This window comes from Danio aesculapii, chromosome 6 (assembly GCF_903798145.1).
Source record: "Danio aesculapii chromosome 6, fDanAes4.1, whole genome shotgun sequence".
NCBI classification, from domain to species: domain Eukaryota; kingdom Metazoa; phylum Chordata; class Actinopteri; order Cypriniformes; family Danionidae; genus Danio; species Danio aesculapii.
In genome coordinates this window covers 16355807-16427895 of record NC_079440.1, presented here as the reverse complement: position 1 = coordinate 16427895, position 72089 = coordinate 16355807, and the positions used below count along the sequence as shown (strand labels likewise).

Here is a 72089-nt window from a genome sequence, read left to right as displayed (position 1 = left end):
ATTGGTAATACACCCTTAAAAATAAACATTCTTTACTGCCATCAATAGTTCCACAAACAATCTGTAAAGTTCAAAAGGTTCTTAAAAACATTGAATTGTTCTTCACACTAAGAAAAACAGTTCTTAAAGGCCCAATCCCAATTCTACCCCTTAGCCCTTCCCCTTACCCCTACCCCTCGTTTTGCGCATTTCCGTGAAGGGGTAGTGGTGTCCCAGTTCTCCTAGCTTGAAGGCGTAGGGCTAAGGACAAGGCGTAGATCCCCCTTCAAACAAAGATTTTTTCAGGGCCACACTCGAAACCAAGGGGTAAGAAAATTTCTCAGAATACACCAGCCACAGCTACACACGGAAGTAAGGAGATCCACAAATTAGTATTTTTTGTCATTATTACGAATTTTTACAACAAACAAGTATATGTTTTAATATATTCATAACCGCGTTTGTCTTTTACTGTCATGCTCTTTTTTTTAAGTCGCTAAAATAAAAACCGCTAAATTTTGCTATCTATAATCCCTAATAATAACTCCTGTATAGCAGTCCCACAACATTCTGACACTCGATAACACTTGAATACCCTGTCAGAAAAGTCTAGTGGCTGGGAATGACCTTTTTACAGTGTCTGCTATGTAGTTTTTGGTGACATAGATGAATATGGCCACTGTGTAAATTGCCAAATTAGATCATTATGATAACATAATATATGCCTTCAGTGATTTCCTGAAGATACATACCAAAAAATAACGCAACTGGAATAACTACAGCAATCGCAATCGTCTGATATGAAGTAAGAGATCACGATGACATATGATGACGTGTGCAGGTGTTGTAGACTACTAATTCTTAGGGCTAAATTTGGAAGCCCTTCCCCTTAACACTCGGTTTTAAGGGCCAAGGAGAAGGGGTAGGAGTACAAAAATAGAATTGGGATTGGGCCCAAGTCTCTACGCAAACATTTTAAGAGCACTTGTGATCATAATAATAAAAAACATAATAGTAATAATAGGATCAACATTTTGGAGCACAAGTTAAAAATGAAAATCTAGAATAATTGTCACAATTATAAATTGATTGGAATAATATCTTGACATTGTTTAAATGTTTCTGCACTGTGCTTGAAAATCTTAAGCAGCATAGGACCAGGGAATATCTAACGAACATCAAACGGAAAAATAACTTTACTGGATTAAACTTTTAAAACGTTATTGTAAGACAACAAGTTGCAAAACTTAACAGCTATGTAGGTTTGTATATATTTGGAGTTTGCATGTTCTCCCTGTGTCTGTCTGGGTTTCCTCTGGGTGCTCTGGTTTTGCCCACAGTATAAAGACATACGTGATTGGATAAATTAATGGTCATGGTGTGTCAATGGGAGAATGGGTTTTTTTCCCAGCACCTGCTGTGTACATTTTATGCTTATTTAAATAAACAGTTAGCCGTCTTGAGTCAGAGTAAGTTACCAGCTATGTTGGTAAATAAGTATAAAAGTTACCAGAGGCTCATTATTGAAACGTTACCCGTTATACATTTCTGAAGATTACGAAATACATCCCAGGAGGTAAATTTTTTGCAGTTTTTGTTTTTACGAATCCACCAGAGGACGCTGTATACGCTTTTTCAGATTTCAAATTTTTTTTGCGAGTGCCATTTGTGCCTGCTGTTGCATAAATCCACTAGAGGCCGCTGTCGACTGACTGACTGACCGACCAACCAATCCACCCACCCATCTCCTTCCTTAAACCCCACCGATAGTGTTTTCAAAAGCACCGATCCGATCACTGCCTTCCCTAAACGCAACCAACAGTTTTTAAAAACCAAGCAGTGCAGAAAAAGAAAAGCCCTTGCCTTATGTTTACGACGTTTTCAGATCTTACCACATTCTCACCCTGTTATTTATGTTTATTTTATTTTTTGTCTTTTGTTTTACCTGCTTTCTGGAACCGTTCTTCACCAGACTCGAACCCTGACGTCACAGTCAACTCCTCTCTGTGTCTCAAGTCGGCCGATGTACATGACAAGCTACTGGGCAAACTGGTAACAGTGGAAAAGCCATCCACACGGAGGTAGGTGGTCAGCTGGTAGCGCGAAAAGAAACAGATGCTGTCAGCGGCGTCATACAACCCTGTACCATTCGCTTTAAAGACGAAATGCAGCCGTACATAGCTATGGCTACATAATTCGCACTCTCCAGAAATTTATACATGGATATGTTTTCACAATGAAACTGTGTTGCAACTATGAATGGGTTCACTATAAATAAATGCTAGGTTACACATAATCGATTTATGTTGAGACAACATGGAGTTAAGCTAACTAATTTGTTTGTACAAATGTAAGTGGATTGAACAAAACAATTAAGTTAAGAACATAAAATAATTAAGTGTCCCAAAAACACCATAAGAATTGTGTTGTTGTGGCTCATTTTAAACAAGTAGGTTGAATGGTAACACTTTACAATAAGTACATGAATAATGATGTATTAATATGTAAACTAAACATTATTTAATTATGAATTATTGATGAGTTAAGGTGCGCGCTAATCATGAGCAAACTTTAACTACAACATGAGTCACAAGAGTTCATGTGTGAATAATGGATACATGAATTACTTGTTAGTATACATGCGGTTAATAAATGTATTAATCAACATTTAAATTTAAGCTAAATGTAACCAACATGAACTAATGAGCTATTAATGTATAATTATTTCATGACTTTACTTGGAGGGTTAATAAAAGCAAAAATTATTTAATGATTAGCGTGTGCATTAATTCATTGTTAATTCACAATAAAGTAACGTTTAAATATTAACACACCATTATTCATGTACTATTAGTGTAACGTGTTACCATTTAGAAATGTTAGGGGGCTGTGGAAACAAATGTTTGGTTGTAAGAGCCACAAGCATTTGTAATTTATATTTTATCCAGAGGTGTTTTTTTAATGCCTTATGAGCTTCAGTTAATGCACATGAACATTTTTTTTCAAGATTGTTGACTGAAAGGTTCTTCCATAACAATCCCAAACTGATTCTCCAATGGCATCACTGCAAAAATCCTCTTTTGGAACCTTTATTTTTAAGAGTGTATTCTGACAGATTGACCCAATTGGACAGCTGACTGAACATGCCATGGGTGTATATTGTGCGATGTTTTCTCACACTCACCCAAATAGCTCTGTTTTCTTGCAATCGCATCCATAGCCTACATCTTTCGGCACCTTGGGGGACCATCACATCATCTTTAAGGTTACAGAGGAAGATGAGTAAGATGATTTGGCTGCACAAAACCATTTTGATTTATACAAGCCTGTGCAGGGCTGGCCCGAAGCTTTCCCTGGAGTATACTGTCAGTTAAAATGTATTCTCCTCTCCATCTATCTGTCCATCTATCTCTTTTTTCAGCCTCCGCATAGTCACTCCAAACTTAATTTGTGTGGACACAACACGCATATAGAGGATACTTGACTTTGGACAAGGTTGATGATGAAATAGTACTTTGGACTGAAATATTCGCTGGCCGTTGGCATACATTAAAGCAGGAATTTTAAATCACTGGGCTGTGTGAAAACCTATTCAGCTTATTGAATCAACTGGGGTTTTTTTTACCCGTATCTAACAACATTTAGATTGTAGTAATTTTTGGGGGGAGGCGAGAGGGGGGAATGCATAATGTGTGTCATGGTGATGCAAAAAGTGAATACAATGTAATTAGCCCAACCAATGACCTGTGAGACAGATAACAACAACTATACACAGTTCACTGCATAATTTATGTTCTGTTCATTCTCGGCAAAATGTTTGCTCCTTTTGCACCTTAAAAGTTTGTGGAAACTTTGATAATACTAATCTGCACTGTATTTGCTAGAATATGCACGAATAACTGCTGGTTCAATTCTTTTATCACCAGCAGGGTGGAAGAATTAAAAATGACTAAAACAGATAAAAAACAGATTAAAATGTATTAAAAACAGGTTATAAAAGAATAAAAAAGAAAAGAAAGACATAATAGTGTGATCTGTCAGATGTAGCACAGTGCTCATTCAGTAAAGGCAAAGCTAAACAGATGCATTTTCAGTCTTAAATTGAATGTACCTAATGTTGGAGCACATCTGATCATTTCTGGAAGCCGATTCCAGCAGCGGGGGGGGGGGGGGGGGGGGGGGGGGGGGTGGCGCAGTAGCTGAAAACCAATTCACCCTGCTTTGACTGAACTCTAGGAATTTTTATTTACTTGATCCTACTGATCTGAGTGATCTGTAGGTTTGTATTGAGTGAGCATATCTGTAATGTATTGAGTCCTAGGCCATTTATAATTTATAGAGAAGTAATAATACTTTCAAAGTATTCTGAATGTTAATGGGAGCCAGTGTAAAGTCCATTACAGTAATCCACCCTGCTGGTGATAAAACCATGAACAAGTTTCTCTAAGTCCTCACTGGAAACAAAGCATCTAATTCTTGTAATTTTTTTGAGATTATAGCATGCTGATTTACTTACTGCTTTGACATGACTATTGAAATTTAGATCTGACTCCAAAATCACACCAGGATTCCTGATCTTATCGCTGGAGAACTACAAATCTGCCAGTAAAACTACATATTCAGTCATGCACCACTCACACACCAGGCCTAGATCCCCATGATTGAAAACAGATACAGCTGAAGCTGTTCAGGACTAATTAATATATATATATATATATATATATATATATATATATATATGTGTGTGTGTGTGTGTGTGTGTGTGTGTGTGTGTGTGTGTGTGTGTGTTTTGTTTGTTTAAGTTGTCTGCCCTTTAATCATCTGCCTGTTATTTTGACTACAAATCTGGATTTGCCTGTATACATCGATTTGCCCCTGTGTTAAACCGTTGCTTGCCATAGACCTGCGTTTGAATCCGCACCCTTGTTGTCAGCGTCTACTTCACCATTACAACTCAGCAACATGTGAGTTTGAGAGGTATATATAGTCTGTGTAATTAGTCCTGAACAGCTTCAGCTGTGTCTGTTTGAAATCATGGGGATCTAGGCCAGGTGTATGAGTGGTGCATGACTTACATGTTCTTTTACTGGCAGATTTGTAGTTTTCCAGCGATCTGCATGTTTACCAGCGATCTGCACAGGCTGGATTACTGGTGATTGTGACAGAGGGTGTCAATGGGGCTGTAGTCAATGGGGCTATATGGTCATTGGTCATATGGCCACTTTTGCAAACACATAAACTTCACTCTTTCTCTTTTCTAATCTCTCAAGATTTGTCCACTTCCAATGTCAAATAACATGGCTATGAACAGGAGATATCTGACATGAACTTTTTCCGACACATTTTAAATTATGTATGGTGTTTGACAGCAGAGTTCATCTCAAGCATGCCTTATTCTGACACTTTTTTGTCCTTGGTAGTGAAGTAAACTCTAAATAAAACTTATTAAGCCTATAACATGATTGTTGGCAATGATGAAAACGAAGCCTGAAGGACGGACGTAATATGTGTAAAGCTTTTCACACATTAAATATGTATGCGGCCCATGCTTATATTACTCTTTGTTGAGAATGTGCAATAACATTTTTATGGTGGATTTTCACATTTTAAAGTTGAACTTCAAGGGTAGAGGAATAAAAAAACATGAATTAAAGACCTTAGAAAAGTTGATAAATTAAATTTTAAAATGTTTCAAGGCGGCTGTAAATTGTCAGATGAATTACGTTAACAAAATGAAAGCTTGTGTTCTCTTCTTTTACACTGTCAGAAGTCTATACTTTTCTTCACACAACATTTGACTACGTAACAGAAGAGTAAGCTTTTAGGACATACTTACTGTTCAATGGATCGTTCTGTTACTTTTCCACTTCATCCACATTTCTTTCAGATTTAATTTATTATTATTTACTAAGCAGCAGGATGTTAATCTGTAATTCGTAGGTTTTTCATGCAGAGAAAACCCCTCAGGTGTTGGTATAATTATACATTCAGAAGTTAATGACCAAATGCATCTTTATAAAAGTTCACATTGTTGTTGCAGATTTAATATAGTGCAGAAAAATATTAAATAAATTTTTTCCATTAGGGTAGATAAAAATGAAAAACAGGGCCTGATGTTAACTTTTTGATCACCCGCCACTGTGTCTAGTAGTTTTCCATTACTAGCCACTTGCCATTTTCACAAGCCTTTTTGACTCTGTCACAATAAAATTACTTGATTTAGATTTTGTGTTTTTTTCACAGGCCTCCACTTTTTGTGTGTTGTGTATGACCTTGCGCAATGAGTATGAGCAAATGGGTTGCTCATGTTAGTATGAGCTAATTTTGTTGCATTGCAATTAGTTTTTATTTCACATGACTTTTCAGGGCTCAACACTAAGGATTTACCTAAATTTTTCCATAGCCACACCAAATATAAATAAATAAATAAATAAATAATTCTTAGCCCAAAATTTTAAATCATGTGTCAAAACAACCTAAAGATAGCTGTATACATACGCTTTTTAATTCAACAAAACTTTTCCTAAAAAAAATAAAGTTGACATTTAAAAGAATTATGCACAGTAGTCAGTCCATTTAAAAAACATACCGTGTGTGATAATGAAAGGATAAACATGTGCACACAGTTAATAATCTGTTTAAAGAATGGTTAAAGCGAAAGCAACTGCAGCATGACTAGGTGCACAAACGTCACTTATTGTCCAGTCTATTTCAAAGAGTCTCGATTACACCAGTTACGTTTCCTGTCACGTATGCTTTGCGCAAGTAATCGTTTCTTTTTGAAACTTTTAAACACTGAGGATGTTGAAGAGGATAATCATGAGTATGGTGAGACACAGGCGATCCTCACTCACTGACAAGGGCTTTACTGTTGCGCCAAGCGTCAACCTCCTGCTCTCCCTCGGGAAGCCAATACGGAAGTAACTAAAACTGCAATTCATCGACTCGCCTTAGGGGGCTGGCTCCAGGAAGTCCAGGCGATTTCTGACTGGGAAATTGGCCATTTTTACAGCTGATAAAAACATGTTTACAGCCTGGTACAAAAGATGGCTGCCTCAGGAAGCAGATCTCACGTAACGGTTGTGAGAAATACTACAGTAAGAACTTTAACAATCAGTATTTGATGCAGTTTTTGTGGAGTTGCAACAATGAGTCACACACAATGTTGTTACAAAGTTCACGCACACACGCAGCGAGGACACACACACACATAGCGCAGACACATACACACATAGCACAGACACACACACACACACACACACACACACACACACATAGCGCAGACACACACAGACGTAGCGCAGACATACACACACACACACATAGCGTAGACACACACACACACACACATAGCGCAGACACAAATACACATAGCGTAGACACACACACACACATAGCGCAGACATACACACACACAAAGCGCAGACACACATACACATAGCGCAGACACACATACACACACACACAGAGACAGCACGTTAAGCTTTGCACTCGTTTTGCACGCATATGTGAGATGATACTGGTAATATCCACTGCTGTATGGATATCTGTTATGTTACTGTACAAAATAAACCTGATTTAATGTCCACAAACCACAATTGAAGCGTCTTTTATAATTGATCTGACACGCGGCTGTGCTGATTAAGTGAATCTGAAGTGAATCGCTGTAATTCATTACACACGTGCACTGTTTTAAAACATTTTAAACTTGTAAAACTCACTCTTGATCACGTTTGATGATGATTGATGATCCTAGCGAACTGAACAGACCTTTTTCCAGGGTGGAAGAAGTAGCTGAAAGCCAATTCACCCTGCTTTGACTGAACTCTAGGAATTTTTATTTACTTGATCCTACTGATCTGAGTGATCTGTTAGGTTTGTATTGAGTGAGCATATCTGTAATGTATTGAGTCCTAGGCCATTTAGTAATTTATAGAAAAGTAATAATACTTTCAAATCTATTCTGAATGTTACTGGGAGCCAGTGTAAAGTCCATTACAGTAATCCACCCTGCTGGTGATAAAACCATGAACAAGTTTCTCTAAGTCCTCACTGAAAACAAAGCATCTAATTCTTGTAATGTTTTTGAGATTATAGCATGCTGATTTACTTACTGCTTTGACATGACTATTGAAATTCAGATCTGACTCCAAAAATCACACCAGGATTCCTGATCAAATTAGAGACCCTTAGAGCCAAGGTACGCATTCACCTTGAGAACCTCATCTCTGTTCCCAAACGCAATGACTTCAGTTTTCTCTTTGTTTAACTGAAGAAAGTTTTAGCACAACCAACTGTTAATTTCATCAATGCATTGGCAGAGGGTGTCACAATCCAGCCTGTGCAGATCGCTGGTAAACATGCAGATTGCTGGAGAACTACAAATTTGCCAGTAAAAGAACTACATATTCAGTCATGCACCACTCACACACCTGGCCTAGATCCCCATGATTGCAAACAGACACAGCTGAAGCTGTTCAGGACTAATATATATATATATATATATATATATATATATATATATATATATATATATATATATATATATATATACACACACACACACACACACACACCCCTCTCAAACACACGTTGCTAAGTCTTGTTAATCTAAAATTATGACATGTTTTCCCTTGCCTAGTCTTGCAGTGTACCGATCTTTGCTTTGTTTTGTTTGTTTAAGTTGTCTGCTGCCTGCCTTTTAATCATCTGCCTGTTATTTTGACTACAAATCTGGATTTGCCTGTATACATCAATTTGCCCCTGTGGTAAACCGTTGCTTGCCTGACCATAGACCTGACCAAAATAAACCTGATTTAATGTCCACAAACCACAATTGAAGCGTCTTTTATAATTGATCTGACACGCGGCTGTGCTGATTAAGTGAATCTGAAGTGAATCGCTGTAATTCATTACACACGTGCACTGTTTTAAAACATTTTAAACTTGTAAAAACTCACTCTTGATCACGTTTGATGATGATTGATGATCCTAGCGAACTGACAGACCCTTTTATTCCGGTTGCTTTGCGCTCGTCCTGTCTTGTTGATATGATTATACACGTGACTACCGGACATGTTAATTGTCAATCAATATTGGTGGGCGGAGGGACCACACTCCTACGTAAAGTTGCTGTCATCTGAAAACCGCTCCACATTGGTCCACCGTTTTTATGTAGTTAAATTTTGAAAAAAAAGGACTGGGTGTGTTTATTTCACCCCATATGACAGTTTATACACTATACTTACACACATTTCTGTCCAAACAGCTTGTAAAGTAGATTTTCACCATAGGTGCCCTTTAACCATGCTGGTCAAGCTGGTTTAGCTGGACATTTTCCAACCTGACCAGCTAAGACCAGACTGGAAATGACTGGAAACCAGCCTGGAAGTGGCCCAAAACCCCTCTAAACCAGGCTGGTCAACCAGCTTAAAACCAGCCAACCAGCTTTAGGCTGGATTAAGCTGGTTTTTTCAGTAGGGTTGTAGCTTCATTTGCAGTGTTCAGAAACCTATGGGTGACGTCATGGATACTACTGGATGTCCATATCTTTTACAGTCTATGTGTTGCGCGCACTGGTGATTAGCGAGGTTAACCGGTGTGATCATCCTCTCATTTGGTATTCACAGTTCTTTTGGCATCTCTCGCGCTGGCTCCGGGCAATTGGGTCATCCTTATTGTTGAACTCTGCTTTTTAAGCAAACTACAATATAAAAAAAATCTTCAACCAGCCAAAGTGGCTAGTGCGAGTGGCTATCCAACACAGTTGAAATCTACCCGCAATTGGTAGGTGTTAATGTCAAGCCCTGGTAACTTTGGAATAGTCATTTCAACATTCTGACATAATCACTGGGTTCCATTCGGAAGGGCTCATCCCTATACCCTAATTCCTTTGGAGGGTCCCTCTGAAGGGGTCAGAGCTTAGGGCCCTTCCATAATTGACTGCAGTGTGTGACACCAAACAATGTCCTTGATCTAAGGATCTAAGCCTGAATTTTCCATCAGTTGAACCCTTCAAAATCCTTCATTCTGAAGCACCTTTTGAAATGGCCAGTTTTTAGCACTTCAGTTTGAAACAACACTTTAGTATGGTGGCCTTGATTGTTTTCTTTCCGAAGTGCCCTTTATATATGCCATTTGGGATGCTCAGATAATAATTCTACTTTCGAATACTATTTTGGATGGATAGTACAAAAGACGCAGCATATTAGAAGACAAACACGGTGGAAGTCAATGGCTACCATCAACAGTTTGGCAAACAACATTCTTCAAAATACCTTCTATTGTGTTCAACAGAAGAAAGAAACCAACACAGGGTCATTGTGTATATGTAGCCAGGTCTACATTTCTGGGGACCTTGAAATATGTACCCAGAGGTATGTCTGGCTGCATTTCATGTGTAAAACGAATGCTATGGGGCAGTTTTATGGCGACCATTTTTTTTCCTTTTCTAGCAACCACTGACTGCTTATCTTCATATGGATGACTTTTCCAGTGTGACCAGTTTGCCCATTAGCTTGTCACATAAACCGATAAACTTGTAAAACAGAGCAGAGTGGACCATGATGACAGGGTTAGATCCGGCAAAGAATGGTTTCAGAAAGCAAGTAAAACAAAAACAAAAAATAAATAAATGAATAGCAGGCTGAAAATGTAGGTAATATTGAAAACGTGGGTAAAATTGCGTGGCCGCGATGGCTTTTATTTCTATAACCCTTTTGAAAACACTATTGGTTGGGTTTTGGTGTAGGAGTGGGGTAGTGGGTCAGTCAGTCGGTCGACAGCAAGCTGGTCGATGTGGTCATCGTGGACTAACTGAAGAGCTGTTTGGGGGGGGGTATCGTGGACCACAGTGAACTGCTAGGGGGGATAGTGGATAGTGGAAGGATTGGGTCGTGGGCCCCTTATATCATCTCTGGGGCCCCCAAAGTGCGTAGGCCCCTAGAATCATCCTAACTTTCCCCCCAGAGCCCCCATATCCACAATAAGACTGGGTTGTAAACTGGGTAACTAGGGGTGACTGGGTAAGTAAAAGATGACAGGATTTTCAGTTTTTGTTAACTGTCCTTGTATAAACTGTCTGTTGTTGATGAAGGTTCAGGTTACAAGATTAAACAGTTTTACTAAATTACAAGAAATAAATCTACGTGAGCCCGACTTGAATACAAAATAACATCCTAAAAAAGATGCTTCTCAAATAAAGCTGTTTGCCAGCATGCAACAGAAAGCGATGACCATCATAATGGCACACACCTGCACACTAACCGAAACCCAGGTGCAACTTAAATCTTTTAACAAATTATGTCTACCTGCAATCCATCTATACATCTGCAAGCACCCTTATTCTGTTAATTGTAAGTTAAGTGAGTCGTCTGCCTGCTCTGATCTCACTGACATAAAGCCAGCCAATGATCATGATGAGGAAAGAATATGCACCAAAAGATCTGTGACCTCTGTGAACACTCTAAGGAAGAGTTTCTTGCTGCAAGCCTCCAGATACTCCCTGTGTCCTCCCTGGTAATGGCTTTGACACTGAGTTCAGAACACAAAGAGGACATTACATAACACAAGCTGAAGTCACTTCATCTCCGTCAAACACCCTACGAAGCCAAAGCAATCACAGCAGCTGTGAAACCCAGACAATAAACAGCATAGCGCTGGTCCACTAGCTCTACAATGGCTGCAGAAGCAAGAAAATCAAACAAATGCTAAATCAAGCACACAGAGTGCTGTGTTTGGAAACGCTCAAGAGCAACAATATATCTGTCACTGTTAAACGTCTTCTGGAGCATGTCTCTGTTATACCCTAAATCATTTTTCAGAGACATGCAGCTCTAGTCGTGACCTATTATTAATGTAGAAAAAAGGAGGAGTGAGGGGACAGATTGAAATGAGTGAAGAGAGCACAGCACAATGAAAAGTTGTGCAAGATTCATTCTAGGCTGTGAGTTTATTGACCAGAATAAACTAAACTCTGGTTTGCCTTGTACTTTAAAACACTATTACGCGTTTCAGGCTGTTATTATTTTTGAAAGGTTTGCTATCGGAATTACCATAAATATGAGTTTCCAGTTGGAAATTGGACACGAACAGCCTCCCAAGACATATTAAATTCTGTGAGAACTCAAAATTTACAACGTTTAATTTTGCTTAGCTCACATTTAGTATGTTTACATGGACACCAATAATCTGATTTTAATATGAGTCAGTAAATGACCACAGACGCCCGCGCGAAATGCAGAATTTTTTTTTTTTTCATTTGGTGTACTGTATCAAATTCCATTCAAACATCACTCCTCCACCAGTTCTTACTTCATACTCGCATCCAATACTGCATTTAAACTGCATTTAAAGTCGAAATTTAAAATGAAACATCTGAAATTACATAAAACGTGGATAGAACAGTTACACAATAACGTTAATCGAACTTTACACTGTTTCAGGCTGTCATTTTTTTATTTATATTTTTGAAAGATGAAACTTTTTCATGAATTTTTGAAAAATTTTGTCACAAAGCTTTGGCAAACCAATACAGAGGGATTTATTCTGCCTTTATGAGCTATTGTAATTATCATAAATATGGGTTTCCAGTTGGAAATTGGACACGAAAAGCCTCTGAAGACATATTAAATTCTGTGTGAAATCGAAATTTAGAATGTTTAATTTTGCTTAGCTTCCTTTGAGTATGTTTATATGGAAACCAATAATCTAATGTTAATATGAGTCAGTAAGTGACCACAGATGCACGCATCACAAAATGCAGTTTTTTTCCACTTGGCATATGGTATCAAGTTCCATTCAAACAACCCTCTTCCACCAGTCCTTACTTCATACTCCCATCCAATACTGCATTTAAAGTAAAAAAAAAATCTAAATGAAAGACCCGAAATTACATGAAACTCTGGAGGAAACATGAATAGCACAGTGACGCAATAACATTAATCAAACTTTACAATGTTTCAGACTGTCATTTTTTAAATATATTTTGTAAAGATGAAACTTATTCATGAATTTTTGAAAAATTTAGTCACAAAGCTTTGACCAATCAAAACAGAGGGCTTTATTCTGCCTTTGTAAGCTATTGGAAACATCATAAATATCAGTTTTCAGTTGGAAATTGGACATGAATAGCCTTTCAAGCCATATAAATTCTGTGTGTAATCAAAATTTACAATGTTTAATTTTGCTAGCTCACATTGAGTATGTGTACATGGACACCAATAATCTGATTTTAATAAGAGTCAGTAAATGACAGCAGACACCTGCATCACGAAATGCAGAGGGTTTGTTTTTTTACATTCTGTGTGCAGTATCAAACTCCTTTAAAACAACACTGCTCCTTCAGTCCTTACTTCATACTCGCATCCAATTCTTTCATTTGTCATGGCCATGGGGTGCATAAATGAAATGTTCCTGAATGAAAGTGAAAGCGCCAACTGCAATTAAAGTCAACAAAATAAAAATAAAACATTCGAAATTACATAAAACGTGAATATCACAGTGACACAATGACGTTAGTCGAATTATGTGCTATAACATGTAAAACAGGATCATGATAGGACCATTAAAAAGCAACTCATGTAAACACCTTAATCATATTATTGTCTTATTCAGATTAAGGTCATGTCCATGTAAACATAGTCATTTGTCAATTTGTGCAAGTTGATCCACTGATTTTATATTTTTTATAATAATCTTTAACCAAAATCTGACCATTTGCTTCATGCATGTGGAGTGGCGGTCCTTCTCTGATGGCACTATTTTGTCAGATTTAGCTAAGATATTCTTAACCACAACCCTATTACTATTAATTTGCTATGAGGGATTGATGTGCAAAAAGAAACCCCTACTCAATATTTTAACTCAGTCAGAATTACATCAACATACAAAACAAAAATTCTGGATTAATTTCACAGGATGGCTAATAATTTTGGTGTCAAATGTATGTGTGTATAAAAAATAAATGATGTTGAGCATGATTTTCTATTCCTATCTGACAACAAAGAAATTAAATGCAACAAGCTCATAATAACTTTATAATTACCTGTGTAGAAATTAAAACATGGCTTAAAAGAAACCAAACAAGGCACAGGTGAACATAATAAATTTACCAATGATTTATTAGTCTACTTGGTAAAAAAGTATACTTACAGGACATACGTAATTACTTACTTACTCCCAGGGCCATTTATGGGGCTCGAACCAGCGACCTTCTTGCCGCAAGGTGACAGCAGAGTATGGAAACACACATAGACCCACTGCACCACTGTGCCCCCCACAGTAAATAAGTATACTAAGATTAAATATAAAAATGACAAACCCACATCATAAAATACAGTGATCAGTAAAAACGAGTTGAAATATTATTGCTTTAGTCAATAATGACAAAAAAATTATCTGACAAAAGACAGAAAGGAGAGATGGAAAATTCAAATGCTCTTGTTCTAACATGTTTAACCACTTCTCTCTATGTGTGTTTCCATACTCTGCGGCTGAGCTTCAGCACTGGGTCATTGACTAAAACAGACACCCAGTGTCACAGTGTGCTGTTCTGACTGTTTAAACAGTCACTGTGGGGAGAAAGCCATTGATTTTCTGTCACAGAAACACACAAACAGCATCATCTCAACACCCCGATGACTGATGGACACTCTCGGGTGCCTGAAGGCTGGTGTGCAGAATCATATACACCTGTACATACACACGAGCGAGGGTACACAGAAATGGATGCGTAATAATTCTCAGTCATTTGGCGCATCCACTATTATGATATCTGATTTACCATTTTCTCCTGCTACTGCAAACTGTGTTTAGAGGAGAAACCTTTTGTCTACTGAAAACCTCTGAAACACCAAACATATGATAATTTGACATTTTATGCCTGCGATGCAAACTGATCTATATTGACATTTGCCATGAAATGTTACGCAAATATGGGCACAGCCAGACCATCCATATCAATGCAACTGTAGATTCAATTAATTTCCTCATGAATAAAACTGATCTTAACCCAAGATGACAAAGAATAGCTTCAAGCTGCATGCAAATTAGAGGTTGTTAAAACACTTAATAGCTTGCAATTACCTTCATAAATTATGCCTATGGGCAAAAGCACCATGCCAAGACATGATAGAAAAATGAGTGTGTGAATATACAAATATATAACAAATCTTTAAGATTTTGCACTAATAAGATTTTAGGATGCTAATGCAATTCATGACCAAGTAAAAGATTTTCTAGAATCATGGCTATATTAAGTGTTTTTATTTATCTTCAGGTTTTGACTTAACTTCTCAAGAGCTTGAGTTTCTTCACATCACTGCTTTTACTTTTACCCGAAAAACCCTTATCATCATTTTGCTTTCCTTGCTTGGCTGCTGTTCCTTCCACGCCTTCACAAACATTCAAAGAGCTTGTAAAGATACTGGTGGGAAATGCTCCTAATCCAATTATAAGTTGTACACTAGACCCAAGGCAAGTACTTAGTAGTGTTTACTTTCAGGTGTTTTTCTTTAACAACATCTGCTACAAGGTCTTTGGGGATTTGATACCTGCTCTGAAACTGGATACTACAGAGGTTGAGGGTTGGTCTGAACTAGCTCCCTAGGAGTCTGTGCACTGGCTAGGGAGTAATTTATAGTGCTGTCTTTTTGTCATAATTATTCACATGCAAAAAAAAAAAAACTAAAACAAACAAAAATTGCATTTTAGCTATTTACTTTATTCTGAGAATTGCCAGTTTGTTTGTTTTGCTTTTAATCATCTTTCATAATGTACAGAATAATTAAGCTGAAAACCTGCAGAAGGATCAAGCATGATAATGACCAAAAAAAAACAGCACAAGTGGTCAAATAATGGATTAGGACAACAACATTAACGTTCTGGTTGGCCTAGTCAAAGCCTTGACCTGAACCTGATTGAGTTTGTAGAGTGAGTTTAGACTCTGAAAGCCTTTCAATGAACAAATAGAGGTTTTTGTGAAAGCAGACCTGAAGAAATCTTGTGGAGATCATCAAAGAACAATGGCTTTCCTATTAATGATTTTAAAAGACTTTGGATGTAATGATTCAAGATCTCATATTAATATTGAAAATGGCGATTTTTGAATATTCAAAAAAAAAAAAAGAAAGATCGTATTACTTTATTAATAATGTGTTCTAATGTTTAGTTGTGTGTCATAATTTAAATATATAAATTCATTATAAAACTCATTAGTTACAAAAAACATCTCAAAAATCTATAAAATACAAGGGGTTGGAATAATTGTGAGCACAGTTGTAGGTACACCTTGTTAGTACTGGGTTGGACCATGCCAAAGGTGCTCTATTAAGTTGAAATCTGGCGACTGTGTAGGCCACTGGAGGACAGTGAACTTGCAACCATGAGAGTGCATTTTCATGTTCAAGAAACCAGTTTGAGATTGTTTGAGCCTTGTGAAGCATTATGCTGCCTGAAGTAGCCATCACAAGATGGGTACACTGTGGTCATAAAGAGATGGACATGGTCAGCAACAATACTCAGTAGGCTTGAAAATGCTAAAATAGTTCGGCTTGAGAGTTCTGTGGCCACCCACATTGACAACCATCCACATGCTGGATGCCAGTCTCTGCCAACAGATGCCAGATCCATCAGTTAGGATGAGATACACTTAATTGGATATACTTAACCTTAAATGGGATTTCTATAATGGTACTAAATCTATTTGAGTTTCTTTCCTGTTTTGAACAAAAAAAAAGATATTTTGAAGAATCCTGCATAGCTGGTGGCCATTAACTTCCATAGTATTGTTTCCTACAATGGAAGTCAATGAGCACCAGCAACCAGCATTCTTTAAAATATTTTTTTGCATTCAACAAAAGAAATAAACTCATAAAGGTTTAAAATCACACAAGGGAGAAAAAAATTATTGGGTCATTTTCAATTTTGCGTGAAGTATTTGTCTACCAATGTATGTTCTACAAGTGTATGGAAATGATGTGATAATTGTGCTCATTTATACTTGCTCTGGTGGTTGCTGGGAATATTTTTCTACCAGGTAGCAATATATTTTGCAACATGGACACATGTTGTGCAATTTTAGTGCTAAGCCCATTAGCAAGGTAGCCCTGGCACACATAGTCCCAAGCCGCTAGTGTTAATGAGCACATATGCACTCCAAGCCAGCAGACACAAGTATAGTTAGGTAAAAAAAATAGTAAATCAAAGATATTAAAACAATTTAAAAAAAAATTATTAAAATAAAATAAAATACATACATATATATGTGTGTGTGTGTGTGTGCGTGCGTGCGTGCGTGCGTGCGTGCGTGCGTGCGTGCGTGTGTGTGTGTGTGTAACAAATAGCATGTATAAGTAGGTAACAAATTTATAATACTGAAATAACTATTTTTCTGTAAGTTGGCCGACATTAGTATTATGTATAGTATTGTATTAGTATTAGTATTATGTATTATATTAGTATTAATTACCACAGTATTATGTCTATAATGTAAGCTAAAAGCTAAAAGATGCCAACAGCATCCTTGTTAAATCTCTGGAGGGATCTAGAAAGGGCAGTAAATGTAGTGGACAGTTCTGCGTTCTTGTGGAATCTGCGGTGACCTCATGTATTGCACTGTCAGAAACTCCATGAGGGCTGATGCATATGCTGGGGGAATAAATCAAAACTTTAAATCATGTTCATCTGGTGACTTATTGTCTGACATGTTTAATAATATTTAAGAAGTTGCTGACCATATGATAGTTTTTCTTTAACAGGACAGAATACCCAGCCACCTTTTGCGGAACCTTTGGTAGTGAACCACATAACATCTTACAAAATAAATTGTACCTGCTGTAAGTTGAGCATATGTGAAGAACATTCTTTACCAGTGCTGCTCTTGTAGCTGCACTCTCCAGTTCAGTGAATACTGTTGATCCTGCATAAACATGTTGTTCTCAAGATGGTACACAATAAATTTGTATTTCTAACACAGGTAATTTTTAAAAATGTGTCCACCTCTAATTAATTGTGCAACAGAACAGCAAGATTACTGCTTAGTTAGCATGTTCACTGCTTATTTACTACTTTGCTACCAAACACTTCAGTCACAAGCTCTAAAAGTGTGTAATTCAATTATGTTTTTTTTTTTAATGGAGGTCAAAGAAAGTTTTAAGTTTTACCTGCCTGCATTATATAGAAATATTTCTGTAATTGTTTGTCCCTGAGATAGGAGTGTTAAAAATCTACCTGATAAACGAGGTGACGGTCTGAGGTTACATGGTGAGTCAAAGTGAGCACAGAGTACAAAGGAGTCAGTGAAGAGAAAGCATCTTGCTCCGGGTCAGCTAGCACAGCATCACTGGCTGCAGTCTTCCAAAGCCTTAACACACCACATGACAGTAGATTATTAATTAGCTGTGCAAACAAAGTCTAATAAAGATATTTATTTACAGTAGATAACTGCCCACTGTGAAGTCACTAACATTGTTAGTAAAAAAATAAACAGCTAATTAACACAAATGAGTGCCCTTGCACATCTTAAATGATTTGAATATGGCATTTTATGGTATTATGTTTTGTTTTAATAATAATAATAATAATAATAATAATAATAATAATAATAATAATAATAATAATAATAATAATTCCTTACATTTATATAGTGCTTTTCTAGTCACTCAAAGCGCTTTACATATTATGGGGAATCTCCTCATCCACCACCAGTGTGCAGCATTCACCTGGATGACGCCATATTGCACCACATCGCACACTACACACCAGGGCCGGAGTGGGACTCCTTTTCAGCCCTGGAGTTTAAAGCCTTAGACCGGCCCACTTCAGTTCATGACTATTAAAATAACGTAATTTCTGTCATTTCCACAGTACTTCACAGTAAAGATTTATTTGAACAGTTAACACAATGTATTGCTTAACAGTATCAGAATCTATTTTCTGTAAGAATTAGTGCTCATAAATATCCAAACCTTGAAATGAAATAATATAAAAAAAAAAAAAAAAAAAAATATATATATATATATATATATATATATATATATATATATATATATATATATATATATATATATATTAAGCTATATGTATAAAATAAAGAGTAAAATTAAATGTATTGAATTTTCTAATGACACTATCACGTATTTTTCAAGGAAACAGCTGCTTTAAAACTTCAAATATTTTTCATAAATATGAGAACATTAAAGGGTGGCTAAATCACCAACACTATTCTTTAAAACATCACAATGTCCTTTTCTGCAATATCTGAATATATATTCTGAGTAAAATTGTTTACCGATATCCAGTCCACAAATAAAGAATAAAACAAGTATTGCACTGCCAGACTTTTTTAACCACAGTAATACTTTATAATGATGGCTTCATCTTTTTTCCCCTCATTAGTTAAGTCAGATTTTGTAATGTAGTGAATCATCTAATTTCATTAATTGTCTCAGGGCATTTTTCATTGAGCAGGTGTAATATTCATTAATATTAATATTATTAATTCAAATTCTTATACTCACTCAGTGACAATCCTACCTGCCCATTCTAGTGTGTTGGGCTCATAACTGGTGCTTGGTAGTGTTACAGGGCCTGGCTCTTCACTGTTGACAGCAAACTGGACAAGAGGCTGCTGCTGCTGAAGAGCTACAGCACAAGAAAACGGTCGGTACATAAACAGTGGTTTGCAGACGTTGTTTTGTACTGCTCCTAACTAGCTTAACGTTAACTTACTGGCCATTTCATTGTCTTGATATGTTGTTGTATTCTTGCTGCCGCTGGTTTTAACGAAAAATGTACTCCGCTTTTTTAATTCTGGCCTTTTCAGTGCCACCTTTGTGCTTTTTATTGTCCATTTTTCATTTCTTGCGGATCTCTTAACAAATGATTTTTTCTGATGAGCAAGGTGCCGCTGTTGGCATGTCGAATTATAATTACGTCATCATTAACCTGCAGGCTGCATTCTGCTCATGGGGCTGCGAGAAATTAAAAAGAGTGGAGCTGCGATAAAATAATAAATGAAAAGAGTGAGACTTTGGTCAAATAAGTAAATAAATGAATGAAAAAAAAGTGTGACTGCTAAGAGTGCAGACAGCTAGGGACACCGGCACTCGCGGCCAAAAAAACGAACCGGTCCACTAGGAATTCTCCCAGTCCTCCCAATTAGCCAATCTGGGTCTGCCACACACCAGCTGATTGGTGGACAGGAGACAGAGTGATGAAGCCAATTATGATATGGGATGGTTAGGAGGCCATGATGGATGGAGGCCCCTATTCTTTTTCGAAGGACATCTTTAAGGATTTTTAACAACCACAGAGAGTCAGGACCTCGGTTTTTAACATCTCATCCAAAAGACAGCGCTCACTCAGCAGCGTAGAGTCCACTTCACTATAGTGGGGTGTTACAACCCACACAGACCGCAGGTTGAGTGCTCCCTGCTGGCCTCACTAACACCACTTCGAGCAGCAACCTGCTTTCCCATGTGGTCTCCCATTTAGGTACTGACCATGCACAGCCCTGCTTGGCTTTAGTGGGAGACCTTGTGAGAGTTGCAGAAAGCTAGCTTCCAGTTGTACATGGCTCTACATTTTGTTTTTTTTTTTGGAATTGTTTTTTAACCTGAAATATACACTTTATGCCATTTGGCAATTTAGCCCTGGCACACATATTCTAGTTCACTAGAATTAAGCTGGTCAGCAAAAATCTCAGCACACATAGTCTAGTACATTACAGTTAAGCCATTTGGCAAGGTAGCCCAGGCACACATAAATAGCAAAACATATGATCATGTGGCTCAATGATGAAAAAAAAAACACACACATATATCTTGATTTCAATTTCATTTGTCATGTCTCAGTCATCTCATGTGCAGATGTATGCATGTTTACTCCATGTTCTCCTGCATTGCTGGGGGGGGATACATCTAAATTATGTTGTCAGTAGCAGTGAGTTATAATCTCAGACAGCATGGTATATAATATATTATATTCTCAGACATATATATTATATTCTCAGAATTGAAAACCAGGGTACAAAAATCAGGGGCCTTATGTATCAACGTTGCTTTCGCACAAAAATTTTGCGGACGCCAGGTTTCACTCTCATGTTTGGATTTACTAATGATGAAATTAAAGTGAGAATGTGCGAATGTCACGCCAGCTTCATGTCTGGCGTACGTGCATTTCTTGTGTGTGTTTGTTTTTTTCCATTGGCGACTCCTAGAGGCAATTGTGTTAATTTGCACACTACAAAGTATTTTTGAGCCGTGCAATGCCAGCTGTATGGGACAGGATCCATACCATGCAGTTGACCAGCCAAACATTAAAGCGCAATTTGCAGTGATCACCAGTTTTTTTTATTGCTATAAAGGCAGCTTGTTTAAGTTCACTGAAGCAGTACTAAAATTTATATTTGAGGGTATTTTTGATGTATAACTTCTACAAACTTATAATGCATATGATTTGGATATAACACCTCTCCAATCCAGTTCAGTTCTATGAATCTGAGTCTTCCATAATACACACACTTATTAATGATTCCTACTTGTCTTCCTCGTGATGAAGAGTAGGCAAAATCTGATATGTAATGGTGAAAAAAGAAGAATGAGTTCATCAGATGCTGGATTTGATCCGGGTACATGATCGATCGTGTTAAAACATGTTGCCATGCACTTTACGAGCTACGCCGCTGTTCTCCTCTTAACCTGCACCTTTACAACGCACAATTTCTTTTTTTAATTCACTCACAGTGCGATGTTCAGACCCCACTGCGTTAACCGCGTCAGCTAAACTGTCCCACTCTATTTTTTTTTATTAATTCCGGTGGACAAACTTGCAAATAACACAGTTTTTCTCCGGTCTACCTCCGATAAGAGCACCTCCAATTCACATTCTGTGAAGTTTCTCTTTTTGCTTGCTTTTGCCATTGCTTTTTCATTTGGTTTTGCCAAAGTAGACTCATTACCATATTTATTAAGGGAAGGAGGCAGGAAGGGGGTTTGTACTTGTGTACGTGTACTCAGTTTCACGTTAATTCAGATGTACAAAGAGAATATGCGTGGGATTCAGAATTTTTTACTGCGTATGCACATTTACAGCTTTGTGCGTACGCAATGTTTTAGTATGAATTCAATGCAAGTCTTTGTACATGAGGCCCCTGGAGTATGCATTACAAACCACTTATATATTATGTAAGAGTAAAATGTGTTAAAAGAAAGTTAGATTCTACTCTCGCGATATCTCGTGTACGGAGGGGAAAGGAAAAAGAAGAAAAAGAACGGGAAGTGAAGAGAGTGTGAAGAGAGTGAAGAGATAGTCGCACAAGAGTAGTCTGTGAATTCATGCAGAGATTATGCTAAATAATGCTGTGAAAATAAACCGTACGTTCCAAGCACAGAAGTTGAGTTGGGCGCTTCTATCTAGTGACCTAAACAGACCGGGTAATAGCCTAGAACCCACGGATAAAACTCGGTGAGCACGAACTTTATAAAACCCCATCAGGCCGAGTTTCACAATAATAATGGCACACCCAGGTTAAAATACACAAGAGATAACAAAGAATAGAAGGGCACCTTGAGAGAAAATCAAGCACAACCAACCATAAATTAAAATTCAAAATGACTACAAACTAGAACAGAAAACAAACAGAACTACAAATGAAACGTTCACATACAACAACAAAGCAAGGAACATATTTACAGTATAGATTTTATATACATTTATAATGTGTCAATCTAATTATATTCACAACAGTGATGATAAGGATGTATGATGGTGGATCCCACAGGATGAAGTCTCTTGCTAGTGCCAAACTCATGCATTTAATCTACTCGTGATGCTCATCAAAAATTAAAGGCCTTTTTAACTTCTTTAGGAAGTTTGGGGGGAAAAAACCTTAAAATGACCTTGGTGCATTGCAACCTTAATAAATTTGAGAATTCAATTTTCAAAAAGAACCTAATCATGTCACAATAAGCAGCAAATTGCGCAAAGAACACAGGCATTTAATTAGTGATTATGATTGCAGGGGGGATGAAGGCCAAACACCAGCAGCTAATTACAGAGAAACACAAGAAGCCCTGCAGCACTGCTCAATAGGAGAGTTTCACATAAAAAAACACAGAGATAACAACAACAAAAACCCCAATCTGTAGATCAGAAGGTAATTTTGTTAATTAAAAGTGATTAAGTTTTGATTAATGATGTGTTGATTAAGAACAAGAACAAAACCAGCCAATTTTTTGACCATTGTGTAGATTGGTTGAGGCTTTCTGATGTTTCAGTTAGGTTTTTTTTTTTTATTATTGCCTACTTTTTGAGTTGCTCTATGTTTGAGAATGTTATTGAATAGTTTAGGTCAGTTTGCTTGTGGTCAGCACTATTTTCAGCCAACACAGCATTCAGAACTAGCAATGGATAGCTTTTCTCCCTGATTGAATGGTGGTTCATTATGCATCATTAAAAATATGCTTTGCATGCATGGCAGAGTACTCTCCAGAGTGATTCCACCAGTCTAATTTTGAGCAGTCACCTAACAACACAAGTCAAAGTTCAATAAGAAGATCAGATCATGCTGATTTTATACAGCCTTGCCTATGTTTTCTTTGTTTTGCAGATGGCCCTGTCAGTTTTCAAACTTTTTAGAGGACCTGATTCATAGTAAGTGAATACATTTAATAAGTGAATACACTTATTAAGTTAATTGTCATTATTATTATTATTATTATTATTATTATTATTATAAACTTTATTTTACCAGGCAAGATACATTGAGATCAAAAAATTACAAGAGCGTCCTGGCCAAGATTACACATGGGTCTAACAGACAACAAACAAAAACAATTAACAGTTAACATGAATCACACATTGACAAACAAACTATTCAAAACATGTACTGTGTTTCAATTTTTAAATCATTTATCCTTTTTTTAAAAGCATTTATTGATATCAATTCTTTAAACTGCAACTTTGTTTGTAGATTATTCCATGCAAAAGGTGCTGCATATTTAAAAGCCTTTTTTCCCCATCTCAGTCTGCACTTTAGGAACAGACAGTAAATAAATGTGCTGTGACTGAGGGCCATAACTAAGGACAGGTTTTTTTACAAATGTATATCTGGAGACAGGGCTGGACTGGGGCAAAAACATGGGGCCCACTACATACAATCGAAATGCTACCCATCTGTGCATGTCCAATTTGTTTATAAACTCCTATTTTATAAAAACACAAAAGCCTTCTTAACAATCTTAACAATAAAAACATGAAATAAGAAAATTTATTTTATTTTTATATTATGTTTAACAGACACCAAAGGGCCTCTGTAGCTACATATTTATATGACCGTCATCTTCACTCGGCATATTCATAATAAAACAGGGCCTATAACATAACTGCCTCCTTTCATTTTCATTAAAAAATATGAAATTTACCCCATCTCCTTTGCTGAACATCAGTTTTAATAATCAATAATGGCCATAATAAAAGTATAACATACAATAAATGTATGCAAAATGAGCAGAATCAGTGTACGTGCAATGGCATGTAATACAAGGAATTTTCCATATTAAAAGGAGTTTTTGTCCTAACCAACACCTGAAATTTATATTTTAGAAACAGCTTCTATTTCTTGCAGCTGAACAATAGGATAAACTGACAATGGTAACCTCAGGTACATCTCATGTGCTTTATTTAGTGTTAAATGCTAATAATGTGACTTTGAATGGCATTTTGGGTGACATGGTGGCGCAGGGGGTAGCACAATTGCTTCACAGCAAGAAGGTCGCTGGTTCGAGTCTCGGCAGGGTCAGTTGGCATTTCTGTGTGGAGTTTGCATGTTCTCCCCGTGTTCGTGTGGGTTTCCTCCAGGTGCTCCGGTTTCCCCCACACTGAAAAAAGTGTTGCATGCAAAACTGTTGCAAAAAATTTATTTGTGCTGAATTTAAACAAACAAATTAAATTGACCAATGTTCAACTTAATTTGTTTGTTTAAATTCAGCCCAAATAAATTGTTTACAACCACTTAACGTTAAAAAATTGAGTAAATCCAAGGAATCATCTTTGAATAATTTTTTTCAGTGCACAAGTCCAAAAACATGTATAGGTAAATTGCTAAAAGCTAAAATTAACCGTAGTGTACGTGCCTGTGAATGTGTGTGTATGGATGTTTCCCAGGGATGGGTTGCAGCTGGAAGGGCATCCGCTGCGTAAAACATATGCTGGATAAGTTGGTAGTTCATTCCGCTGAGGCTACCATAGACTAATAAAGGGACTAAGCTGAAAAGAAAACGAATGAATGAATGCCATTTTACATTATATTTATTGTCATACTACTGAAAGCAGCAGCAAATAGTTTACCTCAGATCTTGAAACAGTTTGAAATTGAACTAAAGAATGGTGACTCAGTGTAAACCAATAAATATCAGTGATTCAGAAGGTACGTTTAATAATGTTAAAGCAGTTTAATATGTGTTAATCAGATTATAAACCTTACCATTTCACTGAAGTGCAGTGAGTGCACTATTCTGTGCTTCTAAATGGCTGTATTTAAATTTCTGTTATGTTTCATCTGGTGCAAACAACAAGAATGTTCACTTAGCATGTTTCTTATATATCTGCAAACATATTATTTTTATATTATAGAAGAGTTGAAAACTTACATACAGCACCATGAAGCTTTTGAGGCACAAGTAATTTATTATGTAAATATAAAAGGCTCACGGGGGCTTGTCCTATTGCAGCAAATTGCATTTTTCCTTTTGATATATGGAGCCAATTTATCACGAAGTGATCTTTTTTTTTTTTTCTTTGACTTATATTGGAAAAATAGTGCTTTATTCACAAATGTTTTAAAATGTAATTTGCATCTTTGGATGTAAACATAGCAATTGTCTGAAGTCATAATGTAATGGTTGCTCTTAATGTTTACCTAAATGATTAATAAAATTACCTTGTACTTGTAAGTGGGGGGTCTTTTTCTATTTTGGGCAGCATTTAAGGTGAGGGAACATCTTTTGGCCAGATTCCTTATTGTTAGGACAAAAGCTTTTAGTCGATTCTGTTGGAAAACATCAGCCATTACCTGCTGATAAACATCTATGGCAGTTTAAAGACAAGTAAAGTCAGATGTGCCAAAAAGGGCAAAGTGTCTGGGAGGCTGAGGGCTGTCAAGAGATTTCGACAGGACAAAAAAGACACTTTTATTTCATTGCATTTTTATAAAATGCACACTATGAATGTACAGTATAAGAAACGAAAAGTTCCAAGAACCATTTAAGTTGCAAATTTTTATAATGTGACCCAAACATTACATGTATAAAGTGCCAACTCATTCTCAGGACAATTTGTAGCTAATTTGATTAATTACAATTTTGTATTAATATGATAGTATTTAAGTATTAACAATAAAAAAAGGTTAATGGGCATTTATTTAACATTAAATATTAACACAAGATAAAGAAGGATGTAACACTAATGAAAACTAAATATGCTAAATTATTTTATATTAGTGCAGTACGCTGTATTTAAAGTTTAATCTTAAAGTATTGAATTTTATATGATTTTTTGCTGGGTTATGGTAGATTTTCTTATATAAATCATAAACATTCATACAGATCACACATTTAAATTCATCCACACGAACTGCCCTCATAAAATAGTCAGAAAGATTTTTAAGAGTTCCTTAAAAGTGCTTGATCTATCCGTTTCTCACTCAAACCCTTCAAACAACGAAGATAAATTGTTTTTACCTGTGTCACATTTCCTAAACCACCACAAAAACAATATTACAAAAACAAATAAAAATAAATATATAAACTCCACAGGAAACTGAAAAGCCTTAAAAGCTGTGATTGATTTCAGTTCACAGAGAGGGGCTTTTTTGGTATGAGACTATCGATTTCTGCCTTTTCCGCTCTGTGAGGTCTGGCAGGGTTTTGCCAGCATCCCTCTAATTATTTTTAGTCTAAAGCAGAGTGAAAGCATAGACTGCTACATTTTATAACAGACTGTGCATTAACATTGATGCACATACACAAAAGTATAACCAAATAATTTCAAAAAGCTAATAGTACTGGACGGGTATATAACTTACTTAAAAAAGAAATTAACTATTAATAACAGCAAAAAATCTGTATTTAAATTGCTTTTCTTGTTACTATGTCTGTAATGTAATTGAATTAATTAAAAGGAATTTAGTTACTTGTCTCACTACTACTCAAAATCTCACTACCTAGACAATACAATTTTAACTTCTATAATTCTTTTCATTTTAAGCATTTTAATAACAAACATAACATTCTTTAGTTAACAAATACAGTACAGTATGCAATATTTACAGTAAACACTTTATGTATCCAAACATGAAACATTTCAAAACACGGAAACCATTTCATATGTCATATTTTTATGACAAAAAATACAATTCTTCTTCTTCTTTCAATTGATTTATACAAATATGTTGAACTAATTTACAGTATTCAAAGAGATACTTCACCCAAAAAAGAGTCACCCATTTACTCCAATATTATCTGGATGCAGACGGATGCAGATGGACTTGCAGTGTCAGACACAATGCATTCAATAGGTATGTCATTGTAAAGAGAAGGATTTGGGGCGGGGTTAGGTGTGCACATTAAAATTATTGCATGCAGCTTACCTTGTCTGCACCCAGACCCCTCTCATTTACTCACCCTCAACCAAACCCAAATCCTTAATGTCATTCAGGGGTGCCGCTAGCAATTTTTTGCCCTGTGAAAAATATGATTTTGGACCCCTTTGGATCCGGAAGTTCTAAAACAATCGCAAAAACGAGCACATTTTTGCATTGAAAAATAAGGTCAATAGGAGGAAGATGTAATTTGACTGGAGAGCCATAAATAAGCTGTCATTTTGATTTGTTTGTAACTCTTTCGTAGACATTTATAATTTCTATTACATTACTGCTATCTTTCCCCCTTAGCAGCGCCCTTAAAAGGTTAGTTCACCCAAAAATGTAAAATTACCTAATTTATGCTCACTCATGTGATTTTAAACTTTTATGAGTTTGTTTTCTTCTGTTAAACACATTCATTCATTCATTCATTTTCTTTTTAGCTTAGTCCCCCTGTTGAACACAAAAAAAGATATTTCAAAGAATGCTGGGACCCACAAATTCCAAAGTATGAAAAAAAAATAACAATGGAAGTCAATGGGTTAAGGCAACCAGCATTTTATTCAATATCTTCTTTTGTGTTCAACAGAGGAAAGAAACTTTAATCAAGTGAAGGGTGAGTAAATGATGACAGAATTAATGAAGTTAATGTAACTCCTTCATGTTGTCCTGACACAAATTGATTGCATGGAACTCAGCATTCATTTACCATATATTGTCATGCCATAATATAATTGTATGACCTCTTTCCAAACCCATACTATACTTATTCTGAACCAAACATGAGCCAACCTACAGTAGCTATTCAAAATCTCCACCTGAAATTTAATAGTGCTGACTTAATCAGTGATATAGAAATGGTCCATGGGATAAAAACAAATAAATAATGAAATGATAAATAAGTAAAGTTTACAATCGTCGAAATGTTACACATAATAAACCTTAATCAAAAACATTTCACTTCCTAAACTGTAAATATGCCTGTAAACCCCTAGCTAAGGTTTGTTTTTTTGTGGGGGGATGCCCTTTTTCTTTCTCTCAGCTTTCTGTAACCTCTGTTTTTGTTTTTAATTAACAAACTTATGCAGGGTTCATACCAAGACATTAAGTAAGACATTCCAAAAACAAAACAAAAACATCCAGTGAGTAAGCAGTGGTGCCCAACCCCTAGGCCATGGATCAATTGGTACCGGGTCGCACAATCTCTCGTTAGTTATTTACGTTTTATTTATTATCTGAGTCTAAACGTTTTTATTTTGAAAAATTTTTAATTTTGGAAAAATTACCGTATTCTCTCGCTTACATCTCGGTCACTTATGCCACAAAATTTAACCCACATGCTAGCAAAAACAGATGTCTTTGGAAAGTTTTTTGCAAAGGGGAAAGGGCCCAGTAAAGGAGCGATGAACTGCCAAGGAACCCACTTGTCAACAAATCAGGTGAATCCAGCATGTCTAGAAGATCAACTGCTGGAGATCACAAATGATGGCGGCTTTAGGGGCCGTTCACATATCGTTTTTTTTTCTGTGCGCAAGTTTGTTATTTCCAATGGAGATGCACTGCTTGCTCGCACATATTGGGAGAGAAGCGCACAAGAATGCTGCATGCGCAACGCGAGTCACGTGACAAGAACAGACCGAGAAGCTTCATAACTATTATGGAATATACACATTTTGGTAGACTAATTACCACAGACAAACACAGAACACCCAAACACTGCCTTACTTTTTCATTTTCTCCTTAAATAAGCAATGTTTTGTCAACATCTATCCGTTTGACAACACACATGCTGCAAATACTCACAACGCATACACATTAAAAAATTACGCTGCATTTTCCCAGAATGCAAACAAATTAATAAAACACACTGCATTTTCTCACGATGGAAACAATTTACACTTGCAAATAGAATGGAACACAACGGAAACGGGGACCCTAAAATGTGACGGACGCTGCTGCGAAATGTTTATTGTGCCTTGACTGTTTTTCAGTGAAATTGTAGGTGATCTGTGAAAGGTGAGTTTTATTTTAACATCCTGATTTCCTTGTCTTTTATATTTTATTACCCTAAATAACCAGAACCTAAATAGCCGGATCTGTCACATTTTAGGGTCCCCTTGAAACATTTCCATTGTGTTCCGTTATATTTGCGTGTATATTTTTAGATTTAAGTGTTGTGGGAAAATGCAGCACGTTTTCTTAATTTGTTTGCATTGTGAGGATTTGCAACACAAGTGCTGTCAAACCAATGAAGATCTTTTCATAATCTGCTGGTGTTTTTTGTAATTGGATGTGTTTTCTTAAATTGCAGCATGTTAAGCTCACTCAGCCACCATATTCATAGGATGGACAGAATCATGCACTCAATAGGAGAAAAGATGTAATTTGACCGGAGAGCCAGTAATAAGCTGTCATTTGAATTTGTTTGTAACCTTTTCGTAAATGCATTAATAACTTCTATCACACTACTACTAACTTTCCCACCCGTATCAGCACCCCTGAAGGGTTAGTTCACTCAAAAATTTAAATTAGCGCTACCTCTAAATTGCATTTAGGCTCCCTGGTGTGGTTTACAAATTACAATGGAAACAGTGGGTTCAGGCAACCAGCATTTTTTTTTTCAAAGTATATTCTTTTGTGTTTTGAGAGTTTCCAACAGAGGAAAGAAACTTTGAACAAGCGAATAGTGTGTAAATGATGACAGAATTTTCATTTTTGAGTGAACTATCCTTTTAAAAACAATCCAGTAAACATAATGATACTAAATGCGCACTGTGATCACTCAAGGAATGGAACTATAGTTAAAGGTTAGGTCTTTTGAGGAACAAGGAGACAGGCTGAAATGGGTTGGTATTGCATCTGCATGTGGCCTGCAGTAACTGAGCAAATTATACCAAAGGTCAGACAGATCCCAGGACAGATTGTGTCCAGCAAGGGCAAAGGTAGCTACTGTGGGTCTGGTAAATGAGCCACTGGAGTCTCTGGAGCTCTGAAAGTGAGAACAATTAGTATAAGATATTGATGCACAGTCAGGTAATGATGAGGGGAAGCTGCATTAACCTAGACCAACACATGGCAGCATAACCCAGGGATAAATTGCGAAAGGGAAACACCATCAGTAGAATAAACCAAACGCATGTTCCACCGGAGCATGACTTGTATGCAAAGCACAGCCAGACAATAAGAAGATGACAGGACAAATCGCTATGACTCTGAAACTGGCCCTATTCCAAACTGTGGAAAAAATACTTTAAATTGTTTCATGGATTAAATTATTCGTTCTAAATTCTTGGCACAGTGTGAATAACTGATGTTAGATTATAAACTGTTCCACAAGAAGGCAGTACAATGGAAAAGGGCTTTAGTATATTGAGAATTTTGAGACCCATGTAAGAATGAGAGCTTTTACTTACACAGTAAGGACTTGGCAAGGGAGAGGAGAAAGTGTTACACATAGGGAACAGATTCTTAAATTAAGCTGGAGATTTAACACAAAGCCAGTGAAGAGACACATTCAGTGAGAGGAATCTATTCACAGCTCGCTGTTCCTTGTATAGCAATGATTTCAAAATGCAGACACGTGTTTAGTTTGAGTAATGAACCTGTGACCACATTTCTGTAAAATGATAATACAGTATGTTGCTTCTTACACGTTTCACACCTCTTTCAAAGTGAAATGCACAGTGGATGGTTTTAAAGGCACATTCAGTTTTTCAGTTGGAGCCAAAATAGTCTGTCATGGCAGTGCTAAAATTTCAACCCAGTTTAATTAACAAACAAACAGTTGTAAGAGCAACAAATAATAACTTGACTTCTAGTTGATTATTTGAAAAAGTGTCAGAAGGTAGATTTTTCAGATGAATTATCTGTTGAACTGCATCCCAACCATCACAATTACTGCAGAAGACCTATTGGAACCCCCATGGAGCCAAGATTCTTACAGAAATCAAGTTTGGTGAAGGAAAAATCATGATTTGGAGCTACATTTAGTACAAGGGTGTGTGGGAGATCTGCAGAGTGCATGGCAACATCAACAGCCTGAGGTATCAAGACATTTGTGCTGCCCATTACATTACAAACCACAGGAGAGGACAAATTCTTCAGCAGGATAGCGCTCCTTCTCATGCCTCAGCCTCCACATCAAAGTTCCTGAAAGTAAAGAAGGTCAAGATGCTCCAGGATTGGCCAGCCCAGTCACCAGATATGAACATTATTGAGCGTGTCTGGAGTAAGATGAAGGAGGAAGCATTGAAGATGAATCCAAAGAATCTTAAGCTCTGGTAGTCCTGCAAGAATGCTTTTTTTGCCATTCCAGATGACTTATTTAATAAGTTATTCGAGTCACTGCAGAGATGTATGAATGCAGTCCTCCAAGCTCATGGGAGTCATACACAATATGAATTCCTTTTCCACTGCACCATGACTTTATAATCTATACTGTACATTATTTCTGTTAAGCGACAAGACATTTGTCTAAGCAAAGTCAGACCTTAATGTCCTAATTAAATAATTAAAAATCAAGGCATGATCATATTTTATTTAGGTAAAATAAGCGTAATCTAGAGGCCTTTGCCTTTTATATAAATCACTTCTAATACCAAATTATCTACTAGAAGTCAAGTTATTATTTATTATTTGACTATAAAGCATGTTTCCTACACGAGAAAAGCTAAATGGGGAGTTGCCTACAGTATGTGATGCAAAGAAAAAAAGTCATTAGTCTTAAGTCTTTATTAATTAAAACTGTTGTTTAAATTCTAGTGTAAATTTTTGCTGCAGTTTAATATATGTATTTAAGAATTATATGGAAAAATGTGGATAAATATGTCTTTCCACTAAATAAGTATTGCCATTTACAACTGCATACAAGCTTTGATTTCTTTATTTGGCCATAGAGGTTTTGCTTAGAAAAGTTTTGCTCTTATTAAGTTTTAATTTTTTAGACAACAGTTCGATGTTCATAATCGTTTGTATAAAAAAGAAAATCAAACACGGAGAGTCTCAAAATCCTTTTGTATGAGGAACTACTTTCTTCCACCCTTCATTCACATCTGCAGCTGACCATCAGAACAGCAGAAGCCATTAATAATTCACCAACGTCATTTTAGAGCTAGTATTTGAATGATTCTCTAGCGTAATGTCTAAAGTGATGACAAAACTGGTGATTCTGCTAACAATTTAAGATTATAAAGCTGATCAGCATGAAATGCCATCAGTCTATAGAGATTTCCCAGTATTTCTCTGTTGCAATCAGGAGATCACAATAATTAACCCCGAAAAAGCCAAAGCAACGCAATCACTACCAGATTACTGTTGTGTTTGGGATAAGGAAAAGCGATAAACACATGCAGCCTTTTCCTCCTTTCTTTCTTTTTACTGAACTAGTCTGCAGAAACAATAACTGGAGACTAATTAGAAACAAACCAAAAAGTAACTCAGGGTTATACAAAAAATACACACATTCCTGATATGTGAGTCCCACCTCACACTCAATTCGCTACAATTACTATGGTATAAATGCAGCACAACAACATGCAAAAGAGAGAGATTGACTTAGAATGTCACTCACCAATTTTCTAATGTTTTGATCAGCTTTAGTTTGAAAATAAGCTGATCTTTTATCCTCTAAGGGCTTATTATGCGGTCTCTGACGCCATCTTGTGGCAGAACATCAACTGTCTTTGCTCTGCTCAGTATGACAGGCTGATGGATACCGACACACTGTATCTCAGAAATTATAAATACTTAAAATAGGCACTATCCTTATAAATAAACTACAATCTCGCCTAAAAAAAGCCTCAAAAATACATTGTTGTCCAACAGCGGCAATATTTGTCAAACTGTAGTGAGTTTATTGATCTGTTGTCACTCTATGTGGGCAGAGTAATAAATAAGGGTGAGGAGGCTGTATTGCGGAATTTCGCATGGCTATCAGCCAATCAGATTCGAGAACCAGACAGAACTGTTTTATAATTGAATATAATTAGTTTACATTTGTGTAGGTACTTTTCAGAAGTATCTCTGACTTTAATTCTGTAATTGAAATTTTCTGTCAATTGTCTAATTTTGCTAACCAACAATAAAGATGTGGCTGCATTAAAACTTCAGAGGAAAACTTCTGAAGTACGCAATGTTCTTCGCTCTGTTAAAAGTTGGAAACTAACAAACCTAACGTAAAGTTCTAGTTCTGCATCCATATGTTCTAATCTAAGATAAAAGCAGGCACTTTCTGAACAAATCTGTCAATAGCGTCTGTTAAAAGCATTCAGTTTGTTTAAAAGCTTAAAACGTACAGAAACAGGTGAGGCATGACACAACAGAATGGCTTTTTTTGAGTTTCGATCTAAGAGGATTAATTAAACAACTCAACCTGTTCTCTTCGAATTCATGAGAAGACATTTGTTCTAATTTCACCAGCTTTCCACTTCATGTGCACTCATTTCTGAGGGGAAAAAATGATTATGAATGTAAATTTGTTTATTTTACATAACATCCTATCCCATTTTCATTTGTCTCACCATCATAGGAGCATCTGATGAGGACTGCAGACCTCTCTCCGAATTTAATTTACCAACAGGGTTTCGGAAAACATCCCCTTATTTTGCCTAAAAGGTTTTTTAACAGGAGAGATCATACGATAAGCAGAGTGGCGGTCTTTAAAAAGGAGTAGTGGGTTCAGAGTTTCAAGAATTATTCCTCTGCTTCTCAATAATTCTTTAAGTGTACTTTAAGAGGATTTTAGTGTGGTGGAAAAGAACTTTAGGATAGAAGATTATGCTGAAGATGCCAAGTCTGTGGAGTGCGGTGTTAAAATGCATTTAGAGTGCAGATTCTCTGGGATATTCACCAACACGGATTGCCGCCGAGTCTGACTGCAACAGTCAGATAAGTCTATAATGCAAGATAAGGCTACAGGCTAATTGGTTGATATGCGTGCATGAATACAAAACATTGCACCAATCTTACATTTACCGTTTTACATCCACTGTTCATTCGAACGGAAAAATCTCACAATGTGTAGCTATATTTAGCACTAATGAATGTTTTGCTGATAAGTGACATTGTTTTTGAATGGTGACATTATTTGATATTTCATAAACCGTATAGGCACAGCTCTCAGAAATGAAACGGAACGTCACTAATTTGTGAATCTTTGTGTTACGCAAGCTATTAGATGAGCCAGTTTAACCTACGGCAGGCAAAAGCAGACAATGTAAGTTAGGCCCTTACGCATCACCGCTCGCTCACTCTCTCCGTCTCTCTCTTTAAGTGCTGTCACCACTTTTAAAACACATTATTTTCTCGTCAGCAGACAGACGGACACAATTTATATTTCGCCATCTACCTCCAACAGAGCCATTAGGAAGGGCAGTGAGTGGGCGAGGCAGGAGCTACAGTTAATGCTCCATTTTAAATCTTTTAAAGCGTGTGTTATGAAACAGTCCAGACAAGCCCTTTGTACTTACCTCCCGCTAGTTTCCTAAGGGTTACTGCTGAAGTACTTTATTAGATGCTTTAATTCCTCTAATGAAGATTTAAATAGAAAAGTTATAGATGAAGACTTGTCTCCAGGGTGTGTGTGTGCGTGCATGCGTGCGTGCGTGCATGTCTGTGTGTGTGTGTGTGTTCACTAATACTAAATGCACTCAAAAATGACGCTTACTGTTTGTTAACTCTCATTTAAAATGAGCTGAAACACAATTGTCAATGGTTTTTTTGGTACAACTTATGTTTTATTTTCCATCCACTTAAATTTGTAAAAACTAAAAAGTTCACTTAATTTCTTTATGTTGTTTGAACAAAAATCGATTGTGTGGAACCTAGCATTTTTTTTTTTTACAGTGTGTGTTACTTTTTAAGGTACACTCACCGGCCACTTTATTAGGTACACTTGTCCAACTGCTCCTAATGCTAATTTCTAATCAGCCAATCACATGGCAGCAACTTAATGCATTTAGGCATGTAGACATGGTCAAGTCGATCTGCTGCAGCTCAAACCGAGTATCAAAAAGGAGATTTAAGTGACTTTGAACGTGGCATGGTTGTTGGTGCCAGACGGGCTGGTCTTAGTATTTCAGAAACTGCTGATCTACTGGGATTTTTATGCACAACTATCTCTAGGGTTTACAGAGAATGGTCTGAAAAAAAGAAAATATCCAGTGAGCGGAAGTTCTGTGGGCACAAATGCCTTGTTGATGCCAGAGGTCAGAGGAGAATGGTCAGACTGGTTCAAGCTGATAGAATGGCAACAGAAACTCAAATAACCACTCGTTACAACCGAGGTATGCAGAAGACAGCATGTCCAACACTTTCAACCTTGAGGCGGAGAGGTTACAGCAGCAGAAGACCAAACTGGGTGCCACTCCTGTCAGCTAAGAACAAGAAACTGGGGCTATGATTCGCACAGGCTCACCAAAATCGGACAATAAAAGATTGGAAAATCGATGCCTGGTTTGATGAGTCTCGATTTCTGCTGCGCCATTCGAATGTATAGGGTCAGAATTTGGCATCAACACATAAAAGCATGTGGTGTTGGGGATATTTTCTTGGCACACTTTGGACCCATTAGTACCAATTGAGCATCGTGTCAACGTCACAGCCTACCTGGTGTGCATTTTCCAAAAACTATCATTAGCCAACTAAGGTCGCAAGTTGTGTCGTTACAAACATAGTTTGTTGATATGACATTTCCCAAATCCATCAATCCAACTAACATTCGCAAACTGCATCGCAAACTTTTATGCTTGCAACTACACCTCTAGAGCTGTAGTTAGAATCATAGTTCCTGGCTGACATCTATTCCCAGTCATCCCCCTATGCCCTATTCCTTTCGAACGTTCCAACATTTATACTTCACAGAAAAAAAAATTATGCCTGCTAAATTGTTTATGTGTGCTAAATTTAAACAAACAAATTAAGTTGAGTAATGTTCAACTTAATTAGTTTGTTTCAATTCAGCCCAAATAAATTGTTTACAACCACTTAACTTAAAATAAACTGTAAAAAAAAGGAATCATCTTTGAATAATTTTTTTCAGTGTTGGAGTGATTAAAGAAAAAACATTAAAGTCATCTCTCTAAGGTATAATTTGCTTTCCAAGTATTTTTACAGTTCAGTTTTAGCGATCTTCATATTAACAGTTTCATTCCCTTTGCAGTACACTTTGAAAACATTTACGTCATTTTGAACGCAGCCGTGGCTCAGGTGACCTATTATTTAAAAGTGGAATTTACGTTACATCTCCAAAGCGTGTGAAAACAAAAATATATACATTAATGCTTTTAATTTATAGTAGGTTATTCATTAAGAAATGTATCTGTACTGTATATGACATGGACCTGTTGGTTAGAAAATTTCTGCAGTGGTTTGAATGTGTCAAGTTAGTAAAAGTAGACTTTAAAAAAATAAATAAACAATATCCTACTTAATAATAATTATTAATATTATTATAATTATCATTATTATTATGAAGTAGGATGTTTTACTTTTCTTAATGCATTGTCTATTGTAAACTACAACCATTAACCTAACGATTTATATGATTTATAGGACATTATAATATGCGTTGCTAAGTGTTTTAATTTTTTATAATAGAATATTGCATGTTCTCTATAATATTTGGAAACATAGGCCCTAAATATAACCTTTACATATATTTCAATTAATATGGAAAGCGAGAACATGTTTTTATCAAAACTAATATTGGATTTTTTTTTTAATACGTGTGCGTGTAAATCAGTATAAATTGCACAAAAAAAAAATATTTTTTTTTCTCTAAAGAAGTAGTTACTCCACCCCTTTTAGTTTGAGTGTCGTTATGGATGTTTTACGTTATAACTAATGTGGTTCAAATGATGGATCTGCGACAAAGCAGCTACACTTTTGGGAAACACTCATCACTGCATCATTCATTTCCCAAACAATGCATCATATGATAGTTTAGGCGCAAGTTATGTTGTTGTTTGGGAAACTCACCCCTAAGTATTGTTGCTGACCATGTTCATCCCTTTATGACCACAGTGTACCCATCTTCTGATGGTTACTTCCAGCAGGATAACGCACCATGTCATAAAGCGCGAATCATCTCAGCCTAGTTTCTTGAATATGACAATAAGTTCACTGTATTCAAATGGCCTCCAGAGTCACCAGATCTCAATCCAATAGAGCACCTTTGGGAAGTGGTGGAACAAGAGATTCGCATCATGGATGTGCAGCTGACAAATCTGCATCAACTGTGTGACTCCATATGTCAATATGGACCAAAATCTCTGAGGAATATTTCCAGTACCTTGTTGAATCTATGCCATGAAGGATTAATGCAGTTCTGAAGGCAAAAGGGGGTCTAATCCAGTAATATTAAGGTGTACCTAAAAAGTGTCTGGTAAGTGTATTTGAGCATTTTTGCATTTAAGAGAACGAAAGTATACAAAGAGTGAAGGAAATCAATGACAAAAGTGTTACAGCATGGCTCATTAGGTTCAATTACAGCTGTATTTTGACCAATTAAACCCCATTGGCTCATCACAATAGCATGAAAATTTGATGTGGTTAGTTGTCGGAGTATGTGACTAACAAAGCAAATGATGCCTGTGACCTAAATCAAAATGCTACTCCAGACTGGAGTAGGGGTATGATGTTTCTGCTAATCATAAATGAACCACTGAATATAGGATTAAAGTTGATGGATAAACAAACTGCCAGGGGGACGATATAAAAGCCTCACTAATGTGTTCACTGTTGCAGAAATGTCCTCAGATAACACAGAGTCTTATTTACATAAAACTCCAATTAATGAGTGAATTTGTCTAACAATTGGACTCACTCGAACAAGCTGATCTTTCTTTGGTTTTTACTTTACTTTACTAACACAAATTAACTGAAAATAACAAAAAAAAAAAAAAAAAGTCATTAAATATGTCTTCTAAGGGTGTTTTAGCTTGACAACAGTGTACTAAAAGCAATAGTGTCTGGATGCAGCCTTTATGATGCAAGCTAAGATTGCATCACTAAGCAATGCAATGTCAGGCACAATGCACACAATGGAGTAAGTGACATCACTAAGACGAGTAGGGTTAGGGGTGGGGTTAGGTGAGCCGAGTGGGAAAGACTGTAACGAAATTGGTTATTAAAGGCACATGTGATTTAAGAATATGTCCAATTGTAGCAGCCTGAGGACCATTTCAAATTCAAAGTCATGTAATCTGTCATTGTTGTTTTAGATTTAATTTGATTTCATTTGTGGTTTGAAATCCATTTTCAAAAGTTTTTACCATTTACATTTTTAGTTGTTGGTGTTGTTTTAGTGGCGCCTAATGCCAAGTTCAGACTGCACAATTTTCAAAGTAGTCGTGTCATGTTTTCACACTGCATGACTAATTGGGGTAGCATTCTCTTGGTGCTATGTGTACACTGCAAGATGGATTGGCGACAGGGGGTTTCACACTGCATGACTTAAAAATAGGAAGAATCGCTGACAACTTTTGTCTCGGTCTGCAAACTACGTCTAACAACCAAACTTATGCGAGAAGTGACATGGAAACAACGCAAGGTACATAGTATATATTTTGTATATATATATTAACAAATTTTAGTATATATATTAACTACATAATGAGAAAGAAACTTTAGTGGGGTAGAAAATCTTCTTATTATGCTCACCTGGCTTTGAAGGGAATTAGCAATTTCTCCTCAACTTTATTTGTTTTTTGACCCAGCTGTGATATTGCTCAGATGACACGTCAAACAGACACGGGTGCTCCTGCCAAATTTTCACTAGTTTTTCATCCATTTCTTGGATCCAAATAAAATGAAAATGAGCGCTTTTAACTTCTCCCCCAACCTCCAGGTGGCCTGCAGATACCCATCCTAGTGGATGCTGCTCTCTCATTGGCTGTAGGCAGGGCTTAATTTGCACCTCATTTTACCAACCCCCCTCCTCAACCGCTCTCCTCCCCCATCTGCTGTTCATTTTCACTTTCTTCCGCGACAACCCCCCGCACTTCACTTTCACTTTCCACTTTCACACCCCTGCCCCCCCCCCCCAAACACCCCCCTACCACACACTGCTCTCCACTTTTGTGCGCAACACCACTCCGTCCTTGGGTAATATGCCGGATCCGTTAACCCGGTCTGTTCCGGGACCTCGCACTTCACGAATTAAGCACTGGCTGTAGGTAATCGTCTATGTTATTTTCAATCAACACATTTACACGCAATGATTTGAATAGGTGACTCATCAGCGATATCTCTCAGATCATGTCTTTGATAGTTCACACTGTGTGGTTGTTACTCGCATGAACGAGCAACGATTTGCCTGTGATTTCAGACATTTGTCTGCAATTTCTCAAAACCTGTCAGCGAGTCAAAATGGGGGCATAAATTGTAGCACTAATGCCTATGCCCTAATGCACTTATAGTTTACTGTTTAGGGTGAGAGCTTTGAATTGATGAAGGCGACCAAAAAAGAAGAGGGAGATGAAAAGGTTTGTATTACTTACAATTGAAAAACCCATAATGCTAACTTAGTCACGTGAAGCACGTCTAAATCTGTGTGCTGCTATAAAGGCAATGTTAGCATTAGCCATTATACTTTTAAAACTAGTCGTCTCAGACTTATGCTGCAGTCACACTAGAGTTTGAGCATGCAAAATTATGTCATACTGTGCTGCGAAGAGTGACAGGATTAAACAAGATGATTAGAGATTTTAAAAAGCAAGCGATTGGTCCATATTTTAGATTTCTGTACAGAGAGGTCAAGTTTCGATCTTACATTGGTCTCACGCAATCACGTGATGTGATATCACAGGTCAGAGCTCACCAAGCTTGAACTTTGCAACGCAGCAAGCTACTGCTGCTTCCCAATTAGCATATTATTCATCCTAAATGGTATTAGAAAATTGAATTAGTATGTTCCAAATCAGGGGCGCAGTGGCGCAGTAGGTAGTGCTGTGGCCTCACAGCAAGAAGGTCGCTGGTTTGAGCCTCGGCTGGGTCAGTTGGCGTTTCAGTGTGGAGTTTGCATGTTCTCCCTGCGTTTGCGTGGGTTTCCTCCGGGTGCTCCGGTTTCCCCCACAGTCCAAAGACATGCGGTACAGGTGAATTAGGTAGGCTAAATTGTCCGTAGTGTATGTATGTGTGCAAATGAGTGTGTATGGGTTTCCCAGAGATGGGTTGCGGCAGGAAGGGCATCCGCTGCGTAAAACATATGCTGGATAAGTTGGCGGTTCATTCCGCTGTGGCAACCCCGGATTAATAAAGGGACTAAGTCGAAAAGAAAATTAACAAATGTTCCAAATTGTAGGATGTTGAAAAGAGTATGCCAAAGGTTCCCGTATGGTTTACTATTTCCGGTCAAAATTTTAAGATACATATGTGTGTGTGTGTGTGTGTGTGTTTGTGTGTGTGTGTGTTGAGTTAGATAAATAGAATAAAATGCACTATATTATAAATAAAGTATGTTGTGTTAATCCAGTGTTCTTTCTAAGTAGTTTAATGCTAATGAAACACTGACGTGCACAAGCTGATTGAAACAGGATGAATCAAAGTTTTGTTTTGTTTTTCACCATACTTTTCAGGCTTTGTGGACGAATAGAAAGCATCTCAGAAGAACTATTTTCAACATTACCATTGTATGATCAATTCTTGTCAAATAAAATATCTTTTGAACTATATATTTAGCTGCATTTCAACCCAACCACCTCCAAAATTCTCTTTCAGACTTTACTCATTTCACTTATCTCATTTCATTTCTAAGCAGATTAACTTTTTTTTTTTACATCAGAACATAAGCATGAATAGTAGTTGCCATAAAAGTTACAAAGCTGAGAGACTCTAATTAAAATTCAGACTGAGCCATGGAAACTAAAATCCGTACAACTCAGAACTTGACAGGGACCACTGTGGAAAGTCGAGGGGTGAGTTAAGCACTAAAGACTAACGTTATTTACACAGAAAAGAAGATAATCACATCTGACACCTTCAGATCTCTAATCAAAGAGGAAGAGAATGTAAATATCCCGATAGGGAGAGATTCTGCAACTTCACACACCCTGAAACTGTCAGATTAAGTAAGTATGTGGAGAAATGTGCTTAAAAGGAGGACAGAAAAAGCTATCTCATCAAAAGCGGACAGTGAACCCAAATGAGGAATACTGTACTAAGCTAAATGCTAATAAATTCACAGGCTTAGGGTGTTAGCTTATGTGAACTTAGTTTTATATGGAGAAGACGAAAAAAAACATGATGAAGAGTGCTGATTTTTCAAAACTTGACTGGGTTGCAGATCATATGGTTCCAAAGGGAAAGTACACGGAAGAATGCTAATGTTACATACAGTAGCCAAATACAAAAATAATGTGAATTTCAAGCTCCCAAATTTCATGCAGAACTGTTAAAGTCTGTAAAATCAAAATGTTCAGTGTTTATTTTGTAATCCACATTTCTAATAATTAGGTGAACAATTAATCTGTACAATCTAATCCAAGGTGACATTTGTTACTGCATTTTGACATCTGTTGCTTTAGCCACGATATTCTTAATACGCCTCTTAGTTTGATACAAGGAAATGATGCGAAAAAGAAAGCCTCGCTCCTTACTCAATATTGCATTTCAGTTAGATATGAATCAGTATAGAAATAAAAGTAATAATAATATAATAGCAAAACAGTATGCGTTATGAATGTAACATTTATAAGACGTTTTAACAAAGTGGTTAATATATAATATATAGACATGATGTAGTGATTTAGGTATTCTGTCACATTGCATCATCATAAAGTTTCAGATGCATTTTTCCTAATTAAAATATGTTTGTTTAATGTATTTTGCCTGTTTTAACATTTTACAAAGAGTAAATTTTTGTAATGTTAATGTGCACGGACCTCTATATTTGTGATTTCATCTGAAAGAGATCTCTAAAATGAACAGTTCATCCAAGTTAATTCAAAAAATTCAAGTTAATGGCTAGCAGATCTTTGAGAATCCAGTTACCTGTGGATTATCACACTGAAATCTTAAAGGTGCTGTATGTAAATTTTTTAATGTTCTAAAGCATAAAGATACTATAATATGCTAAAAAAACTGACATGAATTTGCTGTTAAAATATTTCATATTTAATTAAATGTCTTAATTTTCAAGATAGACAAACCATTGATTATGGTACTTAACTTAGCAGCTTATTTTACAATTAACTTCTGCACGTATATACTATGTCAGCCTGATCTCACAAGGAAACATAACTCTTACGTTTTGTCAGTTTAGTTGTTAATTCGTACGTATTTGTACAAGTTCAGTCATATGAAAATGTAAGATTTTAAAAAGGTGTCGTGGTACTCAACCCCACCCTTAAACTCAACTATCATTGGGGGATAAGCAAATACTAAATTGTATGAACAAGATCGTACGAATTCATACGAATAGCCATTAAATCAAAAATTTACGAATTGTCGTGAGATAGTGTTGACTATACCTAATATAATAAAATAACTCAAAGTAGCTAGGTAGTAACCCTGAACTAATTTTCTGTTAGTTGCCTCATTTCACCCAGTACTTAATAAGACAAATAAGTGTAAATACTGTAAAGTTAGGTGCCTTACTTTTACACCTCAACTCAAGTCTGAAAAGAACTTGTTTGTAAAATTTTTCTTTGCCATAGAGAACACCAAAAAGAAAAAAAAAGGAAATGAAGTATGATAGTCCTGAGACTGTAATGATCACATTTTAAAACGCACTTGTAATTACAAAGAAAGTAGTCAATGTGACATCCGCACTTTATTCCTGAAGCCATGTAACTCATGTGAAGAACAGAATGTACTTTTAGCAGTTTTCCAGAAAAAAAGCTACCCTGGCATTCAATTCTGATGCATTAAACCCTGTTCGCACCATTAGTGATTTTCAAATTCAAGGTTAGTGACTTTAAGCAGTATGAGCGACACTAATGGGAGTGAAGACAGTGGAGCTCTTGTGAACCGTGTCCAGTCAGCTACTGTAGACCAGTCGGAGATGCTTGCATTGAGCAATTCATTTTTATATAACTAACACACATGGATAATAGTAAAAGAAGGTGCATGGACGAAACATGTTTGAGATTCTGTGTTGTTTGTTAACTATTAATTGAGTGTGTTTTTGTGTAAGAAGAGTAGGTCCGTAATTATTTAGTTTGAATATACAGTTGAAATCAGAATTATTAGCCCCTATTTGAATTTTTTTTTTACATATATATATTTCCCAAATGATCTTTAACGAAGCAAGAAAATTTTCACAGTATGTCTGATAATATTTTTTCTTCTGGAGAAAGTCTTATTTGTTTTATTTCGGCTAAAATGAAAGCAGTTTGTAATTATTTAAACCATTTTAAGGTCAAAATTATTAGCCGCTTTAAGCTATTTTTTTTTTTTCGATAGTTTACAGAACAAACCATTGTTATACAATAACTTGCCTAATTATCCTAACCTGCCTAATTAACCTAGTTAAGCCTTTAAATGCCATTTTAAACTCTATAGAAGCGTCTTGAAAAATATCTAGTAAAATATGTGCTGTCATCATGGCAAAGATAAAAGAAATCAGTTATTAGAAATTAGCTATTAAAACAATTATGTTTAGAAATGTGTTCAAGGAGCTAATAATTCTGACTTCAACTGTATCTCTGCAGGGGTGTTGTGCGTTGATTCAAAATTAATAATTAAGTGTAATGAATGTAAAATTGAAATATGGCAAGGCAGGGCAAGTTTATTCATAGAGCACATTTCATACACAATGGTAATTCAAAGTGCTTTACATAAACAAGAATACAAGAAACACAAAATACAAGTATAAGAAAATAAAAACAACAATGAATAAAAAGGATTAAAAGAAAAGAAAGACAGAATAGTACAAACTAAATAAATAAATAAGGCTGTATGATAATCGCTATATAGCTTAGTGTTATTATAAAATCAAATTATGCTATTTTATTAAATAATTGTATCTGGTATATTTTAAAATCGAACTTTTTATATTACACAGTGTGTATATATATATATATATATATATATATATATATATATATATATATATATATATATATATATATTACACACATAATATTATATTATACATGTTTACATATTAATATTATTACTTATTTTTTTATTTTTTTATTTATTAGAAACATCAGAGAACTGTGAACATGATTTTTTTTTGTTTGTTTGTTAACACTTTAAAATAATGGTCCATTGGTTAATGTATTTACTAATATGAACAAACAATTAGTAATACATTTATTATGGTATTTATTCATCTTTATTAACATTAGTTAATTTTATTTAAGTTAATGTTAGTTCATGTTAACTCACTGTCCATTAACTAATGTTGACAAGCACAACTTTGGACTTCAATAATGCATTAGTTAATGTTCAACTATGCTTTACAGGATTATTTATACTTAGTTAATGTTAGTAAATACATTTTAAGTACATTATTTACTATTGGCCTCTGTATTTACACCTAAAATTACTAAGAAATTCAAAGTACAGAAATTTAAGATTTCTGTAAACACATTCAAAATGATTGTTTTCAGATATTTGAATTGTGCCTACTTCTGGACAAATTCTTGATTTGTTCTTGATTATTTTCAAAACACTTGCATGTTTCATCTTGGTTCTTGTTGGCTGTGTAATGTATTTAAAATATAGTTCATCTCAAAATCAAAATTTGCCAATAATTTACTCATTCTTATAGGAAAACCTAGGTGTGTAGGTGACTTTGCTTTAATGAATGTTTTTGTTTTTTTCTGATCCATGGTAACTCAGCACTTTGAGTATGCACAAACACATACAGGCTATACAAAATTAATAACTGTGGAACCTGTGATATTTTGGAGTCTAATGAAACGAAATGATGTTTTGTTTTGTTTTGTTTTGTTTTGTTTTGTTTTGTTTTGTTTTGTTTTGTTTTGTTTTTGGTTTTGTTTTGTTTTGTTTTGTTTTGTTTTTGTTTTTGTTTTTGTTTTGTTTTGTTTTGTTTTGTTTTGTTTTGTTTTGTTTTGTTTTTGTTTTTGTTTTGTTTTGTTTTGTTTTGTTTTTGGTTTTGTTTTTGTTTTGTTTTGTTTTGTTTTGTTTTGTTTTGTTTTGTTTTGTTTTGTTTTGTTTTTGTTTTGTTTTGTTTTGTTTTGTTTTGTTTTGTTTTGTTTTGTTTTGTTTTGTTACAGCCTTGGCAAATTGTCCTGAAAACATTCACGACAGTCTAATGCATAATGACATACAGTTGAAGTAAAAATTATTAGCTCCAGTGAATTTTTTTGTTCAAATATTTCTCAAATTATGTTTAATAGAGTAAGGAATTTTTCACTGTATTACCGATAATATTTGTTTGTTCAGGAGAAAGTCTTTGTTTTATTTCTGCTAGGATAAAAATTTTTAATTTAATAAAATTTATAAAAAAATTAAAAAAAAAACATTTTAAGGTCAGTATTATTAGCCCCCTTAAGTAATATTGTTTTGATTATCTACAGAACTAACCACCTTTATACAATAACTGGCCTAAATACCCAAACTTAACCGAATTAACCTAGTTAAGCCTTTAAAGGGCCCCTATTATGGGTTTTTGAAAATGACCTTCCATACAATGTGTAACACAGCTCTAAGTGAATGAAAACATGGTTTAAATCTGAAAGTGCACCGTGTTTAAAACTATTGATTCTTTAACAAAACAGTCAACTCAGAGTTGAATGAATGAATCGAGTTGTGTTCGGATCTTTTGCATGACCGCATCGACGTTGACACAGTACATCACCTAATATGTAGTTCTAGAGCCGGTAAAATGTGACCGCTCATTTTACTTCAGACACTAGCGGAGCGCGGGGGATCACAGGACTGATCATGACGTGAAGATGACGGTCACTGACAGATGGAGATTTGACTGCAGGAAATAAAGGGTTAAAATTCATTTTCACAACAACACCACAGTATAGCCAACTCTGTGCTGTGTTTGTTCCTGTCATTTTTCTGATGATTAATACAATAACCTACCCTGCAACGCAAGATTCACTGGCCATTTGCTATTAAAGCAAGGAGCAGCAGAGACTTATATATGGGACTTTGTCAGACTTTGACAGGGACTTTGTGAATAACTGTTGCAGTTCATATAGACCAGTTTCTTTTTCCTCCGCATCATAACATGTAAGCTTTATTAAAGTTGTTGCCTCGTTCTGTGTAGTTTGCAAAATATGTGTTTAATTGCGTGTTGTGAATTGTAATCGCTCCACGCAGCTTGTAATCCCTCGATCAGTCTTTGTACTCTATCTCTCAGGTTAAATCTGTATGGGGCTACTCACATATTGTGTCCAAAACCATGTTGAAAACGTGAGCCGTGTTTCTTCCTTTACTGATTTAAATGCATTTCTGAACTCGTGATCCTCTGCTGATTGTTGCTATGGCCACCATCAGCTGTTCCTACACATGCGGTGCAGTCAATTTCCAGAACAGTTCAACTTTTGCCACTGTGTGGATTAATACTGAATGTGTGTCATTGTTATTACTTGGATTTAGGGTTAAGAGTGGAGTAATATGCTGGTGTTTAATTGCATTGTTTTATTGCATTCTTGCATTGGGCTCTCACATACTCTCTGGCTGCTACTTCATAGCCGTGGTGGGCGATTCTCTCTGTCTCGCGCTGAACCCAGTTGACCAATCACAACAGGACCAATCAGCGCAGATTATCTTTGCACTAAGGAGGGGTTTGGGAACAAATTAATCGCTGGACTAATCATATGGGAGTCGTTGGGATAATTAGGTAGAAATAAATGCATATTATAAGACAGTGGAAGTGTTTTTTGACCTTGCACACATATCAGCATGTGGTTGGAGACCCCCAAAACTAAATTATGACCTTTTGTAATGCAAAATAGGGGCTCTTTAAATTGCCCTTCAGGCTGAATACTAGTATCGTGAAAAATATCTAGTAAAATATTTTTTACTGTCATCATGGCAAAGAACTTATGTGTAGAATTGTGTTGAAAAAAATCTTCTAAAACAGAAATTGGGGGAAAAATATACAGGGGGCTAATAAATCTGACTTCAACTGTATGCGTGAGCACAAACTCAAAGTAAATTAACAGCACATTTTTATTTGTGAACTATCTCTTTAAGAGTCTCAGTTGTTATGCTCTCTCTTTCTCTCCTATACAGTTTTTCTCAGCAAACATGCACAAATAACCACCACCAGCATTCAATTTTTTTTTTTTTTTCATAATCTGACATGAAAAGCCTTTAAACAAGAACACAGAACTCTATTTCCAAACTGGAATTATGTAGACTGTGTCAGTGGAGAGTGAGTGTAAAGATAAAACTGCAAGAATCCACTCACAAAGGAGCCATTAAACCCCATGTGACCCTATCCACTCTGTGAATAATCAGCATGTTTACGGAGGAAGGAGGAGGTTGGCACCTTTCTGAATTACATATTATCTGTATAGCTAAGAAGCATTATTTCAAATTTAGAAGGTACTCTGTGATTTATTCCAAAGGAAGAAAAGAAATTGCAGAATCCAATCTTCTCTCAGAGCTAATGCAAGCCAACACCAAGCAAACCGTCTTGTGTTGTGTGCTGTTATTTCCATTCAACCTGACTGTAAGTGCAACTTAAACATAGTTCTGGTTTAGAATTTATGCTTTTGCCTATGTTGCTGGTGCTTTAGCCTAATGGTCTATATAGATGAGCAGGAATTATGCCAGAACACAGAAGAGTAATTTTACATTGAGGTTTTATAATGGAGTTTTCCATTTTATGGGTCTGTTTACACCTGGTCACTTCATGCATTTTAGATTTGATCTGACTGGATAGCTATCTAATTTGTGAAAACAGTTCCATTTACATGTGACCACATAAATACACTGTAAAAAAATATCTGTTAATTAACACTTTTCATATTTTGTGGTTCACATGGTGTTTTCTGTTTATTTACGATTGTGAATTTCATTTTTATCTCTGCTCTGTTACCACTGCAAATTACCTGCTCTGTTACCACTCTGTTAACACTGCAAATTAACAAAGTAGCTTTGTTGCAACATAGGCTCATTCTGAAATCGTAGCCCTATATACATTTCCCAAATTATGTAGCCAGAGGTACGTATGGCTGCATTTCGTCTTTAAAACGAACGCTGGTGCGATTTGACACTGTTCCTTTTCGCTCTACCAGCTATCGATCAGTCAATCGGTCGGTCAGTCAGTCAACCAGTCGACATCTGCCTCTGGTGGATTTATGCGAGAAGAGCAGGTGTGAATGGCACTCGCGAGAGAAATTTCAGATGTCAAAAAGCATACACAGCGGCCTCTGGTGGATTCGTAAAAACAAAAACTGCAAAAAATTGGCATTTTAGTAGTTTGAGACAAGATATTGTTTAAAGAGCCCCTAGTATGCATTAAAAAGGTTCATATTTTCGTTTTGGGGGTCTCCAACATCAGTTTGATATGCATGCAAGGTCAAAAAACACTTTCATTGTCTTATAATATGCATTTATTTTTACCTAATTATCCCAACGACTCCCATATGATTCGTTCAGTGATTCATTTGTTCCCAAATCCCTCCTTAGCGCGATGCTAATCTACGCTGATTGGTTCAATGACCCAGTCTGTTGTGATTGGTCGACTGCATTCAGCCTGAGACAGAGAGAAATGCCCACCACAGCTTATCAACAATTTTGAAGTAGTCAGAGTGCAGAGTGTATGTGTGAGCATACCTGTCAACACTCCCGTTTTTCCCGGGAGTCTCCCGTATTTCAGACCCATCTCCCACCACCCTCCCGTTTTGTTATTTCTCCCAGAAAACTCCCGTAACTTTCCCTCACACTTCAGAGCACAGCGTCTATGCTACTTGTATCAAACGGGATCTGCTACATTGTTTGTCTTCCTCTTTTTTTTTCTATAGTGTTTGTGGGCGTGATCGGCTCTGCGAATGCAGCAAATGGGTGGGGCTTGAGTTCCATTTCGATGTCACGCAGACAGCGCTAAAGACTCATTACAGCAGCGATTCATTCAAATCACTATGAGTCAACCTTTTTATAGATGAATCAATAGTTTTAAACATGGTGCACTTTCAAATTTAAGCCTTAGCTGAATATTTCACTTCACTTAGAGCTGTGTTTTGCATGCAACACACTGCATGCAAGCTCATTTTCAAAAACCCAAAACAAGGGCACTTTAAGAAGTAAGATAGAGATAATTAAGTCTGTAAAATAGCAGAAGAAAATGGCAGTTAATTACCAGGATTTTGTACCATAATTTACAACACAAATACAGACACTATATCACTTATTCTCAACTATTAAAAATGTCAACCAGATTCATATTTCAAACTTTACAACATCAAAAGCTTTTGGAGGGAAAATCATGATCCTATAAATGACACAATTCAAACACATAAATAAGTGGGAAAAAACATGAATTACCAGATATAGAAAACATCTTATTTATGAATATTTTTACAGTATATGTCTAAATCTGATCTTCAAATCCTGCGCTAAATGCTAATTTAACTGGTTTACATGAACTAAACCGGTGACGCAGTGGCACAGTAGGTAGTGCTGTCGCCTCACAGCAAGAAGGTCGCTAATTCGAGCCTCGGCTGGGTCAGTTGGCATTACTGTGTGGAGTTTGAATGTTCTCACTGCGTTTGCGTGGGTTTCCTTGTGTGTGGATGTTTCCCAGAGATGGGTTGCAGCTGGAAGGGCATCCGCTGCGTAAAACGTGCTGGACAAGTTGGCTGTTCATTCCGCCTTGGCGACCCCGGATTAATAAAGGGACACCACATTTAATTAATTTTTTTACAGAATCTTAAGCTACATCTTATTAGACATATAAACTATTTCATATGTAAGTTACAGAGACTTTGTACTTCATTCATGTTAAAGTACAGTATCATAACAAGCACACATGGCGCCGTTGTTTCTAAATGACACTAAATGGTGTCATTGTTGCACAGATAAATGTAAAGCGTCATTCAAAACTGACAGTTGACATTAGTTTGTGTATGAGTAACTTTCCAAAAAATAAAAGGATGTGCTATAACACATGGTTTAAAAAATGTCACACATGCTACTGTACTGTCACAAAATTGAAGATATTTACTAGATACCTAATCAACACTAAGCTACAAGTGTATCTTAATAAAGTAGAAAGTCCTCAAAGTTGTGTCAAAAAATTCAAAAAGTGAAACTTGTATATTAAATAGATTCATTACAGACAGACTGATATATGTCAAGTGTTTATTTCTTTTGATTTTGATGAATACGGCTTGCAGCTAAAGAAAGCCCAGAATGCAGTATATCAGATAAATGTTGAATTACTAAAAAGTATGAACGTGTAAAGCACTCGATACTTGATCTGGGCTATTTTTTTTTACATTTTTTTGCATACTTTAGCAATGTAACATGGCATGGAGGTGATCAGTCTGTGGCACTGTTAATGTTTTAGGAAGCCCAGGTTGGTCTTATAGCAGCCTTCAGATCTCCTGCATCTTCCTCTTCATAATACCACACAGATTCTTTATGAGTTTTAGGTCAGGCAAGTTTACTAGTCAATCGAGTACAGGGATACCAGGTTTCTTAAACCAGGTAATAGTACTTTTGGCAGTGTGAGCAGGTGCCAATTTCTGCTGGACAATAATCAGCATCTCAAAAAGCTGGTGTTTGGCAATTTATGCCATCAAATGGGGGAAGGATTGTGAAGCTCAAGTGGAAAGGAGAAAATTAAAAAAATATGTATCTGAAATTTAAATATGTGAAAAATAATATCAAACACTTTTAATTGTTTGTGTACGTTTTAGAATCCTTTAATATTGCAACATCACACCTCTGGGAATACTGAAGTGTGTCTGTTTCAGTTTTGAGTTTGTAGCTCTGATTCACCCAGCCTGAACTTACAGAAACCACACTATTTTATGTATTGTGAGAAAACTCCAAATTCATACAAAATCAGATGATTTCATTCTTATGTTTTTTAAAACCCCAAACCCTCATTGGGGAATAAGCAAATCATACTAAAATGTATGAATGACATTGTACAAATTATTATTAATTAGCCATTAAATCAAAAAGTAACAAATTGCTTTGAGATTGTGTTGGATTCAACTCTGCTAGTCGCTCACAATGGCCAACCAAAATTTCTGACATGTCAGAATATCATCCGAGCATCCGATTGCTGACTGGAAGATGTTAATTGCCTCTTCATTCCCCCTGCATGAACTCAGCATGAAAAACAAGGCACAAAAAAATCAGCCCGATTCAAAGAAGAGTTGCACAAGCCAGAATTCAGCTCAAAATCCAACCCAAACCACACAATGTATGCACAGCCTCACAGACACTTGAAGGTCGCATGCTCTCCTATTATTTCTGGACATTCTCTATTGACCACTGCACCTATTGTTGTTGTCTTCAGCTGTTCCTTGTTTGTTTATTAGGTTCTTTCTTTAAGATCTCATCTGGATTTTAGTTTCTCATGTTTTTGTGGAGGTTGCTCATTTGACATTTATGCCTTTGAATGTCTGGTATGTTGGTTTGTTTTCTTGTTTCTGTTTGTCTCTTAGACATTTTATAAATTCGATATTTTCTGTATTCAGTTTTTGACTTTTGTCTCCGACCCATTCACTTGGATTTTGTTTTTCACAATAAATGCTTGGATCCTCTGTCTCCTGACTCTTTTGTGAACTGTCCTGCCATTATTTAGCTGTTTCTCAACATTGTTTTGAACTGTGCTCTGCTTTTACATGACAACTATGTAGCATTTGGGTTTAAAACATTTTCAGTACTTTTAAAAACTAACACTCTGTAACCCTTTTCAGATTTATTAGTTTGCAGTTTCAAAAACACAGTTGCTGTGTAAATGAACAGCCAAAACCATTAAAAAGTTTACCAATTTTGTCTGAAAACAGTGTTGTGTGAACGACCCATTAGCTTTCAGGTTTTAAAGGCATTTCGTCAAATCCTAAAATGAAGAGCAAAAAGTCTTGACACAATACAAATCCAAGCCAGTTAAAGTCCATTCAGGTGGCAGCTCTGAAAAGCAACAAAGTCGCCAACCACTAGAAGCAGACTTGAGATGTGGAGCGCTGACCTGGCAGTGCAACATAAAAATGAACTGAAAACCTGACAGAGCAATGAATGGAATGAAGAAAGATACACGACCAAAATGAGCACACCTGACTAATGTCAGCATGACAGGACAATAACAGGAGAACACTTAAAAGTGCTGTATGTAAGTTTTTGACTCTTCTAAAGCATAAAAATACCATAATATGTTTGCAGATATTTAAGAAACATGCCAAGTGAACAAACTTACTTATCTGAAAAACAATGCTGGAGTCAGATATTCTGCTTTGAAAATGTGTTTTCTGTGCCGGAACGCTGTCTTTGTTTTGGACATTTTAACCTGCCCAATGCCAGTTTAGCCAATAATATCTCAGCACCTCAGGTTGCCTTGGAAAACCCTGTAATCCATTCATTCATTCAGAAAGGCTCTGAAAGCCTGCGTCCGTGACCGAAATGCGACCTCTGGTGGACAGCAGCCAAAATGAGATGCAGATTCAGTTTCACATGAGGTTATTAATTAGCAAATGATATAAATATCAGGAGTGTAAACATTAGGGGACAGGTTACATTGTAACCCTGTGTCCTAACAACACGTTTCATGACGAGATACGCAGTGATAAGCAATCTGGCTGTTTGCACCAGACGAAACCCTCTTTAACATTAGTAAATGTACATGCTGAATCACTGATATGTGTTTAGTTCTAAAATTTAATTTCATTCATTCATTTTCTTTTCTGCTTAGTCCCTTTATTAATTACGCAGCAGATGCCCTTCCAGCTGCAACCCATCTCTGGGAAAAAAGTTTAATTTCAAACGGTTTATTTTATTTTCGAGATCTGAGGTAAACTATCTGCTGCTGCTTTCAGTAGTATGGCAATAAATGTCATATGAAATGGCATTCAAACTCACATTGTTAGCGTTTAACACTGAATAAAGCACATGAGGTGTACCTGAGGTGATCATTGTCAGTTTTCTGTTGTTCCCCTGTGAGAAACAGAAGCCGTTTCTAATATATCAATTTCAGGTGTTGGTTAGGACAAAAACTCCTTTTAATATGGAAAATATTCCTTCTATCGGGTGCCGTTGCTTTTATTTCGAACATGGCTTAAATCACTCGCTCCTTTCCTCAATCTGGCAACCTGCGCTTGCGTTTGTTTTGATCCAGGAGTGCAATAGTAGTTCAACCACTGGGTGTCAAACTTACACACAGCAGCTTTAAACTGAAAACTTGACAGAGCAATGAAAACAAGAGAGACACAACCAAAATGAGCTCACCAAATGTCAGCATGACAACACAGTAACAGGAGAACAATTAAGGAAGCTACAGGTGATGACAAGGAACCATAATAATATAAAGAATAGGATACAAGAGGGTGGAAAAGGACGCAACTAAGTGAAGCACATGGTAAACTGTCAAAACAAAGACCATGTACTCCAAGGCAAGAAATCACACAAACAACTATGGGAAAAGAATTCAATGTGGATTCACACAAACTGAGAAAGTCAAACTGTGCCCTGCTCTCACCCAGTTTCTTGCTGCTTCCGAGTCTAATTTGCATCATTGGATTTCAAACAGTGTTGGCAAGCAACAGAGTGCAGCAGTGCTCGTTTTCAACAATCTTGGTATCAGAAACACGTTTCTCATGAATTCCTTGCACAGATTTTTAAAAATGTAGTTATATTGTTAAAGAGTTGAACCAAACCTAGCCGATCTAACAACATTAAAAACTATCACCTAAAAAACAAGGATTTAAAAATGTTAAAAAGTTTAACACAGACGTGTGATCTTCATGCCTACTTGAACATTTGGACCAAATACAGAAAATGAGTCATCATGGGTATTGGGCGCTATTAGGACAGGGCCTGTCTCATTGCCAGTGTAGTGCCTCTTTAAATTCATTCAATTGTATTACTTATACATGCCTTAGCCTACATTTGACTTCAGTTTCAAGGGTAAATGAACGCTATGGGGCAGTATAACTAGCTACAATTTTTTTTGTTCTTTTTCACACTAATAATATTTACAGGGACATATTATTGACAAATATAGGATTTTTTATATAAACAACAAAAATAAATACCACAAAACTACTTAACATTATCTATGATTTGTAATCAAATGTTTGCCTCACCTATTTATCTGCTTATGAAAAACTTTTCCGAGTGTGTTGATTTGCTCAGTAATTCACATTATACAGTGTTCTACATGTAATGCAAAGCCTTCACGTGAATCGCGGTTTAACAAAACAGATAAAAGCAATGTAAAATCAAGGTAAAACTATGCGGTCACAGTGCACATTTCTCTAATGTGGGCTTTTGAAAACACTGTTGGTTGGGTTTAGGGAAGGGTTTTGGTCAGCGGTTCACTGGGTGATCTGTGCGACAAGCCCTGCCTTCTCATGGACCTGTACAAGAATGACCTGTATATAAACCATACAAAAACACCCTAAGTAACATTATTTCAAATTCACAAAAATTAAGACAGCACCCTCTAGTGGATTTGTCATTTGAAAAGTGCAACTAAATGTAGGCTGAGGCACGCGTTTACAATGAGCCAATTGATACAGTCGTAATGACTTAATCCCACCTCTAAATCTTACAACGCATTTGAAAATAACCTTTCTTGCTTGAACATACAATGTACAGGAGATCCTAATGAAGACCTGATTGACCAGGACATGATTATCTCTTCTTGAATATAAACACTGATTATTTTTTATTTATTTGGGCAAAATGGTCGAGATTATATTAATATTGTTTAGAGTTTAAGGTCAAGTATGCTCAATAATTTGAAATTATCAATTGAAGTTTTCAACTTTTAATTTAGATTAACTCTCAAGGTTTTTCTTTGGACTTGTTTGGATTGATTGATTTATTCTTATTTCTATTTTATTATGTTGATGTATTTATTTTGCAATTGTTTTGCCCGGAAATGTTCTGTAGATGGAATCTAGAGCCCCACAACACAGCCCAAAAGAAAATGACAACATTGTTGTACAAATGTACTGTTACATTGTAGTAATATTTTATTAAAATAGCAACGTTAAAGGACATGTAGCCTTTCAGAACGATATGCCATTCTCTCAAACAAATTAATCAAATAAACTTAATATTCGATAAGGAGACCTTTTCTGAGATTTAATTGACTTCTGGGATCTGTCACATAGGAAAGGTTTTTTGAACATGTTATTTGAAAATGTCAGTGCAGACAATCTCACCTTTGCAGCATTGCTACTTTGGCCATAAATAAATAAATGAAATAAATGGCAAACATGTGTTGTATAAGGCCTAAATTAATCTGTTATGCTGACTGATAACCACAGAAAATATTGTAAATGGCAAAAAACCTCACAACCTCCAGGCTCGATCTGTACAATAGAAAATACAAATACAATATAAATGTTTGTTAATGTAAACACTCAAAAAATTCTTTTTGCTCCTTAATCAAACTACTTGCATAAAATAAGCTAAAACAACACAATACTTGAGTTTTTTTGAACAACCTAATTGTTTTATATTGTTAGAAACACTCCCATGCTTTACATGTTTGTTTATAAAACTGGTATTTTCATTTATAGCACTTCTTTTATATTTAATATCTCTTGTTTAAATACACCATGAACAGCAGATACGCTAATTGTTTTCTTTGTTCTCTATTTGCACCTGGGGATATTCATCCTAAGACATCTAGAGATTATGCAGCGCCATTACTGTGATTCAAGTTCTGTGAAGAGATGATGCAAACTATAGAGGTCTTCTACAGGCCTCCATAACCCTGGACCAGGCCGTATCCTGAGCAGATGATGTGGCGGTCATGGAGGAGTGGAGAGCATGAGACTGATTTCTGACCCAGTGACAGATGAGTCTCCGCATTGATCCCGTGGATGAGCCTGTACACCCGCCAGTGACCTATTCACACCTGCAGCTACTCCACAATGGACGGCCACCGTTCTCAACCCCCCGGCACCTAAACTGCAGTTCTGCACAAGAAGTTTCGCCAGAGGAGAAATAGTCGTGCCTAAGCCTGGTTTCTCTCATGGTTTTTACCTTCATTTCCATCACTTGGTGAAGTTTGTTGCTCGCCACAGCCACGGTTACAATTTCAATTTATTAGTACTTCTATGTTAAGCAGCTTTTACACAATCTACATTGTAAAAGCACTATTGAAATTAAGATGAACTGAATGTTCAATCAACTTAAATTTGTAAAAACAACTACTGTAAGTTAACTTAAATGATTTGTGTTGCGACTACAAACCATTTTTTACCCTCAAGTGTTCAATTTTAGTATTTAAAGTGAATGAGTTCGTTTTTATTAGCATTTGAATCTCAATCTATACTCACAGCACACTCTAAAGTTTGTAATAATAAAATCTCAACTTCTGTTTAGATTATTTTAATAAATTGTTGTAACAGAATACAGCGATAATCAACAACAACAACAAAAAACACTATGTCCCTTCAAATTTGTAATTTTCTAGAGAAAAACAAACAAAAATGACCTAATCTCTCATCATTTTGTTGAAAAGGCAATACGGGTATAATACGTGTCATTTGTTATTAAAGAATAAAACCATTAAAAGTCAAATCTGGTTATGTGTCAGTGCGTGTAAGGCTTGTGTTTCAGCAGAGCCATTAAATACAAAATATCCAATCCTGAAATTTATCAGGAAAATCCCCTATTGTTCAACCATATAATTTACACTATATTACTGTAATGCAATCTGCTTCCATAAGTAGACTCATTTTCTCCAAGCTGAAACTACCAAATACATAAACATTACATGAAAATAAACAATACTATATACTTTCTACATCACCCATTGTGCAATATTTAATCCCAAAAAAAGGAGACAAGTGTCTTTTACAGAATGATCTGGTTTTTGAAGCTCCTGTTGAGATCTTTATGAGGCAAGACGATTGAGTTTCGAATGATGACCTCTGATGGAATATTCACATTGCAGCCTATAGGAAAAGATTTTGGACTGTTAAAACAGTGCAGATGCTCAGACTAACTTGTGGGGGGAAAAAAAACTGTTGTCAGATGAATACAGTAGAAAATGTATTCATTGTTATGATGTCTAAAGGAATAGCTCCTCCTTCTGGACTAACTTTACCATTACATCTCAGTTTAAGTGTTTAAAGAAGTGTTTTAAACACCTTAGATTATTACACTCGGTACACACAAGTTATATTGAATTTTATAAGGAATGTTTCATGGGCACCAAATTAGCTTATTAGAATTATTTCTGAGGAATTTTGTGACTTTTGGCATATAATAAATACAATATTTAAATATATAAAATATATAATTTTTTTAATAATATTTTACACTGACATATAACTTGACAGAATTGCTGTTTTTGCGTTTTTGCATCAAATAAATGCAGTCTTGATCATAAAATATTTTTTTTTAAAACAAAATAGTATATCATATTATGTTTCTGTTTATTATATATTTATATTATATTTAATGTATATTTCCACAAATACATATTATATAAAATAAGTATTAAGCATCAAATTGGCTTAGAATAATTTCTGAAGGACTGTGCGACTTGGCTGATTAAAAATCAGATTTTACACTGTAAAAAGCAATAGCTGTTCTCACTAATAAAATTAAGTGCAGTTAACTTGTTATGATTAAGTTTGTTCACCTTACAATATTTAAACAAGTAATCCCGACCTTTTAGCACATTAGGTTGTTAAACTAAATAGATTCAAGTAATCTTGTCTTACAATAATATGTATTTACAACTGTTGAGTGGTCATGTGTCAAAAGCATGTTAATGATAGAGAATGGTGATGAGGGAACTGAGGAAACAAGTGAAAGAATTAAAACTTAAGCATAATCAGACATAAGCATAATAAATCTGAGAGCTTTGTCAATTCTTTAATGTCAAAATTTATAAATATATTAATATAATAACGATAAATAAAATAATATTTCTATAATAATAAATAAATAAATAAATAAATATTATATAAATATTAGTTATTATTATTATTATTATTACTACATTAAACCTTGGTTAAAAATTATGACCCACCTTGTAAAAATTCTATGTTATGAAACACCAACATGGTGCGGCTAAATATCAACTTTGATATAAACGGCCCTAGGAGTGAGTAGGTAAGTAAGATATTGTTTTTTGTCTTCACTTAAATGGTTTAGTTCAGCTTACTTGAACATTTTAAGGCAATCGGTTTCCTAGTATTTTCCTAGTAATGTGAACACTAATAAGAAGTTAACAATTATTTTGAGTCAGCAGTACTGGTTTACTTTATTAAGACATAAATATAAAATGTTTTAAGTTATGCTCACTCAAAATTAACACACTACTTTGAAATTTTTAGGCAATCGGTTCCCTCAATTTTTCCAGGTAAGGTCAACTTATTACATTTTACAGTGTATTATTTTTTCATATTATTAAAATAAAAAACAGTTACTTTCAATGTAATAATACTTAACATACTTAAATAAATGCAGTGCTGATGTCTTTAAAAACATATTATATTATATTATATTATATTATATTATATTATATTATATTATATTATATTATATTATATTATATTATATTGATAACTAGACTGAAACAGATGTTCATACCAAGAATAGTGATGGATGGGGTCAGACCTCCGTCCCTGAACAGAGTCTCACTGTCTATCTTGGCATACGGGTCATTGGGATTGGGGTCACTTGGAGTTCCTTCCACTCTTGCCCACTTCCCCACTGTGCTATCCCAGCCAACAATACTGTTCAACACACAACAGTGGTCCTGAAACAGAGACCCAGATATTTCATAATCATTCTCTAGTCTATTAAAAGTCTATTCCTTGCTGCACACTTGAACAGAGCAGTGATTCGCTTCACCTGTAACACGGCTCCATGTAAAATGATGGACTCCCTCACTCTTACACCTCCTCCAATTGTCACCCCTTTGCCAATGGAAACATTAGGACCTAACTGAAAAAAGAAAAACAATGAAGTATGTAGACTTATATATATGTTGTGTAGACTTATATATATGTTGTATGTAACATATATATATGTTGTTGTTGCTGTTGTACAGCACTTACCACAGCAGAAGGATCAATGTTTGCAGTAGGGTGGATATAAACATCTCCTGTTAAAGAAAAAACAAGTATTTTTCAGTGGCTTCATAGCTTTACTTGAAATAAATTAATTAATTAACCAAATAAAGTTACAATAAAAGTTTTGTAACATCTGTCTTTACATGTCCATGAACTTTAATGACATCAAATTATTAATCCATAACATTTAATATGGAGTTGGCCATTTTAGCATAACATGTTTATGGGAATTTTTGACCATTCTTCTAGAAGTGCATTTGTGAGGTCAGGCACTGATTTTGGATGGGAAGGCCTTGCTCACAATCTCTGATCTAATTCAATAAAATGGTGGTCAGTCAGGTTGAGGTTAGGACTCTATGCAGGCCAGTCAGATTCTTTTTCAGAATCAGTTTTATTGCCAAGTGTGCTTCACACACACAAGGAATTTGTTTTGGCTACAGAAGCTTCCAGTGTACATAAAGTGACAAGTGACAACACAAAATAAATCTGAAAAAAAATAATAATAATAAAAAATAAATAAATAAAAAAAAAAAATAAATAAATAAAAAATGATTTTGAAAAAAATGAAAAAATAAAAATGAAAAATAAAAAATAAAATAAAAAATGAAAAAATGTTTAGACCTTGCTTTAAGCAAAGTTGTGTTTTGTGTTTAACAGAAGAAAAAAACAGGTTTGAAAAAAGTAAAGGGTGAGTAAACGATGACAGAAATGTTATTTTTCAGCAAACTATGCCTTTAATGAGGGTTTCAAGGAATCATTAATTCAAATAATTTGTTCAAAATTGCTGATTCTTTTAGAAACCAAGCAAGTCTTTATTAATTCATAAGCTCAATTTGATTCATTCAAAATCAGATTCATTCGGGGTCAAAACTTTACAATCTCACATCCAATTCAGTTTCAGGAAATGTACAAACTTTTGGAATGAAAATTGTTTAAACACACCAACATTTCTTTCAGTGTTAAGTCAATTATGTTGAATTGAATCACAGTTAAACTTGTTCTGAAACAGACCACTTCAAACAACATGGAGTACCTGTTATTTTAGGGGTTCCGCCTTGGTTTGTGGCCAGTCTTTCAGGATGAGTCTGATGATACTGCTTGAGGTACAAACGACTAGCATATATTGCTGACCTATATAGAATTATATAACAGCACATATATAAAAAAACAGTGGCAGTAAGGGGAGGAAAGATAGCAATTTACCCTGGAGATTTACCCTGCAGACTTTATTTGACTCCAGAAGTGCTGTGTTTTGTAGACAAAGAGTTTTTTCTGTCCTGCTAGGGCTGTAAAAATGTCCTGTTCCAGCCGAACCACCTCTGGCATCTGCTTGCCATGAGTGAGCTCTTCCCTGTTTTTTTAAAAATATATATATTTCAGTGCAAACAGGTCAGAGTGACCTATTATTAAACACATAAATCTGTCCAGTGAAGACTGCAAAGTGGTTTGGAGGCTGACTTATGTCAGTGACACTTACTGGATCTTCTCTTGCTGGTTCCTCTGGAAAACTTTCCCAATATGGGCAAAAATATCTGGGGTGAACAAATAGATGCCACAGTTGATGATGTCACTTACAAAAGTACTGGGTTTCTCCACAAAATGGAGCACCTAAGAGAAAATAAGAGACAGTTAGCTTGTGTGAATCAGTAAGTATTTTCTTAAAAGGTTAGTCATCATTTCTTTACTCTCATGTCCAAACCCATAAAATGTCTGTTCACCTTCAGAATGCAAATTTTTATTTTTTTTATTTCTGTCAATCCAAGTCTCTTCAATGCTGCTTGAAAATATTTGTTTAGTCCAAGTCTCATAAAGAAATATAATTACCTTATCTGATGAACAGATTTAACTTTAGCTTGTATTCACATTTACACATTGATTAGCAAACATAAGTTCAACAATATTTTACTTGACATTCAAAACTATTTCGCTAGTTCTTGAAGGAGTTCAAATGTGCTGGTTTGACAAGCAAGAATGAACCTGGTATGTTTTCACATATCAAGCAAAAATTCTCTTGAATATTTTGGCGTATGGACAGAGATCTTTTATATTTCACTAAATTAACTTAATTTGTGTTCAAATTAATAATATATGTATGATGCGTTTGAAACAACGTGAGATTGAATACATTATCCTACTGATATCCTACTGGTTACTGCAACTGCGCTGCGGGCGTCCCGAGTTCAAATCCCAACTCGCACACCTTTAATGATCCCATACCCCTCTCTCTCTCCCACTTCCCTTCCTGTTAATATCTAGACTGATCAATTATAAATACAAACAAATCTACAACAACAACAAAAAAATACTTTGGAGTGAACTAACCAATTAAGGACATTTCGGGTTTGTTCTTCGTACCTCGCTTAAAGATGATTTGACAGTTCCTGGATCTTTTAATCCTGATATCTGATCTCTGGCTAATTTGGTTCTTTGCAAATCAGGTTAAAATGTCTGGATGGACAGCTAAGATTGCTGTGTGTGTTGTGAAGGACAGATTTATCGATCCTTGAAATCATGATCAGCAACGCAACGATTGGCTGACGGCACAACAGTGTAATGACATCATCTGAATAATATTCAATTATCCATGCGAGCAAAATTATATAAAATTCATAGCAAACGTTTGTTAAATATGATACGCAATAACTTTCCACATTTGTTGTGGACTGCAGGCTTTACACTTTCATGTGTCAAGAGTATTTAACAATTTATTTAGTTTTACATTTTAGACCGGATTTTCTTTATTATAGTAGCCTAGGCCTATTTAAGTTGCTTAATCAGCGTAAGGAATTTAAATAAATTTTGCATCAAAAAAGTATTTTGATATCGGTAAAGGTGTCTGCAACTTTTGCAAAGCATCAAATCACCGTCATATTAGCTGTAAAAACATGTGCATGACTGCATAAATTATTATTCCTTTATAAAAAACAAACAAACATAAAATAGTTGAATATTGTGCATGGCTATTATCATACAGAAATTGTACTAAAGCTGGGTATGTACCTTAAAATAATATGTGTTTGTATTTAAAAAGTCCATATTAATAAATGTTTTTTTTATCCCCTATGGGAGAACCGATCCTGCCAAATCGTCAATAACCAAATTCAGCTAATTGAGTAATCCACATCCGAAAAACGGACCCTTGTTCCTTTATCCTTACATTGCTTATATTTGTTAAACTTAGACCGCATACGAGTTAACATTTAAACATCTTTATTTATACCTCATTTGTCTGATGGTTTTCCACAATGCAGCCGTAGTTCAGAGATTGTGTTCTATTTGCCTACAATGAGAAAAAAAAAAGATGTTTAGATTAAATACTCAGTTTCACATTATGCACTCCCACGTTTACAAAACTTATACTTACTGTAGTTCCAAGTAAGACTCCGCAATGATTTTCACCATGCTGATGGTGGAACTGGAGCATTTCCAGCAAGGGGAACTCAGAGCATACGTCTGCATTCATGAGGAAAAAAGCAGCAGGACCTCCGGAGAGAATTTGGTCGCGAAAGTGATAGATCCCACCACCTGTACCCAGTGCAGCAAACTCCTGCAGGTACCTTTGGATTCAGAGAAGAGCAATTGTGTGTTTTTTTTTTTTACTCAAATCAAAAGTCTATTAAATCTTTAATATACTGTTAAACCTGTTGCAATAACAGATCAGGGTCTGTTGAGCACCATATAAAGGCCTTGTCCGAAAAATAAAGAGGAGACACAGACTTTTTCTTTTTTTTGTGAAGATATCTCTTTAATTTATATAATTTTAGATCGTTTTAAATAATCCTTTCAAATTTTATAATAAATATAATAAATCATATTTTATAATAAATAAAATGAGATATTTACATTTCACATTGAAATATGTTAAATCGTGTAAATATAAACTAATGAAGCAACTTTTTTTTACCCTGGGATTTGCATGCATACTTAAAGCACTAAAGTGTTTGCTTTGTTTGTGGTGCTTTGTTCCACTGGCTTGTTTGACCTTTTTGTCTGTTGACAATGACTTTGGGATTGTCCCTTAAAATGTGGTTGCTTGTTCAGTAAATAGTTTGTAAATAGTGTATACAATATTGGGATAGTAAGGAGTTTGACACCATTTTATTTATAAAACCTTTTGATCTCTGTTTTTGTGTTAGGTAGTTAGGGTAGTTAAATGTATTTTCTTCTCTTTCATTTTGATCAGGTAAGGTAGAGGTTTAAAATAAATAATTTTGTTTGTTATTTTGGTTATGTAGCTCCTGAATTCAAACTCCAATAAATCTTTGATTTCATATTTCTTTGTCTTGTCTTTCATGTTGTGCACTATCCCTAGATGGTGCATAACAATTTTATTATATTTACTTACATTATACCTGCCTTAAATACTGTAAACAAATTAAAAATGTCTCTATAAATCAAGCTCAGAGATGCAGAGAAATCTTTTTTTTTTTTTGTTATTTGCATATATTTTCATTAATAATTCTTTTTTAACTAAAGATTACATTTATTAAGATTATTCCACATGCTTGAGAAACAATTAGTTCAATAAGAAATTAGCCATTGAGAATATATTGTACGAAATATTTTTTCACTGCTTTGAAAAGTTTCATGTTTTGATGTTTAAAATGTTTAACTTTTTTATTTTTTGTGTTTAAATCTGTTTGTTAGCAAAATAAGAAAAGTAATTTAAATTCAACTTTAATAATGTAGTTAGTAATTAATTGCTATTATGAAGTAACTTACCTAAAACACTGCACATAATACATTAAAAACTATTTAACTTTGACTTTATTTAAAGTCAAACCTACCTGATTGGGATTTTAAACTCTTGTTGAGCAGAATAAATGAAGCGGTTTAGCTCATCGTTGGGCTGATAAAAGCCTATTAGTATGATCTCCTTCATATCAGGAACCTGTAAGAGAAGTAAACGTGGGAGACTTTCAAAGCAGTTATCGATTGTTGCAAATACAGTTCAGTTTAACAGACTGGACATGTGACCTAAACATAACCTAAACTGTATAGTATCTTACTTGGGCACAGGCTTCAATGTGATGTTGCAGCATTGGAACTCCTGCCACAGGAAACAGAGGTTTGGGCACCTCGAATGACAGGGGGCGGAACCTGGTACCTGAAGGCAAGGCATTTAAATGAAAATCATTTTCAAATAGGTATTAAGGGGATAGTTTACCCAAAAATGAAAATGTACTCACTAATGGTTCCAAACCTTTATCAGTTTCTTTTGTTGAGCTCAAAAGAAGATATTTTGATGAAAGCTGAAACATGTAACCATTGACGTCCACGGTAGAGGAAAAATACTAATACTGGAAGTCAACAGTTACAGGTTTCCAACATTTTTCAAAACATCTTCATGTTCAACAGACAAAAGAAAACGAATAAATCTTTGCGACAAGTAAATGAGTAAATCATAAGAGAGTTTTAAGATTTGAGTGGTGAACTATTACTTTTAACACGGCATTTGTCAGTTATTTCATAATTTTGATACAGACACTGCAACTGATTGTTTATCCTACGTTGTCACGTAAAGCTACGTCCTCTGCGCCACGTCATCATGCGTGATAATATTGTTGTGGTATCATTTATTTTCATTCATGACATTAGTATTAATATTAGTGTGTTACAAATGTAATTGATGTCTTACCTTTTTGAGGCCCCCCAATTAGGATAATCGCTTTTAACATCTTTCAGTTATGATGTAGTCACTTGAATTCAGATTTAATACGAGGATTATATCACGTCCAGCTTTTGTTGTCACGTCTGTTCATAAAATAACTAGTTAAACTTTTTTTGTGTACACAATAAAACACTTCTTCTAACTTAAGATTTTCCGAAAACGCAACAATGAGCCCAAACTAGTACAACTTAAGCATAACAGACCAGTTTCATAAAATCCATTCAGTACAGTAACGCGGAAGTGAATGTTCTTTAATCCCGCCCACCTCTGACGTGTCTTTCTGGGACGATGATGTTTAGAGGAATTATTGGGTCAAAGACTGTCCAGTTCTTTCATATTTAGGTCAGACAAGCATTAAAACGAGTCAAATAAAGAATCCCAATCCGGCACCATGATTACACGTAGTCAATTTCAGACAGATGACTGGATATTTATTCTTAATGTTACTCCCTCCCTTTATTTGACAAGAAAACATTTAGGTCAAAAAAATCTACCACAAGATGGCAGACCTAATCTTCTTTCCTCAGTGTAGTCTTAATTACAACATTCCTAGGTTTAATGAAACGACATAGGAGTCAGTGACTTTCGATTTTGGAGACGGTAAAAATAAAAATTTTGATTAAAAATAATAACAATTTAAACAAATTTATTATAAACGTGTTATTTAATATTTGTTTATTTCTTGAGCTGCAATATGTGTATGCATTAACTTAATAGTTTCATATTGTTGTAGTTAAATATTTAGGCAACCTAAAATAATTTCAAATAACGGAGTGAACAGGAAAAATAGCAGACAGTATACTACAGAGCTGTAAATGGTTTATACTACAGTATATACAGTCACCGGCCACTTTATTAGGTACACCTGTCCAACTTCTTGTTGAAGCAAATATCTGATCAGCCAATCACATGGCAGCAACTCAGTGCATTTAGGCATGTAGACATGGTCAATGTGATCTGCTGCAGTTCAAACCGAGCATCAGAATGGGGGAAGAAAGGTGGTTTAAGTGACTTTGAACAAGGCATTGTTGGTGCCAGACGGACTGGTCTGAGTATTTCAGAAACTGCTGATCTACTGGGATTTTCACGCACAACCATCTCTAGGGTTTACAGAAAATGGTCAGAAAAAGAGAAAATATCCAGTGAGTGGCAGTTCTGTGGGCACAAATGCCTTGTTGATGCCAGAGGTCAGGGGAGAATGGCCAGACTAGTTCGAGCTGGTAAGACGGCAACAGTAACTCAAATAACCACTCGTTACAAACGAGGTATGCAGAAGAGCATCTCTGAACGCACAACACGTCCAACTTTGAGGAGGATGGGCTACAGCAGCAGAAGACCACACCGGGTACCATTTCTGTCAGCTAAGATCAGGAAACTGAGGCTACAATTCACACAGTCTCACTAAGATTAGACAATAGAAGATTGTAGAAACGTTGCCTGCTCTGATGAGTCTCAATTTCTGTTGCAACATTCGAATGGTAGGATCAGAATTTGCCAGCAACAACATGAAAGCATGCATCCTGCCTTGTATCAACGGTTCAGGCAGGTGATGGTGTAATGGTGTGGGGCATATTTTCTTGGCACACTTTGGGCCCACTAGTACCAATTGAGCCTCAGCCTACCTGAGTATTGTTGCTGACCGTGTCCATCCCTTTATGACCACAGTGTACCCATCTCCTGATGGCTACTTCTAGCAGGATAACGCACCATGTCATAAAGCATGAATCATCTCAGACTGATTTCTTGAACAGGACAATGAGTTCACAAAACTCAAATGGCCTCCACAGTCACCAGAACTCTCTTTTGGAATGTGGTGAAACAGGAGATTCACATCATGGATGTGCAGCCGACAAATCTGCAGCAATTGTGTGATCATGTCAAAATGGACCAAAATCTCTGAGGAATATTTCCAGTACTTTGTTGAATCTGTGCCATGAAGGATTAAGGCAGTTCTGAAAGCAAAAGGTGGTCAAACGTGGTACTAGTAAGGTGTACCTAATAAAGTGTCTGTGAGTGAATATATAGATTATAAATGATTTTACGACACATGAGTTTGTGACAATTAAAGATGTCTATGAAGGAGAGCTTTGAAAAGGTTAAATTTGGTTACACTTTATTTTGAAGGATAATTTGGCAGATTTTGCTGACTGTAAGTTACATTGCAACAACATCTCAACTAATTCTCATTAGAGTATTGGTAGGCTGTTAGGTTAGGGTTAGTGTAAGTTGACATTTACTTTTTTTTTTTACAGCAAGGAAAATATCTGCAACAGTTACAGCAGTTATTAAGCAGACTGGCTAATATGTGATACCAAAATTTTAATTAAAAATAAGTTTATACCAAGTTATAAAGGCAGTATAGTTTCCCAGTGTTGGGTTGCAGTTGCATCCGCTGTGTAAAACATTTGCTGGATAAGTTAGCAGTTCATTCCACTGTGGCGACCCCTGATTAATAAAGGGACTAAGCCGAAAAGAAAATGAATGAATGAATAAAAGCAGTATTTTTATTCATAAATTATAATCTTTTTTTTATTTGTAATCTTTTAAAATGTTTGACAAAAACATTACATAAAAACATTATCAAGTCAGTGCAATAGTCCAGTGGTTAGTGTGCTGACAGGTGTGGAAACGATCCGGGTGTCCTGAGTTCGAATCCTGGCTCGTGGACCTTTCCTGATTCAACATTGGAACACCTGCCACAGGAAACAGAGGGTTGGGCACCTCGAACTACAGGGGGTGGTACCTAAGGAACAAGATATTTTAATTTTAAAGGGATAGTTCACCCCAAAAATGTAAATGTACTCACCCTCAAGTGGTTCCAAACCTTTATGAGTTTCAAAATATGTATTTCATACATATTTTCGTTCATTGTTAAACACAAAAGAAGACATTTTAATGAAAGCTGAAAACCAGTAACCTTACACAGTGCTTATTTACAAAGTAATGGAAAATGCAATGGAAGTCAATGGTTACAGTTTTCCAAATTTTCCAAAACATCTTTGTGTTCAACAGAAAGAAACTAAAGGTCCGGGACAGTGAGTAAATGATAACATTTTTTGAGGATTAACTACTACTTTAAACCCCCTCCCCCACCCCCCCCTCTCCCACTTCACTTAAAATAAATGCAAAAATAAATCTTTAAAAGCGTTATCAATATGAAAAAAAAATGCATTTGATTCAGAAAAAAATGAAATTGGAAAAAGTAGCATTGTCAGCTATTTTAAAATTGGTTCATACAGTAAAACCAACTGATATGTAGCAACAATAAATCATGATCCTATAATATTACAAACAACCGCCTTTTAAAGTCTTGCCTGAAACAGTATATTACAACACAATATGAAAGAGCCACTATTGAACAGTATGCAGAAGCCCCGATTCACGACTGGTATGAGAGGTGCTGATTGATCTGGAGGTCTGAGTCTTCATGGACATATAAGGTTCTGGTCTCAAAAGAAGAAAGACCACACAGGCTGATCTGTAAACAGTGTCCCCTTGCTTGTCTGCCCCAAACGAGAACTTCTCCATTCCCAGACATGAAGCATGAAGTAGTGTTAGCATCAATCTGGTATGGAAATTAAGGGATGCCCACAATTCCTGGCACACCCACTGTTGTTTTACCATTTGTGTATTTTCACAATTCAAAATAATGCATAAGATTGAAAAATATGTTTATTAATGATATAAGTATAATTTGTTTGCTCTAGTTCAGGCTTGTTTTTACATCAGCAATATTAATATCAATATTTAGTGTCAATAACCCTTTTTGTATTTAATGTACTGTACTGTACTGTATGCTCACATTTATGCAGTTGAATAGGTTAGTAACTGAAAATGTAATAATTTTGACTGGTTTTCATTGTTTTGAATTAGGCAGACTTCTAAAACATTTAAATATGGTAAAAAATTTAATTAAAGGGATAGTTCAGCCCAAAAAGTCATAATTTTCTCACCCTCCACGTGTTTTAAACCTGTTTGTGTGCTTTTCTTTTGTTGAGCAAAAATAAAGATATTCTGACGAATGTTGTAAAACTGTAGCCTTTTACAGTATTTTTTTCCCACTATATAGACATCAATGGCTACTGGTGTACAACATTCTGATTTAAAATCTGAAATCTGTGTTGATCTGAAATGTGCATTCTTTAGGTCTAAATTTAGATTCTAATTAAATTTACACTCACCGGCCACTTTATTAGCTGCAAATTTGTCGGCTGTACATCCTTGATGCGAATTTCCAGTTACACCACATCCCAAAGGTGTTCTTTTGGATTGAGATCTGGTGACTGTGGAGGCCATTTGAGTACAGTGAACTCATTGTCATGTTAAAGAAGCCAGTCTGAGATGATTCACACTTTATGAGATGTCACGTTATCCTGCTGGAAGGAGCCATCAGGAGATGGGTACACTGTGGTCATAAAGGGATGGACATGGTCAGCAACAACACTTGTTGCTGTGTCATTGACACGATGCTCAGTTGGTACTAATGAGCCCAAAGTGTGCCAAGAAATGATCTCCCACACCATTATACCACCACCGGCCAGGATGGATCCATGCTTTCATGTTGTTGACGCTAAATTCTGACCCTACCATCCGAATGTTAAATCGAGACTCATTAGAGCAGGCAATGTTTTTCCAATCTTCTATTTTCCAATTTTGGTGAGCCTGTGCGAACTGTAGCCTCAATTTCCTGTTCTTAGCTGGCAGAAGTGGCACCCGGTGTGGTCTTCTGCTGCTGTAGCCCACCCGTCTCAAGGTTGGACATGTTATGTGTTCAGAGATGCTCTTCTGCCTACCTTGGTTGTAACGAGTGCTTATTTGAATTACTCTTGCCTTTCTATCAGCTTGAACCAGTCTGGCCATTCCCCTCTGACCTCTGGCATCAACAGGCATTTGCGCCCACAGAACTGCCGCTTACTGGATATTTTCTCTTTTTTGGACCATTCTCTGCAAACCCTAGAGATGGTTGTGTGTGAAAAATCCCAGTAGATCAGCTGTTTCTGAAATATTCAGACCAGCCCGTCTGGCACCAACAGCCATGCCATGTTCAAAGTCACTTAAACTGCATTTTTTCCTCATTCTGATGCTTGGTTCGAACTGCAGCAGATCGTCTTGACCATGTCTACATGCCCAAATGCATTGAGTTGCTGCCATGTGATTGTCTGATTAGAAATTTGCGCTAATAAGCAATGGGACAGGTGGACCTAATAAAGTGGCCTGTAAGTGTAGATTCATTCATTCATTCATTTTCTTTTCGGCTTAGTCCCTTTATTAATCTGAGGTCGCTACAGCGGAATGAACCGCCAACTTATCCAGCATATGTTTTACGCAGCGGATGCCTTTCCAGCCACAACCCTTCACTGGTAAACATCTATACACACTCCTTCACACACACACACACACACACACACACACACACACACACACACACACACACACACACACACACTCATACTTATACACTACGGTCAATTTTAGCATTCCCTATTCACCCATACTGCATGTCTTTGGACTGTGGGGGAACCCGGAAAACCACGCGAACATGGGGAGAACATGTAAACTCCACACAAAAATGCCAACTGACCCAGCCGAGGCTCAAACCAGCGAACTTCTTCCTGTGAGGCGAATGTGCTACCCACTGTGCCACTGCGTCGCCAGTGTAGATTCAATAATATTGCAATTTCCCCTTCAATACAGACATATTTTTATTCTGTTATGTAAGCTTCTACTATCATAATTGAAAAGGAAAATTAAAGGAAAGATCTATACATGCATATTCTTCATTCTAGAAAATAGCTTTTTTCCTCAAGCTGGTTTTATTCTGTTATTCCTCTCATGGAACATGTACTGAAAGGTCTTTAATTTATGTTGTGATATTAACATTTATAGCCTGATAAACAGTTGTAATGAAGTCATTGATTAGTAATGAGTTCTTTAAAAAAACAGTGCAATGACTTTTGAGTAAATAATTATTGATGGAAAGTTTTAAATGTTTAGAAATACTTGTTACAATAAACACTGTTTAGATGAAGTCACACTTCACTAGTCTGGGGTCTGTGCAAATAAATACAAGCAAAGTATGTGTGAGATGTTCAATGTAAGCTTAGCACTTCTTGTGTATAAATTAGTAATTATTTACAGGTTACTGAAATGAAACCCTTTAAATTTTCATATTAGGGGTGACACGGTGGCTCAGTGGTTGGCACTGTCGCTTCACTGCAAGAAGGTCGGTGGTTCGAGTCCCAGCTGGTTAAGTTGGCATTTCTGTGTGGAGTTTGCATGTTCTCCCCCTTATCGCATCGGTTTTCTTCAGGTCCTCCGGTTTCCCAGGAGTTCAAAGACATTCGCTATAGCTGAATTGAATAAACTAAATTTGCCGTAGTGTATGTGTGTAAATGAGTGTGTATGGGGGTTTCCCAGTACGGGGTTGCAGCTGGAAGAGTATCTACAATGTAAAACATATGATGGATAAGTTGACGGTTCATTCTGCTGTGGCGACCCCTGATGAATAAAGGACTAAGCCGAAGGAAAATGAATGAATGAAATTTTCAGATTTTCTACAAAACAATATTTTAAAAAGTAAGTAAACACTTTACAGTTATTTTATTATGTATACTTAATTTCAGGTGTAGAATTTGGGACTTAG

At 35.9% G+C, this 72089-nt stretch overlaps 1 protein-coding gene across 1 annotated transcript; it reads right to left on the bottom strand.

The window, feature by feature from the left end:
• Positions 1-57008: 57008 nt before the first annotated feature.
• Positions 57009-65681, bottom strand: gmppab (GDP-mannose pyrophosphorylase Ab). The gene is made up of 12 exons (XM_056459677.1): positions 65414-65681; positions 64785-64882; positions 64563-64666; positions 63140-63332; positions 62996-63055; positions 61253-61383; positions 60992-61126; positions 60809-60906; positions 59761-59807; positions 59555-59647; positions 59291-59459; positions 57009-57642 (listed from the first exon to the last, which is right to left on the bottom strand). Exons 1-12 carry the CDS (start codon positions 65451-65453, stop codon positions 57542-57544), a joined length of 1269 nt encoding a protein of 422 aa, XP_056315652.1. The 5' UTR covers positions 65454-65681; the 3' UTR covers positions 57009-57541.
• Between the last annotated feature and the right edge of the window lie 6408 nt (positions 65682-72089).

What these genes read in the sequence shown, in the direction of transcription:
- gmppab (XM_056459677.1), bottom strand. Translation starts at nt 65,453, where the DNA reads ATGTTAAAAGCGATTATCCTAATTGGGGGGCCTCAAAAAG. An exon ending in AATTGGGGGGCCTCAAAAAG is followed by an intron (nt 64,883 to 65,413) that starts GTAAGACATCAA and finishes CCTTGCCTTCAG; the next exon opens with GTACCAGGTTCCGCCCCCTG. An exon ending in CCCATCCATCACTATTCTTG is followed by an intron (nt 57,643 to 59,290) that starts GTATGAACATCT and finishes CTTTTCCTATAG; the next exon opens with GCTGCAATGTGAATATTCCA.